General features: G+C 35.8%; 1 protein-coding gene across 2 annotated transcripts; it reads right to left on the bottom strand.

Moving 5' to 3' along the window:
* Nucleotides 1-12,015: 12,015 nt before the first annotated feature.
* On the bottom strand, nt 12,016-70,015 carry ANKDD1B (Ankyrin repeat and death domain-containing protein 1B). Of its 2 annotated transcripts, XM_051217784.1 has the most exons (16): nt 69,825-70,015; nt 62,716-62,773; nt 54,869-55,074; nt 53,747-53,845; nt 44,910-45,014; nt 39,185-39,283; nt 34,642-34,743; nt 30,634-30,738; nt 27,416-27,514; nt 25,892-25,990; nt 23,775-23,873; nt 22,252-22,347; nt 20,396-20,494; nt 17,678-18,388; nt 15,440-15,575; nt 12,016-13,460 (listed from the first exon to the last, which is right to left on the bottom strand). In XM_051217784.1, the coding sequence occupies exons 1-16, from the start codon at nt 69,846-69,848 to the stop codon at nt 13,264-13,266; spliced, it is 2,334 nt and encodes a 777-aa protein (XP_051064207.1). In that variant the 5' UTR covers nt 69,849-70,015; the 3' UTR covers nt 12,016-13,263. The 2 variants fall into 2 exon arrangements, with proteins under 2 accessions (XP_051064207.1, XP_051064208.1); XM_051217785.1 differs by lacking the exons at nt 15,440-15,575; nt 20,396-20,494; nt 22,252-22,347; ... (9 more) ...; nt 62,716-62,773; nt 69,825-70,015 and having other exon boundaries at nt 17,678-19,005.
* Between the last annotated feature and the right edge of the window lie 2,074 nt (nt 70,016-72,089).

Below are 72,089 nucleotides of genomic sequence, written 5' to 3'. Positions count from 1 at the left end.
TGCAACATAGAGAACACCAATCCAATCACACTTGATGGCGAAACTCTGGAAGGTGTGAAATCTTCCACGTATCCTGTCAGTATCATCGATGAACGTGAATGATCTGATACAGACGTCAAGGTAAGGATTGACAAGCCAAGGACAGCATTTCTACAGTTAAGGAAAATATAGAACTGAAAACAACTATCTGTCAACCAATACCAAAGTCACAATCCTGAATACGAACGTCAAGACAGTTCCACTGTATGGAACTGAAACTTCGAGAACTACTACTACAATCATCATCAAAATGGTACAAATATTTGTGAAAAACTGTCTACACAAGATACTCAATGTCCGTTGGTCGGATACCATCAGCAACAACATACAGTGGGAGAGAATAAACCAAATTCCAACTGAATAGGAAACTAGGAAAAAACGTTAGAAGTGGATAGGGTATACATGACGGAAATGATCAAACTGCATTACGTGACAAACACTAACTTTGAATACTGATGGCAAACAGAAAGAAGGAAAATCAGAGTATACCCTACGTTGAGAATTGGAAGCAGACATGAAAAGGATGAATAGCAATTGGAAAGAATTGCTTAGGACAGAGTTCAGTAGAGTGCTGGTGTTAGGCCTATACTCCTCCATGAAGTATAAAAGGCATAAGTTTAATTGTACAATGTATCACATCTTAATATTCAATCGAAATGTACGTCCATACAGTTAATGAGTACTAAATAGGATGGAACACTTGTCTTCGACGTCAATGTTAATCATTATCCAACTTTGTTTAAGCAAACAATATTTGTTACTATTCAGTGATCAGTGATGATGTTGGAACTCAATCACACTCTACTAGTAGCATTTTAAACAAGTAATATCAGTCCCCTTGGAACTACATATTCACTAGACAGACTAAATATTATTCAGATGCCTTGAATTATCAATCAAAGAATATGGTTATACTAAAGTTTCAATAAATGTTCCAATACTAGAATAGAGGCAATGAAATTATTGATAACATCTGGTTCATAGCTATTATTACTGAATTCTTTGGATCAACTGGCTAGTTTCAAGAGGGAATCTTTGAAACCATGACTAGTGGAGAAAGGTACCCACCAAAGACAATGAAAGATGACCACACAGTGTTGTGGATTAGCTGAACTTATATCTATGCATCATTAAGTGTCAGTTCAATGGTGTAAACAGAGAGAGAGGGAGAGAGCACTTGCGTACTAGACTTAATATCCTTACTTCAATTCCCAGTTGTTACAGAGTCATGGATATACATTACTGAAGAGTCTTATCCTAGAATGAAACAGCTGTTCACAATTTCCATGTTTTCTATGATTGTCTCACTTAAATGACTTCATGATTATTATTATTATTATTATTATTATTATTATTATTATTATTATTATTATTACAGATCTAGTTTATCATTTACAAGTGATCCCATTTAGTTACATTATAATCTCATCTTATGATTCAATCGTAGGTGTACAGGTGACCATGATGTCATTTTAATCATTAGAAAAGAAGAAAAAGAAGAAGAAAGAGACGAAGAAGAAGAAGAAGAAGAAGAAGAAGAAGAAAACGAACGAAAGAAGATCAAATTGAGAAAAAATGAATAATGTTTAAAATTCTATTCATCTATCATAATTTAATATGAAATTGTATCCAACTATAGGTTCTTATGAATTACATGACATGACATGACAACAACAATAATGATAGTAACTACGGTATTTTATTTAACTTTGTACGATAGTCATGTTATCTGTATAATTAGTTTCAAATGATAAGTGAATAATTTATTTAATGAATAAAAAAATCTTTTCACAAAGGGGGGGGGTCTTGTGGAAATTGTTATATAGATATATAATAAAACCCTTGCTGGCTAGGGTAATGCTAGGTTTGAAGCGGTTACGAGTTCACTTAATCTGTGAATGAGAACAAACACTCGGTGACCGAAGACCAATAAGCTAGCTATTCAATGTGTCCCAGCCCCGCTAACTGGAGGAAGAAGTCGATGCTTGAAATGGGGATATATATTCCGCAGAATCCAGAAGCACGAGCGATAACAACGGACACAAATCAAAACGTATATATACAGCACAAAACCGTCCTTGGGAAGAGTTACAAAATAGCATACTGAAAGACAAAACGGACCAATAGCATTTAAGATTCTCCCAAGTGGGAAATACGACATGAAGGTGACAAGAGCGCTTTTGGCGCGAATATCCTCTACTCTTACAGGCCATGTTTCACTGCCATAAAGTAAAATGGAACGAACTGCTGTGGAGTAAACACGTCTTTTGGTTGATAGACGGATATCTCGCCTACGCCATAAATGACGCGAGTTGGCAAAAGCTAGTCGAGCCTTTAGCATTCGTGCTGAGATTTCGTCACACACCAGACCACAAGGGCTGATGAGAATTCCAAGATAAGTGAAGCGATCGACACGCTCAACTACTTCACTCCCTATGATTAGTTCGGATGTCGTTGCAACCCAATCCCAAACGAACATTTTGCATTTTGAGGGAGAGAATGGCATGCCGAACATGCTTGAATTGTTGCTTAGAGTGGTCAGAAGACTCTGCATTTTGTTAGGGAATATTGTAGAATATCAAAATAGTAACTTAAAGGATTATAAAAAGCCTACGTCAGAATCATACACTCAAAAAGAATTAGTATTTAATCAAGTACTTGCCATGATAATATTGCCCACATTTTATCGCATCATTCCCTTTCAATTCATGATACTATTTACTTCTATGTACCTACATATGTTTGCTACTTTATTGCTCAGTCAACTCTAATTTTAGTTACCATATTGATATCTGAAAACTTCATTGTATCGATTCGTCATACTTTTTCTTTTCAATCTTCACTATGACAATACACATTTGCATTTAATTGATTTCGTCGAAACAAGCATGTATCTCCTCTAAGGAACCATTATTCTTTCTTCTCAGTGACATTAATTATAACAAGTTCATTAACCTTATTAGTTATGTAAAACACACATATATAGATACATTACTATTACAATTTAGACCAATTTCAATAGTTTAATCAAGTGATTTTAGAAAATTTGATGGATTCGAAGATAATTCTTACTACAGATTATCTTCTAAGCAAAGATGAATAGTGGTTAGTATTGGAAACTAAGATGCATATTTCGTCCTAATTGGGACTGGTCAACTAAGATGTACTTACATCTGAGTTGATGCTCACTTTGAGACTCGAACCCAGCGCCGTTCTCTTCAAACGCCATCATATTATCCACTTAGCCAATGAGTCCTGATAATCGCTTACTTATGCAATGGAGTGAAGTTTAAATTCACTTGGTATTGTTTACGTAAATCTTTCCATTGATGTTTAGGACTGCAATTGATCAATCTCTTCTAATCAATAAATTCTGATCAACTATCCAAGTCAATAACAAACGTAGTTATATATAACCTACTGATTCACTTCATGAGGTAGATATTCCAAAACTCTTTTGATAATCAACATGGAAAGTCGAACAGTTATTAGCCAACCGAATTGGTTAATCTTCTCGCTATCTACTAATTAGAATGAACTTGAAAGTTATGAATGTAAATCATTAATTTTTACATTGCTGATTAACCGTTAAAGACTGGAAAGTACTGTATTATAGCTGCTTCATCTTACAATATAACATCTTAGTCTCAAGATCTTGACTTCATTCCTCATTAAGAATACAAATACATTTAGTTATGGATATCCCATACAAGAATGAAGCAATTATAAAGTGTTTCTAGAATCCTAATGATGATCTAAGTATAAACCGTTCAAAATCAATCAATCAATCAATCAACTGAAAGATCAAGTTACTCAATAACTTACTTCCACAATCCTCCGCTTGATAACCATGAATGAAAACCATAATAAATATAATGAAGATTCTTGATATTCTCATGTTATTCAATGAAATCGAAGAGAATTATAAACAGTAGATGATGAAAAAGAAAGAACGATTCAATGTATCAATAAGACTAATTATTTATGTTTGATCATTTTATAACCGTAATTCATAAATGGTATGAATTTCATTGTCTTGATACAATTGTCCAATCAAATGTAAGAATTAACAAGGTCGTTCAGCTGATATACGATTGGTTATTTATGAAGAGTGGTTTTGTTGTTACTCTGGTTATGATTATTCATTTGTGAACTGCTCAATTAAGAAGCTTCCATTATCTTTTTGGATGTATTTCAATGAGAATTAAGTTAATGGAACTATTTCATAACTAATTAACTGGTTGTTGATTACTGTTTATTGGTATGTGTGACTTTTGTTGGTAATTGAAACAGAATCATGTGAATTCATTAGTGTTATAATTTGTTGTTTAAATGCTTATTGTTTTTTTTTTTGGCTCTTTTTTAATGCCACCTTTTAATATTTGGTCATTGTTGATTGTTATGTCGGAAACGCTTATCAATTATACTTGGAACGAGGGACTTCTGCAATTTCAACGACGCGAAAAGTAAGAACACAGAGATTGGTATATGTGATGATGTAGTGTCGGTTATTATGCCAAGCCCATATACCTTATTCTAGCTTTGGGACATCCCTTCTACTTGAGCCATACTTTGACCTTGTTATTTATTCGCTTATCAATCTAGACTGTTTTTATATGAGCGTATATATGTGTGCCCTTCTTATCTCATTAATCACATGTCTGTAGATTAATTTTGTCTGACTATAAATATTGAGTAACGCTTGACTAAAATGGAGTTGGCTTCCCGGCCATCTTCCCTGTGTCTCATTTTGCTTTGCTCTGTTTCATTCGCTTCATATACAAAATATATGTATTCACAAATCAATTGTCGTTATTCAACTTATTTAATTCCGTTATTGACTAACGCGATTTAGGTCGACGATGATATACGAGAATAAGCGATAACAAACATCCATACGATCTAAATAGGAGTCAGATCCACGGGCCACTAAGATGGTGAGCTCTTCAACGAACATCGTCTGATCAGAATGACGGCAAATAAAAGGGACCCACAAAAATGGTCAGCCCTTCAACGAATATCGTCGATCTAAATGAGGGCAAAATCAAAATACGGGCCTCCACAATGATTTATTAATCCCCCCAAAAAAACGTCGACAACGACGGCGGCGACTCTAGTCGAAAATACACTCATTTATATATTGATTGTACATCCATTTTGATTAATAATTAGGATGAAATCACAGACTGAGCATAGTTCATGTCAATGGAATACAAGAATATCTGGCATATTATACAGAATAAAATATCATACTGGAAAAAGTAAACCGAATACTACATTGAGTAATCATTACATTGAATCAAAATGGAAGTAATGTTGAGCTAAATTCATAATGAGTAAATCAAATCGAAAATTGACTTCTCTTTCTATCATATCAATTAGGTTTCATGACTTCTCATTAACTTTTAACAAACACTGATATGTATTAAATTGTGATATTCGGAGATGAATCAATCGATATTGATGATCGAAGAAATTGGTATAACAATAACTGTGTAAGAATAGGTTTTAGGTAATTTGAAGATGGAATTCAACAACATAGAAGGAATAGAAGGAGGAGGAGGATAAGTCGGAAATTAAATGAAGTCCAGAAACAAATAAGATGAGTTATGTGATAATTATAAAAGTTGTAAATGGTGGAGAAGATTTGTAGCTAAGGTGGATGATTTTGATGGAGTTTTGTACTGTGAACTGGATGGTTTGGCCGTGCAGCTTTCATCGTTCTTCTGAACGACATCATCAGCATAAACTTGATATAAAAAGTGAAGTTTCCAGATTTATCAATATGCGTTTCACAGCTTGTTCTGTACCAATCAACATCGAGGTGTACAGGACAAGATGTGAACCACATATGGAGAAATTTAAACATTTCACTTCTACCTGAAGTTTGTACTGATAATATCGTTCAGAAGAACGATGAAATCTCCACAACCAAATCATCCACTTCATCCACCTGAGCTACAAATCTTCTCCACAAGTAGATCTAATACAGAATCACTTTGATACATCGGAATGTTTTGTTTCACTTTTACTATTTGAACTTATGTTCATTTAGCAGTTATTCATCACAATTAAATCATATACGTAGTTACAAAATAAAACTACGCCTGGAGTTCCTCCGGGGGCTACTGCCGGTCCCAAGCCCGGATAAAGGAGGAGGGTTGAGCACGAGGGTTAGCGTCCCCATCCCTTAGAAAACTAACTCGCTAAAAAACGCTAACCAGAAAATTAAGTTACAAAATAGTAAGCAAATAGTATAAATGAATAGGAAGTAAACAAGTGTATTAATTGTAGTGATGAGATCTAGTCAATAAGTCAAAATAGGAAGTTATGTGAAACATAAATAAATAAATACTCATATTAGTTGCCAGGTGATAAATCAGTAATTAAAATACTGACTTGTATGACCTTGTTGCTGTGTTAAATTAATGACACATCAACTAGTATTAGAAGCCTTACATGAACTCTGAATTCTTCTGGTTTCTTAATATAGTAGCTTCTTAATCAGAACCTGATGTTGAGTTCAGAAAACAATATCAGATTCTATGGTATGAATTGTATATTTCAGATATTATACATAGTTTATATGTAAGTTGATCGGACTGCTTCAAACCATAACATATTTTAAAAACAATATCAGTTATTCAGGATCAAGTCAAAAGTGATGAGATCGAACCCAATTATGAAACAATTTTATTTACTATATGACGACTATAAGCTAGATGTATCAAGTTAGAGATGTGTATTGTCTTTTTCTACCTCGTTTCCAGTTTAAGTTGGAAAACAATTATTCATTCGTTGGATAAGTTCCCTGGTAGGATATACAATATAGCTATCTCTACAGAAGCAGTTGAATTTCCCTTGCTAATCTATTATGCAGGATAGTACAAACCACATCCTCTTCAAATGGTAGTTTTAAGAAAAGAGGATTTCATACGAATGATTAATATCTCCAACTTATTTCTCTTCACATAGATGTACTTCTCCGATAGCTGTTCTCCATTAGTATGTTATGTACAAACTCCAACTCCTTCACTATGGTTTTATCTGAGCAGATTGTATTTGTTCTATTTGTGAGTAATTGAACCAGATTTCTCCTGTAGCTGATGATTGTTAAATTACAGAAGTTTGTATGTTGGCAAGCAAAGGAGTTCTTTTTTATACATGATTATGTTTAACGAGATGTCATTCTATCAACCTAATAAGAGGTCAAGGGAATTTAGTTCATCGTCACACCCGCCGTCACTAGTGAAATTGAAACATTTCTTATCTATAAACAATCGGAAGAATTCTATGTACGTAATCAATCTGTTTAACAAAGTACGTAACGATATACATTTTACTATGAAACATGAAGTCGATGAGAAACTTACGTTCATTAATATCTGTCTACATGAAAGTGTATACCCGTTGAAATTCATCGAAATGTATGCCAAATCCAGCTTACTTGTTAAATACGATGCGGTGGAAAAGAAAATTTGTATTTTATATCTGCACTTCAAAGGAGATGGAATCGCTGGAATAAATAACCACATGATTAATGTAGCGATATAGGCTGGTTATTCAGCAGCAAGTCTGATGACACTATCGGAAAAAAACTGCTCACTAAAAAATCGATAGGTCCTCTATTCTCAGTAACTTCAACTGAATTTACTAGCACACACATTGAAAGAATAGAAAGAGTACATATTCACATTTCCGAGTACGTTCCGAAGAATTTGGGACTGTGATTCTCAACGGCTCTGAATAGTGTAATAGCTCAGTATTTAACTAATATCAGGTATACCATTGACATTTCCTATTCCTTCAAAATTTTTAGCAAACTAAACTAAATAGAGCGTCTCTTCGGTTTGCATATGCGGTAGCAATAAAAAACTCAAACTTGATTTATGTGTCAAGAAAGAAACACTAATCGACTTAACACAACTTTGCTGAATTCATGGCTCTAATGTCACCTAGGATTATCATTTTTTTTGTTCTTACCAGTATTATAACTATTATAAAGTTTTAAATTAAGTTCGTGAAATGATTGAAGCTAGACCACCATGTAAAACCTGGAAGTACTGCACGACCGTTTCGTCCTATTGTGAGACTCCTCAACTGTGCGCATACACGATCCTGCTCGCGAGATTCCAACCCAGAACTTTCAGTTTCGCGTGCGAACACAACCTAATGGACCACTGAGCCAGCCAGTATCCAATGGTGTTAATGTCTAACCTCCATTAATCCACCAAGATGCGCGACCATCTTCCATAGTACTGAGGTAGATATCTGTATCTAACCGACACGGATTAGCCCTACTGGTGACCACTTCTCAGTAGAATTCGCAGAATTCCCTCACGAAGCTAGTCCCTAGTGAGCATATGGTACTTATCAGTATGAGGTTGTGGAGATTTTTAGGTTTTTGATTAAGATTGAGGTTAGGCGTTCGCCTGCGAGACCGAAGGTCCTGAGTTTTCAATAATGGTCTAACATTAATCGGTTCGTGATCTTAATCCATTGCTAGCCATCATCTATCTCTGCTTACAATGCTTGTCACTTAAGAAAAATTTGGAAACAACCCGAACCGAGTGCACATAGGCTAATAAGAGGCGTTTTTTAGCGAGTTAGTTTTCTAAGGGATGGAGACGCTAACCCTCGTGCTCAACCCTCCTCCTTTATCCGGGCTTGGGACCGGCAGTAGCCCCCGGAGGAACTCCAGGCGTAGTTTTATTTTGTAACTACGTATATGATTTAATTGTGATGAATAACTGCTAAATGAACATAAGTTCAAATAGTAAAAGTGAAACAAAACATTCCGATGTATCAAAGTGATTCTGTATTAGATCTGCTTGTGGAGAAGATTTGTAGCTCAGGTGGATGAAGTGGATGATTTGGTTGTGGAGATTTCATCGTTCTTCTGAACGATATTATCAGTACAAACTTCAGGTAGAAGTGAAATGTTTAAATTTCTCCATATGTGGTTCACATCTTGTCCTGTACACCTCGATGTTGATTCGTTCTTGTTAAGATTAATCCTGTCATTGTTTACTTTTTCGTTTTGGTTGTATCTCCCATTGGTTTGATTTCTGTTTCTATGATTGTGCCAGCCTCACCCATTATCAGAAACAAAGTTAAGTACAGAAATTAACAAAAGGATGACCTTACTATACATAAAAGACATATCAGTAACTACAAGGAGACTGCAGAAACCCTTCAGAATTGGTGTTGCACACAAACCAACAAAATCCTTACAATCAATCCTATGCAAACCAAGGGATGAAACGACAAAAGAAGATAAACCAAATATCATCTACGAAATAAATTGTGCCAACTACGAAGAAAACTACATCGAACAAACCGGACGATTTCTTCATCTTCGTCTGCATGGACATCAATTAACAGTCAAACGCCATGACATGTCCTCACTTATATCAATGCACGTAGACAATTGTGAACACACATTCGACTGGGAAAGTGTGGGGATTTTGAACAGAGGCAATTCCAAAAACACCAGAGAATTTTTAGAAGCTTGGCACTAAGGTCAGTCAGCAATAAACAAGCACATTGAAATCGATCCAATTTATCTACCAATCAGGAAAATTATACACAAACATAGGAACAGAAAACAAACCAATGGGAGATACAACCAAAATGAAGAACTAAATAATGACAAGTTTAAGGCCAATAAGAAACAATCAACATCGAGGTGTACAGGACAAGCTGTGAACCACATGTGGAGAAATTCGAAAATTTCACTTCTACGTGACGTTTGTACTGATGATGTTGTTCAGAAGAACGATGAAATCTCCATAAGCAAACCATTCAGTTCACAGAACAAAACTCCATTAAAATATCTTAGTGCATATGGAAAATGTTATGTTTGTAATCTGGAAGAATATTGTTTAAAATTGTTTACTCATATACTACACAAACTACACGCTAGTAGTTTAATTTATAATGCAACAATTTGGATAACTCTCCCGGTGTCCCACATTGTTCGAGCATTCCATGTACCTAAATAAATGGTCGCTCTGGTTATCAGAAAGCGAATCGGCCTCGTGACTTCCGAACGAACTCGAATTTCATCATGAGACGTCATAACTCTTCTAAATGAAGACCTTCTAACTCCCAGGACAGAGTTTAAATGTTTTGAATTATTTTTTCGGATTATCATTCTTTTAACGAGTTAGTTTTCTATGGGATGGGGTCGCTGACCTCATGCCCAACCCTCCTCTTTTATCCGGGTTTAGGACCGGCAGTATCCCTAAAGGGGTTCCAGGCAGAGTTTTTAATTTATAATAGTTTAGGTCATTTCATTGTTGATTGTTTGATTGAAATTTGATCAGTCTTGACTGACATATATGTATCACATATAGATCGCTACAGCCATCATGATGCAATCTTTTACAGAATCGTCAGACAGATATACCTAAACTCAGTTTTGATATTCACACTATGAGTTGAATCTAGTACATTTTGCTTTCATCTCTATAGGGTCTTATATGACTAAAACCTTAGTCATTTGAATTTTTCATTGAATTGAATTAAATTATACATTGACAAAAGGATCTATTCAATATCATATGAGGTTGGTATGTCGTAGTCAAAGCTTATCAACAAACTTCTGGACAAAATATTAAACTCTGATTAATCGGTGATATACAGATTTTATCTACTTTATTGGGTAGTTCAAGTGAACTGAAAGTGATTCATCGAAATATTAGTCATGGTAAGTAGCACTTAAAAAGTAAGATACATTTTTTCGTTTGACTCAAACACTTGTATGATCTCAAACGTCACCATTGTTCTATCTTAGTATCCTAGTGATCTTCTGTGTAATTGAGATATTGACACTAACTGATCAATAAAAATAGTCATTCAAACTACAAACTTCATTCTTTGATGCTGTCGACCGGTGTGCAGTGTGCCCATTTGTCTAACTAATGTGACATAATAATTCAATTATCCAGTTATGTAGATTCTTTCATTGTTTAAAACCAAAGTTCAAATAAACACATAAACTTATTATGTAAAGAAGCAATTAGTTTAGACTACAAATGGTGCTCAGTGACAGAATGTCATTCCATAATTATGTAATCATGTGTAGTGGTTATACTTGGTGTGAATTTAATCTTTTGTATACAGAATGGTACCATTAATTAATAATGAATAACCTTGACCTGATACATTGAGATCCTTATCTTTCATGATATTGACCAGGTTATCTAATCATTTTTGTTTACCAGTTTGTGTGTGAATTATCTAAGTATGTTAGACTTTCAAAATAAAGAAAAAAAACATTTGCTAGAATGAACAAAAGTAACATAGCAACAATTTTCAAATGAAATAGACTTGTTTCTTCGCGAGGCAATGTTTTTCTCTCTCTCTGAATAAATTGAAGCCAAACCACCATGGAAAATCTGGAAGCACTAGACGGCCGTTTCATCCTAGTATGGGACTTCTCAATAGTAAGCATCCACATTCCAGACTCACGAGATTCAAACCCAGGATCGATAAGTCTCGCGCGCAAACGCTTAACATCTAAATCACTGAGCCGACATCTAACGGTGTTAATATCTAACTTCAACTAATCCACGAAATTGAACGACAGATTTACTATTGTCTTCAGTGAGTTACTATCTAAACAGATTCGGCTGAACTCCATTGGTTACTCCTTCTCACTAGAACTCCAGGAAGTACCTCTTGGAGCCGGTCACTAGTAAGCATGCGTTGATCAAAAAGATAAGCGTTCGCACGCGAGAATGATAAGTCCTGGGTTCGAATCTGGCAAGGTGGGATCGTGGATGCTCACTGCCACTGAGGAGTCCCACAATAGGACGGAACGTCCGTTCAGTGATGCCAGGTTTTCTATGGTGGTCTAGCTTCAATTGACTGATCATCTCAACTATTAAAATTACTATAATATCCACAAACATCCCTTCTGATATAACGAAACGTAAATAGTTAGCAACCAATTTTTCTCTACATTTTTTTCTCTCATCAAATTTATTGTTTACAATTTAGAATTTTCCCTTTTTTCCATTCTGTACAAAAAATAAATAAAGGAATGTGAAAAAGAACGTACGAAGGGGGGTGGTATTGAAAATAGATAAGTATAAATCAAACACAAAGGAAAATGCTCGACAAGGAAGGAAAAATTAGCAACGAGAAGCGTCAGAGGTGAACTCACTGAGTATCTGTGACTGAATATGTGTTTATATGTTTGTAAGATATAGGATAATTAGTAAAAATAATAATAATAATATTGATCAATATTTCAATGTTCTTTTTAATATGAATATTACTCCACCTGACCCCCTATACCAATTTTGACAGAACAATATGAGTATAGGGGTGTACAAAAGAGTAATTGCGTAATTGACAGAAATCAACATGAAAAAGAAAAGAATAAAACGAAAACCTAAATTGAAGTATTTTTTCATTCTCTCTCGCATATACAACAAATCTTTTGGTTGGATACCATCAGTAACAGTCTCTTGTGGGAGAGAACAAAATCCAGCTTCCGGATAAAAAGAAATTAAGGAAAGATGTTGGATGTGAATAGGACATACATTATGGAAATCATCAAACTATACCACGAAGCAAATGCTCACTTGGAATCTTGAAGAGAAACGAGAAAGAGGAAAGTTGAAAATTACACTACGTTGAGAATTGTAAGTAAACATCAGAATGATGAATAGAAAGGATTGCCCAGTACAGAGTTAGATGGAGAATAATGATGTACGGCCTATGCTCCTTCATGAGAGGTAACAGGCGCAAGTAAGTAAGTAAGTAAATAAAATACACATGAACTACAAATGAACAGTTTTTAAAATCATTGTAAATAGAGAACACCTAATCTTATTATAAATAATAGAGTTAGATAATGTGATGGGGAGATGATTACCCTGGGGCATTTATCCAAACCATTATATTTAAGATGAATGAATATTTCTCATGATGTGCGTGTGTGTGTGTGTGTGTGTTTAGCAACTCTGATTACATAATAAAGAAGGATGTTTTCCTCTATGTGTGAGTGTGTGTCTGGATACTCTGATTACATAATAAAGAAGGATATACAGAGAAGGTTACAAATAGCATAATTGAGAAGTGTAATCCAAAAAAAAAATAAAGACAACAAAATGAAATTTTACACATGATGTACATGTATGTCTCTGTGTGTGTTTGGGTGGGTGGGTGATTGGTTGGTTAGGTGCTAGTGTATCCGTATTTATATATTTCTTAATATAGTTTACATTTATGCTTATTATTCAGTTTATTTAATGTTTTAATACGTCGACGTAATTGTTCCACAATTCGTTTACGTCCAATTGTAGTTAAGGCTAAATATAATTCATTCAATGGTGATTGATTATCACTAATACCATGTAACCATATATTCAATAATCGATATGTATGTTCTTTATAAGAATTTTTACCTAAATAAAAGTTAAAAAAAGGTACAATTAATTTTAATTAGATAATGATAAAAGTTATGAATTATTCCAAGATGTGACTATAATTTATGGACGACCGTTAAGTGACACTAGACTGACCTTCAGAGTGTTCACCTAGTAACTAGAACCAAATGAAGACTATAAACCAGTGTGTAAGGAATTACAATTCTCATTTACAATTGATAGTTAAGGTTACGAATTAAATTTAAGATTTTCATCATGAATTGACATCAGCTATAATGCCAAAACTCTATTTAGCCAAATGGATGGGGGGAATTTCACTCCAAAATCCAAGACCTTTTATCTTATACCGTGATTGGTTCATTCATGAATTATAGTCTCACCACAATCCAATATTGGGATTTCATGATAATACACATCCCCGGCTATATCCTTCGTTAGAGATCGAACTCATGACTTTTAGGCTTTATGACAAATGTCCCATTTCAAAAGTGTTGAGTTATAATTCAGTGATTTGTTATTTCCTAAACATAATTGATTGCAATTGGTGAGATTTTTGTTTTTCTTTTTATGCCTGACATGAAATTGATCACCACCCAGTGATCAATCAATTGTGATTACATCTCAATCCTACAGGAGGTTAGTCGCGGCTCGGATAGCTCAGTGGTAACGTCTTTGACTGTGAAGCTGGGTGACACGGGATCGAGTCCGCCAGGGAGCACCAGTTCCCTCAAGATTACAGGTACAACTTGGTGACGAGTGCCAAGTAGCACGAAATCCGAGTCCAGGGTTTCCTGTCAACTACCTCTAACCACCATCTAATCTCAATATATAGTGCACGCAGTGTCGAGTCACCTAGACTGTTGACCACATTGCAACATGATCGATAGCATTCGATCTGAACTAAGAAGGACTTGACACACATGACATTGATCACCACTCAGTGATCAACCAATTGTGATTAAAATCTACTTATCATGGATTCTCATTAGAACTCCTGAAATTAATCCCAGAAATTATTTACTTGTAAGCACATGATTATTATGTTGTTATGACGTAATTCTAGAAGCCAGTAGTTTTGAGCATTTCTCGGTTCATTTATAGAATGATTATTTGAACCTTTGAGTATAATTTTCATCAGAGATTTCACTTTAAATATTTGAGGTTATCTACACATACTTTCTGATGTATAAGTGAATCTTCGATTGAGGCAGTTGGAACATGACTTATGTCTGCCAATCCACTCCACATCTCGAGACGCTATGTTTATTAATGTCGGACTAGATTGAGAGAGAATTGTGAGCCGTGAAACTATCTCATAACATCAGTTTACAAATCCATTGACTGTCAAATTAAGTTGTGTTGGTAGGTACAAACTATCTGGTTGGGATCAACATGATGATCTTAATCAATGAATAAAGATACAGAATATGATATACAACTAACCGCACTCGAATATATAAAACTCTACAGTCACAAACCAGAAGACAGAAGAAGCAGAGGAAGTGATTATTTAGTAAGAATTAAAAATGTACAGAAAAACATGGGTATTTATAGTTATTAGTATTGGCTATAATCTCATTATAATTCATCCAATCCACAAGGAGGCAAGTTATGTCATCGTCCAATCGTAGAATGTCATCTTGATATTCTAGATGGTTCTATTAGGTTCTGATTAGATAGAATCTGTTCATCACCTTTAGAGTCGCTAGAGGCTTTATCCCTCTTTTTCGAAGCCGACCCAACAGTGTCATCACTCAGAATTGATTTCACAGTGAAGTACACACGATTTCATTATCTCTATGGTTCATCGTTTCAACCACCATTGATTGTATAAGTAGTGTTAATCATTAATCCGAAAAAACTGACAATCTATAATTCTACTGGGCAGCTTATGTTCCTACGTGAGGGGTAACAGGCGCAAGTAAGTAAGTAAGTAATTCCTTATGATTATACATAAACTATCCCGTATCTAAAATATTACGGTGAACTGAACTTACCAATATCTTGATATTCAATGGCAGTTATATCATCTAATGTGAATCCCCAAAATTTTGCTAAATTTTTCCAATCCGATGATTTGGCATATCGATGTGAATATTCATAGAATAGAACATTCATATCATCAGCATAATTCTAAAAAAATGAAATTTAATATCATGATGTAAGTTACTTATATCCACATAGGTAGTATATAATGGTATCAGAAGGGGTTTGTGGAGATTTTAGAAATTTCCACAGATTAAAATCATGAGTCAGTTGAAACTAGACCACCATGGAAAACCTGGGAACACTGGACGGCCGCTCCGCCCTAGTACGGGACTCCTCAGCAGTGCGCGTCCACGAACCCGCGGGGTCCGAACCCGGGACCTTCTGGCTTCGCGCGCGGGCACTTAACCATTAGACCACTGAGCCGGCCGGCATCCAACGGTGTTAATGATAGTCAAGAAGAAAATGTATTTCAGTAGAAGATCGAGAAGGAAAAAATGAGAACGGAAAGTAATTGGTATGAAATTGCATGAACAGTGAAATCTGAGACGATGGAATGATATTTGCAAAATAAACAGTCAAGTTTGAGACAACTGATTGACGTTTTGCAAATGAGGTATTGACTGTATGGTTCTTAGATCTTAGTGAGATATTCTGTAATTTGGCGTTCAAATACATTCGATTGTACCTCCACATGTGTTCTTGTTCACTACACTATCGATAAATTGCTGAGTTTTTGTTTGAAATAACTGCTGATATCTCTGGGGTGCTTGATCGTTTGATTCTAATTTTAATCGCTTCATAGTACTTCGTTACAAGAGATCTTCTCTACACTTGAACTCCAAACGAAATATAAAAGCTTTTACAATTGACTGATCACTGGGTGTTGATCAATGTCATGTATATCAATTCCTTCCTAGGTGCTGATCGAATTCTGTCGATCAGGTTTCGATGTAGCCACTAATCTAAATGACGATACACCCCATGCAATACGCTGAAATATAAAGTGGTAATCGTAGGCAGTCGCTAGGATACTTTTAAATAGGGTTTCATGCCACTTGATATTCATCAATAAGGTATGCTTCCTCAGTCTGTAGGCAGTTGATACTGCCTGAGTGATTCAAACTCGTTTCACTCTATATTTCACAGCTTCTCTGTGAGACTAAGATATTTGCATCAACTGATCAATACTACGTTTATATAGCCCTGAATGTTTCAGTCTCATTATACTAGCAAGTATCAACTAATATGAAACCAAAGCTAAACAGGTTTTCCTATCGAATAACATCGATCAATTAACACCATCATTATTATCCTAATACCTTGATTGTTCTTCATATACACGTTTATACTAAGTGTTTCTATGATCAATATTTTCAACTCCAATATAAGTGTATAATTCAAATTAATCGCTTAAGATATAAAACCGGTCCATTAATTTTTCTATGCTTAAAACAAACATCACTCTCTTTGATTGAGTTTTGTTCTCTAAGCTGAATGGTTTGGTCATGGAGATTTCATCATTCTTATGAACAATATCATCAGTATAAACTTCGAAATTTCTCCACATGTGGTTCACAGCTTGTCCTGTAGATCTTGATGTAATCGGTGCCTCCTTGTACCAATATGTATGTGTTAAAACAAAATGTTAAAATGATATGCCCCCAAATGCCCTGGCACGGCCGAGAGTGGGGAGAGTCCGCTCTCCCTCTCGAAATGCTCTCACATGGCCACGAGTTTATAGCCTCTGCCAGGGAAGTCCTACTCGCTGCCTTCTCGCACCACGGGTGTTGTTTACAAAAATGAGAGGACGAAAAGCGAATGTCCGGCGCTTTAACCGGGTTCCAAACCAATGGTGAACATGGGCTCCAGTATCCTGAAGGAGAAAATGGCGTATGAACCAATAGTTGGCCACCGGCTTCCATGGGACTGCATCTCCTTACGATGCTCCACTGCCTTGTGGACCAGACCTTCAGATCGAAGGCTCCGGGTGTGACCCCCTAAGAACACCAACTGCTTCGGTTTGGGCATCCGGGCAGTATCACAGCCCTCACACTTATCGAATGAGATTTGTGTAGCGTATATGTATTTGGTGCCTCCTTGTACTAATATCTATGTGTTAAAATAAAATGTTAAAATGATGTTGATTGATTCTTGTTAACCTAGACCATCTTAAACATCACTCTCATTAATCTATCTTCTTTCAACAGAAATATTAGAAAGAAAGTAAGAAAAAAGGAATCACTCACTTGACATGGTGCTCTAAATGTAAATGGATGTGTTAAATTCAAACCATATCCATTCAATAAACGCATATTCTTACTGGATTGTGCTAACAGTGTATCCGTAATACGAAATATTGTCTCACCATTTGGTAAATAAATCTCATCACCTTGAACTTGACATGATAAATTATTAAGACTTCCATGTTTTCGATGGTGATAATCATCGTCATCCACATCATCTACATCATGATCATAATGTTCTTGATTAAAATTTGGTTCGGTTAAATCACGACTCAAACTAATTTGTGATAGACTAAATGAATTATTCAATAGATCATGATTAGATTGATATTGTCTTGGATCTGATCTATTCCATGCACGACTTGCTTCATAACCTAATGATAATTCACTACCTGATTCAGAACTTGCTGTGGTCGTTGAACGATGATCTACTATTAATTGTATTTCATTAATTTGTTTATTGTTCTCTTCTAATTGTAATTGTTTAAATGGATCAATAAATTCTATCATCATCACATCATTAGGATCATTATCATTTGGAATGATTGAATTCTCATCAATATCAGTAGTAGTAGGATGATGATGATGGTAATCGTGATGTTGTCCAACGTATGTCCGACTACTTTCTGAATCTTCAGTACTATCATTATTCTTATTGTTACTATGGTTACCAGTATTATCATTGAATAAGTGTTTTCGATCATTCGATAATATCTATTAATGTGTGAATAGAAAGAATTGAAAAAAAAGATAGTTTATTCTTATGAAATGTGAAAGAATAGATAGATGGATATATGTGTGAATAGATAGAGATTGTTGAATTTCATTGTGTACATCGTGAACTGATGTTGATTAGTGTTATAACTTGTGACCGCCGATTAGAGAGCAGTGAATTATCGATTGGACCAAGGACGCATAAAACACGTGCGAGCACTCCCGAGTCCTTATCGGTCCTGCTTCTTGCCTAGCTCAGCCAGTTAAGTCCAGAACACCAATCTCAGCTTCTGCAATATGAATCTTCTTTTTCAAACAGACTGAGTTTGTATACACCAGCCAAACAGACAACATCGTACCAATAAAATAAGAAACAACATTTGTACAAGAATTAGCCAGATGTGGCTGTGAATGAGGGAGGTACTAATTGATAGACAGGGAATAATTCAAGAATGGTAAGTCGTATAATTATAGTTCATAGGTCAAAATAAAGCTTACAATAAGAGGAATATGAATATGAATAGTTTAGTTACCTAATAATTATACAACAGAAATATACGTTTAGTATTGGTCCATCAACAGATCCCAAAAGTTACCTTTCATTATGTTTATCGGGACATAACAACGAGTAAAACCCAATAATCACACTGGACAAACCTTTCATCTTGATATGGTATTCCATAGCAGTGTCAATCCGCTAACTAATCAGTGTTAGAACTTTAGACACTGAAGTTCTGAGATGAGCGCTTGACATTTAGACCAATAAGTTGTCGTGCAATAGATTAGATTTCAAAGTTTTAGTAATTTGTAATTTGATACAATCATCTTTTAGTCTCATTGGTTGGTTACTGGATCACACTCAAAAGAGTTAAACTTCATTGACCATGGATTCTTACTAGAACTACAGGGATTATTTCTTGAAATTATTCAAGGAATTGCTTTATATTATAAAGGATGAGATATAAACCACTGAAAGGCTTACTTTTTTAAGGGGGGCTAAAACGTTTAGATAAATGAGTATATAGTAGTTGCCTGATCGATTTGGCTCAAATAAACTAAGCTTCTTCATTTTATTGGTCAAGCTTCTGAAATATAGAAATCAAGACTGATATGCCAGCATATCTAGATAATGAGTCTTAAATCAGATGAGACGTGTATCCCAGATCCTATTGCCAACAAAAATTCAACTTTCAGTATAGGGTTGTGAAGATTATTATATTTATGATTGAGATCATGAACCGGTTGATATTACTACTACTTTTGAAAACCTGGAAGCACTGGACGGCCGTTTCATCCTATTCCAGGACTTCAATTAGTCCATAATATCACGTGATCATATAACTTAGATCAATTCGTGATTTCAGAAATTAATTAGTTCACATCCTGAATAAGCTTGATTTACAGTAAAGCTGGTGGTTTTGAACTCATCAAATAATTAATGGCATTGTACTGAAATACCCACTAATTACATTGAGAAAAGCGGTGGTCCTTCCAAAAAAAGGGATCAAACAGATTTTCTCCAAGTACTTACAGCTGACTGATCACTAGGTAGTGAGCAATTTCAAGTATGTCAGGTCCTTCTTAGTGCAGATCGAATACTATCGACCAAGTTGTAGTGTGGCCACCAATCTAGGTGACTCGACATGCATTCACTATGTTGAGATAAGTTGGTGGTTGAAGTTAGTCAACAGGAAACTCTGGAACTAGGTGTCGTACTACACGACACTCGTCAACACTGTATATTTGTAATCTTGAGGAAACTGATGTTTCCTGACAGATTCGATCCCGTGTCATCCAGCTTCACAATCAGAGACATTAACACTAAACTATCCGGATCGCACTTGACTTCTTGTAGGACTAAGATGTATTTACAATTGATTGATCACTGAGTGTTGATCAATATCATATATATCAGATCCTTCTTAGTACAGATCAAATCTTATCTATCATGTTTACTTTAAGTTTTATGATCAATCAGCTAACTTATTCAATTCATTGATTACTTACTTCTTGTGTGTTCTTTTGTTTTTTGTCTAATATTCTTGTGGTTACATATTTGGTTTGTTGTGTTTGTAAAATTTCATCAATCAATTTTTGAGCATTCACCTAATTGATTATGATACGAGAAAAAAGTGGGAAAAGAAAGAAATATGAATTAAGTAAGAAAATCAACTAATAACTAGCTGAATAGATATTTATTTTAAATGGAACTATCGTATGGAGAGGCCTATGCTCCTTCATGAGGAGCTTCATGAGGAGCAACAGGCGTAAGTAAGTAAGTAAGTAAGTAAGTAAGTAAGTAAGTAATCGTATTTATATAGTACAGAGGGAATATGATTGGGAATGAAATCCAGAATGTACTTTACGTCCTACATGAGGCTTGTCAGCTGGATGTATTTGTATTCCAGAGTTGAAAGTCAATCTAAGATTGGAATTTTTTTAGAATTGACTTATATTATAATGGTGAGATATGTTTATGGAAAACTCCACCTGGGGTCCCTCCGGGGGCTACTGCCGGTCCCAAGCCCGGATAAATGAGGAGGGTTGGGTATGAGGTTAGAGACCCCATGCCGTAGAAAACTAACTCGCTAAAAAAACGCTAACCAGAAAATATTCAAACCATTTAAACTCTGTCCTGGGATCAGAGGTCGTCATTTAGAACAATTATGACGTTTCATGATCAAATTCGAGTTCTTTCGGAAGTCATGAGGCCGATGACCTTTCTGACAACCAGGGCAACCATTTATTCAGGTACATGAAATATTTGTGGAAATCAATGAATTTTACAGTTTACATCCTGAAATGACCTTAGTCAGATAATTAGTGAAACTCTGGATGGAAATGAACAGAAATTTTGTTCTAGTATGAGACTCCATAAATGCGTACACCCATTAACTTATTGTGGGAGTAAACCTTGAGCATTTAGGTCATACGGCCGGAGTTTAATCTAAATATTCTGTCCAAGGGTGGAAAAAACTTTTCAGTGCTTTATGGTCTTCAACTTTTTTTCCATTTAACGTCAGTTCATGATGTAAACTGTGATTTTTGAATAAACGGAAAACATTCATTGAATTATGTAAATATCAAGAATGTGTTGTTCAGTGAAGAGATTTGCCATTGACACCAGTTTCGAACTGTGTTACACAGCGTCGACAAATTCTCATTATGATAATCGTGATGACTCTAACCAAATAGTCTACCTACTCAATTCAGATTAACAGACCATGATTTCATCGAGTGACACCACATGTTAGGTTAACAGCCCATTATCTTTCCCCCAGGCAGTCTTCACACGAAGCAATACCGCACATAGAGGTAAGGGATGGTTAGACATCTATAATATATGTTCCAAACACCTCGTTTGATGAAGATTCATTGCACGCTAAGGGTTTTTCAATTCATATATAAGAACTCGACTTACGCCAATTTTAGTGTTGTTGAAATCAACAAACTACTCTAATCATCCATCCATTTCAGTTTACCTGAATCTCATTCAGTTATAGGATATAGATAAACAATAAAATATACTCGACATGTTCAGCAAAGATGGATAGTGACTAGCAGTGGAATCCAGGACGTGCGTTTCATCCTATTTGGGACTCGTCAGCTGGATATACCTGCATCCATCTTTGCTTAAAATAAAACGTACTGACCAATTGCGTGTCATTGTTTCCATTTTACCGTATTCAACATCCTTATGACTTCAGAAATATTACGCAACAGCTCAACTACTTACCTTAGTTAAAATGAAATAAAAAATAAGAAATAACGTTACAATATATCACCGATTGAACTATAAACAGAATTACGTAACTAAGAGAACTTTCCAACACTCTTTGCCTCTCTCTCACTCTCTCTCTTACCGGATAAGTTTTATTCCATCGATCAGCACGTATTATCATATCAACTAATGCAGTGTAATTTGATTTGGCAGCAATCATCAAAGGAGTTTGATTATCCTAGAAACAAAAATATACGTTGATTGTTAATTAAGAAGTTGGGATCTAGAGGCGGATAAACCAAGGCATATTTTTAATCGATAAAATTATATACTGTCGGCCTGTTTTATGATTTGAGGAAAGTACCCAATTACGTCACAAGGCAAGCCCTCATCACTTGGAATCCTCAAGGTCATAGGAAAAGACGAAGACCAAAGAACAAATTCCGCCGAGAAATGGAAACAGAAAGGAGGAGAATGAACAAGAATTGAATAGAACTAGAAAAGAAGGCCTATGACAGTGGTTTGGAGGCCTATGGTCCATTGGGAGTAACAGGCGTAAGTAAGTAAGTCTGCTTTATATTGGCTCATGTAGATTATTGTGATCAATAATTCAAGACGTTAGATGGTTCAGGAGCATTAGCAATTCCCATCATTTATTGTGTCAAATTCATTGCAATGTATCGACAACTTAAATCGAAGCATTTATGTGATTGGGACTTTGATATGGTGGAGACTTACTTTGGGAAGAATTGACTAACTGATAGAGGGTTGATAACGACTGCTGATATTCAGCGAAGACATCACTCATTGATTAGTAAAGTACCAATAAGTACAGGTCTTATTATTCAAAGTAAATTTCCTCGGTTTCTCTGTCAGTAATGTTATCATCTCCCATCAAATCTGCTTATATAAGAAGTGAACTTCCATATGAGCGAGACGTTTACAGCTAATGTCATTGAATAATAACCAGTAGTGTTTTTTTTCCTACCAACAGTACTGATCGGGTTGTGGGATGGGCGCTTGACTATATTGGTAGATGATTAGTTCAAATAACTCAGTCTAACAAGATGTTAGTTGTTATGAAAATAACTTGGTTATAACATCTGTACTACTGTTTGAAATATCACGGATAAGTATCCTAAGGTTTATAATCGAATCTGGCTGAGATAATCTCAGTCAGTAGTTTCTTATCACTTGCTTCTCACAGTACACTACAACCTTAAGTCTACTGCCCAACGTGTCTACAATTTGAGTATAAATATCATTATTAGAAAAGTATTGAGCTATTCCGTTGTTAATATTCAGCACTGAATTTCGATCAGTATTATTTGCGACATTTTGCGTATTGCCGAGACAGAGATTTTTCCCAAGTTTTTTTACAGAAAAGACGAACTTTGTCCAGCAATGGATTTCAAAATGCGCGTTTCATCCTATTTAGGAATCGTTAGATGGGTGTCCAGGAATCCCAGCGTTGATGTTCCCATTAAGACTCAAACACAGTGTCTTTCTGTTCAAACGGTAATCTGAAAGGTATCGGTGTTTAAGTTTCAACATGAACATCACTCTTGGATGCAAGTACACCCATCTGATCAGTCTTGAATAGGACGAAGAGGACATCTGTAAAAATCAAGATATAAATTGAAAAACAAAACTACAGTTGCTTACTTTATCCTTCAGATCTAATGGAGCACCACAAAACAATAAAGCTTCAACTGCTTCAAGTCTATTTTGTGAAACTGCAAGATGTAATGGAGTTTGTTTATCCTACAAAAAATCAAAGAATAATAGACACATATAATTTTATGACAATGATCCGCCAACTATTGCGCTCACCAGACACAAGAAAACTATGCCTGATTTAGTTAACATCTCTGTTACTTGGTGTAACATATTGAGATTGAATGTATGAGTTCAATCGTGACTAGTTTAGCCATATAGGTGAAAAATATCCTATTAGCTGGCTGATTTTCTGCTACATGGAAACTGGCTGGTTGGTTGACAGGAGAAGTGAGAACGACTGCTTCTGACGTCCGATACATATGAATTGAACAACAACACGAGTAAGGACAATCGAACGTAACTGATGCAGACTTACAGAGCATCTCACTAAAATCCGAGAACCATATAGTAAATCGTTAATTTGCAAGTTATTAACCCATCATCCCAAACTTGACCGTTCCTATCGCAAACATCAATCGATTGTCTCAGATTTCATTGTTCACGCGTTTTTATACCAATTGCATTCCGTTCCCGTTCTTTCATCATCGAACTTCTACTGAAATGTACTCTATGCCTGACGACCGTTATATACTACTTATATGGAAATAAGTAACCCACACCACAGATATACTGTTCTCATACAGTTTACAGTTCATTTGATAAGTGAATGTTGTATATTAGATCTTAATTTTCATGGAAGATTTCAATTCAAGAGTTAAAAATGCCAGTGTAGCCCAGTTTGACATATCAGATTAGAATAACAAATATAGTGAAAACTGGAGCTTGAAATAAGATCTTCAATGAAACCTACACAAATATTTATCAATCATGTACCATATTATCGTGAAAACAGTTGAAAGTGCTGAATAGAACATTAAAAACGTTGTGAATAACCCTAATCGAACATCTAAACTTGAAAGTTGGGAAATAGTTAGCGGTGACTAAATGAAAATTTGATATCGTTGACTGTTGGGATAAGACAGGTACACAACTGTAGGCTACTGTCTGATTCAGTCAGTCAGTCAGCTACAACGTAAGACCTGGCACATATGTGAATCAATCCAAGTTGCCATACCTCATAAGCACAACATGATTACGGTGCGTGTAATTAAATGGGTAGAGATGTTCAATAATAAGTCTGTTTCTTGCTTTTAAATCCCATAAGATCATATATCGCTTACAGAACCGACTTAATACATCAAATCCAGTCTATCAATGGATAAAGTGTAACTCTTTTTTACACTTATGTGTACATCTTAACCAGCCTAAAATTATAATGGAAGAATTGTTGAATGATTAATATTAATTGACACGTTAACAGGATAAATGTTCCGATATGACTGTTCAGACTACTTAGCGACATAACTACACAATCTGAAGTAGAAAAACTTCTATCAACAAACTAGAATGTTATATTATGTGGTTGAAGGCAATCAGTAAGGAACTCTGATCAAGGTTTCATTCTAGTTGATACTCATCAGTAAGGGATAACTAACAATCTTAATAGAACTAATTTGCTATTTAGGATACATGAGGTTTAGAATGTTGGTACTTAATCTAAATATTTCTCATCGAAATAATTAACTATTTTACCCGAACTATATAACTTATCAACCACTGGAGATAGTTAGCAACGGCAATTGCAAGCATACAAAATAAACAGCCTGTAACTAACCAGTTAATTTTTAACTGTTTGAAATCATGAGTCAATTGAAGCTAGACCACCATGGAAAACCTGGAAGTACTGGACGGCCGTTCCTTCCTAGTACGGGACTCCTCAGCAGCGTGCATCCATGATCCGAACCCAGGATCTATCAGTCTCGCGCCGGGCGCTTAACCAACTACAACACTGAGCTGGCCGGCATCTAAAGGTGTTAATGTCTAACTTCAATCAATCCACGAAGTTGCGCCACCGCATACCATTGTCTTCAGTGAGCTGATATCTCACAACAGACCTGGTTGAACTCCACTGGTAACGGCTTCTCACTAGAACTCCAGGAGTGTCTCTTGAAGTCAGTCACTAGTGAGCAGATGAGAAAAGTAATGCACCCAAAGAAACTTACCTCTTTGACAACGCAAAGATCAAATTTTCTTGAGAATAAAAAATAGATAGTATCTGAAAGATTAGATAATGCTGCAACATGTAAGGCTGTATCACCAACCTAAAAAAGAGAACATATTGAGCAATGGTATCACTAATAATATATTGTATAGATATATCATAATACTTTAATGAATTATTTCTACGTACTGTTTAGGTCACTGTAACAACTAACATACACTTTTGAGATTTTAAGTAGTTGGGAGTAGTCGATAGGAAAACCTGTTTAATACTCTTTAGGAGGACGTACTTATAATGATGAAGGAACTGACATCCCCCTTGTGGGATTCGAACCTGTGTAACCCAACAGCACAGTTTTAGACATTACTGATCTTCGAATTTGCTGATAGTTATCTTCAACCAACGCGATGTTAATTTGTTTGAACTAGTGGTCGCGTTGCAGTATAATCTCAGTACTAAGGATTAAATAAATTAGGCATAAGTTACCAATCAATGTACTACTGTGAAGTTCTAGAAGAGAAGATAATAACGTCCCGGCATTTTCGGTTCGTGATTAGATGTTCTTTCAGTCAATATGTCAGAACCTAATAATTACGTATCTTGTAAAAACTAACAGCATTCAACTAAGCGTTCATCAAACAGCTCCCTATATCATTAATACTGTCTAATAAATACGTATTAGTTCTCCAACTGTTCATTAAAACGTAATTGCATACTTAAAGGAATTATCATTCCACATGAGAATCAAACCAGCATTACTCAGTATTACATTAAGAAACATTACTACTATTCAACCCAGTCTCTAACGTCTTTGATATATCTATCAATCAATTATTGTACAAAATACTCTACACTATATCGATTCACTTAGACAACTAATGGTCATCCATAAATTGCAACTTGATCAATAAGATTTGATCAGCACTAAATAAATAATAGACAAAACAACATTGTATTCACTTGGTGTTGTTTACTTGTATCTTCCCATTGGCGTTTGAAGCGAACGGTACTGAGTTCAAGTCCAACTCAGAGATGCAGGTACATCCAGCTGACAAGTCTCAAACGGGATGAAACACGCTTCAAACTGAATTTCACTGTTAGCCAATATCCATCTTTGCATATAATACTTGTGAATTAAGGCAATATCGAGGCAATCCACACATTAAGGACATATGCCAATAAGGGACTGATCAACTGCAGTCCTAAATACAATGGGAAGATACAAGTAAACAATACCAAGTGAATTTAAACTTCACCTCACTGCACAAACAGACGGTTATCAGGACTCTGTAGCCAAGTGGATAATGTGATGGCGTTTGAAGCGAACGGTGCTGGGTTCGAGTAACAGAGTGGACACCCACTCATAGATGCAGGTACATCCAGCTGATGAGTCCCAAATAGGACGAAACGCACGCCCTGGATTCCAGTGCTACCCACTATCCGTCTTTCCTTAAAAACAACATTGATTACGATCAACTAACTGATCAATGTATACATATATGTTATGTGTACATTATTGGCTTACTTTGCTTGTTTTCTCACGACTTGCTTTATTTTCAATAAGCAAATCAATACACTTGTGAAATCCTCTCCGAGAACATTCGATCAAAGGACAATCACGAGTCTAAAAGTTGAAAAAAAGTTTGGTTTTAAAAGGACCTAGGAAGTATAAAAGAAATTAACATAAATGTACTTCAGATTTGTTTGAATCTTTTACCATAATGTTGGTTATTGCCTATATTTGACTCGACACTAGATACGGCTTTACATGAGAAACATATACATAAATATCGAGATCATGAGTTAATTGAAGCTGGATCACCATGGAAAGCTTTGAAGCACTGGAAGCAGTGACCAATGGAGTTCAATCGGGTCTATTGTGAGATAGTAACTTACTAATGACAATGGTGGATGCGTCGCTTAATTTCGTGAAGTTAGACATTAACACTGTTGAATACCGGCTTAGTAGTCTAGATGTAAAGCGTTCGCGCGCGAGACTGATAGGTCCTGGGTTCGAATGTCGTGAGTCGGGATCGTGGATACGCACTGCCACTGAGAAGTCCCACAATGGGACGAAACGACCACCCAGTGTCTTCAAGTTTTCAATGATAGTCTAGCTTCAGTTGACTCATGATCTCATCTATTGAAATTACTATATTATCCATAAAAACCCCTTCTGATATAAATATCGGACAACTGATCAAGAACTAAATACCGTCTAGAACTAGAATATATACTATGATAAATATAAATGGTTTAAACAAATACATATTACACTATTGATATATTGAACGGCATTCCTACAGGTAAAGAAGATATAGAACTCAAAACAACTATCTGCTAACCAACATCAAAGTCATGGTTTTCAATACAAACATCAAAACAGTTCTACTGTACGGAGCTGAAACTTGAACAACTACCACCACAACCATCATCAATAAAGTACAAGTATTTATAAACAGTTGTCTAAGGAGGATACTCAATATCCGTCACTCGGAGATGGATAAGACGTACATTTTGGAAACAATCAAACTGCATCACGAGGTAAGCGCTAACTTGGAATCCTGAAGGGATTGGATAGAGAGTGCTATTGGGCTGCCTATGCTCCTTCACGAGGAGTGACAGGTGTAATTGAGTAAGGCCAGATAGCCATACAGTATAAAACAATTATCTTCAATAACAATTGATCATGTTAATAGTAAACTGGTTAAATTGATCATACTCAGAGATCATCAAACGACTGAAGCAGTATTTATCAGGTTAGTTATAAGATAGGGGTCTATGTTCAAAACGGAAAATGATGGAGCGTTTATCTTGTGTTAAACGATAAAAGACCCAATAAATCAATATCCATCTCAACTACGAAATGATTGAACTCGATCAGTGTCTATATCTCATCTTTCTTATATTCCTGTCAGTTTACCTTAGCTATTATTTTTATTAATTTTTTTGTGTTTTGTAGATGGTATGCATGTTGGATTAACATCGTTTGGAGGTATCATTCAAAATGAGGGAACACTTGATAGCTACTAATTGGAACTGATGTGTGGGTGAGAATGATAATGATTGGTTGTTTGCTTAGTCAAACATGTAGATAGTCTGATAGATGTCAGATGAGTTATATATTCCCCTATCCTTGTTATTATCACTCACTCACTTATCATTGACTGTTCATTATTGTTGGGTTTTTGATGTGGAAATATATTTACGTTGTGGTCAGGCTAATCATGTGTTCTTGATCATCTGAGTCGTGTTGAAGTCCTGTAGAATAATAGACACTGGGAGGGAATCTAATGTAGATATTCGTCTACGGTAAATTAACGTCCCATACGTGTAAACGTGGTAAACCAACCGTTATAACAGGAACTGAGTAAATATATAAAACAAACTGACATTTTCATCAGCTATTTTCACTTTTATTTACAGAATGGATTAAGTTGAATTATTAGAGTAAGTTGGAAGAAAGACCAAAACATGACATAAATCCATGAAGTCACTGACAAGTGGACTGATCCATGTTGGTAGGTGTAGATTACTTGGTTGGTATCCGCGAGACGATTGCAACCGATGGTTAGAGACCCTGAATGACATGGCTCAAAATCGTTTGCAATGTCGCAGGTGCATTCACTCTTTGTGTTCTCCCAAATTCTAACCTTCTGAATTCTTCATGTCCCTTATTTTTTCTCTTTCCAAATTAATTTCACTGGATTATACTTCTTGAATAACATCTTCAAACCCTAATGTTTCCGATTACTGCTTATACTCTTACTACCTCTACTACTATGAGGTTTGAGTTGATAATTGTATCTGTGTGGAAATGTAGTAATAACAACTCGAACTAATGTACGTACGTACGAAATTTTACGTTGTTGCTGATTAACTGAGTTACAATAGTTTACTAGAAATTCAAGGTAGGCCCCTAAGTACGTGATTATATTTTGGTTTTAACAAGTGGTACTATTAAAAATGTCATGGCATTTTTTAAAACAAAAGCTTTCTACTCTTAAATCACAGTAATCTCCACTAAAACCTCTCAACGAAAATGATTCTTAATATGTTTGATGAGATTGTGGTGCAAACTTAACTGACTGTACACACAAATGAATATTATCATCTGTAACTGACGAAGGAGGAAAGAAATTACGCAGCTAAAGTAGGAGACAGTAAACGTCAGTTTTCAGTTTATCAGACTCATCACATTATGTACCTCTAGGACATATATAGGAGATAGGCTACTCCCAGAGTTCTCATACAGAAGCTGTTGGTTTTACTACATGGACACTCCCCGAACCTACGAGCTAGAATTTTAATCCACAAGGTAATGTAGTAACGTCGGTAGAGAGCGTTCCATGACAACCAGTGACTAAAATAAGTTTACATGCAGTTTGTTACCCAAGGATACTGGAGCCTATTTACACCATTCATTTGGAAGTAGAATTTTACAGATCCCCTAGATGGACCCTCCTAATCTGTCAATCCATTTTAGTCTCTGGACATTTGCTTTTAATCTTTTCATTTTCATGAAATGGCCCATCCAGTAAGTGGGACTCTGCTTAAATTACAAACGGCCTTATAATGGGACTTCGAGAGGTGGAGATTTGTCTTAACCTCATCAGTACCAGGGTATTTGGTGATATCATAACAATAGAGGCACCAAGTAGAAACTATTGCTTAATTATTGTCTATTTTCAAAAAAAAAACAAGTTTTTATGAAATTTAGCAGGAAACTTAAAATAATCCAACCTCTGTTTCAATGTCCGCATTGGCACCAGTTTCTAGAAGTAGTCGAACACAATGTTGTTGATTGTTTTCACAGGCCAAATGTAATGGACTACATCCTGAGTTATCCTAAAATGAAATTAATGAAAGACAGTACGTATATGTATATATTATGCCAGGCAAGTATGGTTTTACATAAATGACGAATTAACAACATTCAAATACTGTTAGTTAGTCTTCAGGAAATCTTTCTTGATCTGGGTTTCTTGTTGACTGAACATTATCAATATGGTGTGCCTGTAGTCCTGAGAGCACTGATGCTCCCTATGAGATTCGAACGCATATTAATCAGTTTCACAGTCTAAGGCATTAAAACTGACCTGATTACTTCTAAACACCTACATGAGATCGATTCACTTAAACCAGCTATCACATTGTCATGTAATTGATAAAATTCATTCAGTATTAAGGACTAGACAAAAGTAACATTATCAGAAGGCGTTTTGTGGAGATTTTAGAAATTTCACTGGTTGAAATCATGAGTCAATTGAAGCTAGACCACCATGGAAAACCTGGAAGCACTGGACGGCCGTTTCGTACTAGTATGGGACTCTTCAGCAGTGCGCATCCACAACCTCGCCCCCCGCGAGATTCGAGCATAGGACCTACTGGTTGTAAGTCAGTTTAGTTATCAATCAACTGTGAATTGTCTAACTGAAATAATCATCATTTATCAATATCAAGTGCTATAGCTGAGTGAATGTAGAAGTGTAACTCTTGGGGTTACTTTATGAATTATTATTACTGACACTTCTATTGTATAATTAGTAGATAACTGTCATTTTATTTCCATACTCTCTTTATCGTAAGCTTTTGGGGAACATATTAGCTATCATTATTCGTTTTATTATTCCACTCTCTGTCAGTTACAGCATAATTGTATACAAAGTATGATTTTGTATTTGGTATGACTCAGTCCGAGAAACCATGTATATAAGCTAATGAGTATTTGAAATAGAAGCTGGGTTGTTAAAATGTAATAATTGAAGCTAGGCTTCTATCTTTTCTTGTTCATAATCGAATCAGGGAATCAATGGATTAATGGGAGAGAAGCGTACGTTAATCTCAGAAATAAGTTGATCTTATCAGTCGGAATGTATCATCAATGAAGGTTAAAGGCTCTCCCGGTGTCCCACATTGTACGAACATTCCATGTACCTAAATAAATGGTTGCTCTGGTTGTCAGAAGGGGCATCGGCCTCGTAACTTCCTAAGGAACTGGGCTTTCATCACGAGGTGTCATAACTCTTCTAAATGAAGACCTGACTCCAGGGACAGAGTTTAAGTGGTTTGAATAATTTTTTCTGGTTAGCGTTTTTTAGAGAGTTAGTTTTCTACGGGATGGGGTCGCTGACCCTATGCACGACCCTCCTCCTTTATCCGGGCTTGGGACCGGCATTAGCCCCCGGAGGAACTCAAGGCGGAGTTAATGAAGGTTAAAGACTTTGGGTTAATTAGAAGAGAATTTATTGCAACTGGAACATTTTTGTCACCACTGTTATAATCTGCTCCTGTTTTACAGCGCGAAAACATCAATGCAAAAGTGTTTGAAAGGGATGAACGTATCCAATTCAGTCAGTGGTCTTAAGTGCTGTTAAAGGTATGAGGGAGGTTATCATTTCTCAGTTGCCCACACCGTGTAAGAGTCCTTCTGGAGGTACCTGAAAAAGAAATTGGATTACAGGTGGTCTTAGTGATCTGAAAGCGGGACAGCAGTGCCCAAGGGACAACTGCTTGAGGTCGGTCACACATGATCTTTTTATGAGTAATTTTCGTGTTAGCTCCACACTTGTTGAGACCTTATCACTGGAGACGGATATCCGTGAGATAAGGTAAGGTGTGCATTTTTAAGTTCGACCTTTTCTAACCCCACCCCTCCTTGTGGGAAGGCAGCATCGCTGTTATTATGCTGGTTGTCTGAAAGAAACACCTGACTGCCGTTACACCTCTGTACAGTCAGCAGTACGACTTCGCCTTCGGACCTTGGGTTTGTTGCTTTTATTCTTACCGTTCTTCAACCGACCTGTCTGGCATGGTAGGACTTTGAGGAACGATCGTTCTAGCCAGTATAGCTCAGTTGCTTCATCACGATATGCCATCCCGACCACCATGTCAAGATAGCAACAACGGTCGGGACGTATCCAATTACTTTTCAACACTATCCCCTCAGTACTATCTATCCACACTTCCAACGTCCTTACCAAACAGATATTATATTAATATACAACAGAAATTATCAAAATAAACTAGGTAATAATACACTGAAATAGTCCACAACTGAATTTGTTAAGACTCAGTCGGATTTTAAAGTGAATAATTATCATTTAGTAACTTGATCAATCCTTCTTATCAGTTCAGGGATGATGGAAAAATAGATATTGAAGCTGATGACATTTTGAGGAAGGACAATTCGAATTAGGCGAAGTCAGGTTTAAATTTGAAGATTTACAGACAGAAGTTTGGATGCTTTAATCATTTCGACATCGAATTTCTACAACAAGATTGATTTGTCAAATAAAACAGTCTTATAACCACATTTTAGAATACAGTTAGATTGTTTAGACGGAATAGATGAAATTTAGTTAGTAGTGGAATCGAGTAAGAGCGTTTCGTCCTATTTAGAACTCATTAGCTAGGTAAAACTGCCGAAGAGACGGCTTTTCGTTTCACTCTGGAATTTGAAATCACTACCTTTCGCTTCAAAAACCCAGCGTATCACTCACTTATCTACTAATTTCAGTCAGCCACTTACGTGGGCAAAGGAAATGAATTCTAATTGAATTTGTAGTGTTCTAGGTTTATCCCATTGTCGATATTTTGACTAAGTTGTGATCATTTTTATTTAACATCTGGGCATTCTTTATAGGTTACCTTATTATAGCCATTATGTCACAGGTTTGTACGGAACAGACCCACTAAGTGGATAACTTTTTGAGGGTTTGAATAGAAAGGATTCGGATCCAGGGGAGAAATGAGAGTTATTTTCTATATAGAATTATACTACTGACAAATATTTACAGTAATAAGTAAAGCAAGACATTGAATAGTAACGTTTGAATCGAGGATGTGCATTTCGTTTTATTTTAGACTTGGTGGTTGAAATGACCTGCATCTAAGCATTAATGTTCATCATATTAACATCTGAATACTGTATCTCTTAAATCAAACATCATATTATCCACTTTGCTACTGAGTTCATATAACACTAATGTGGTCAGCTAACATTTGGTCATATATAAGAACTTATATTATTTGCTTGTTAATATTCAAAATTGTTGTTATTCTATTTTTACTGGAACATATGCACCCTGAGAAGATTACTATTACAATATAGTCACTAGTATAGTTGAATAGATATCATATTCTCTGTGTTTAAATTTCAAGCGACTGCAAGTAATCAGGTCAGCGTTAACGTCTCAAACCATAAAACTGAGTAATACAGGATATAATCCAATATGGTGCATCGATTAGCACGAGATTTTAGTCACGTCTAACTGATGACTACCAACCAGTATAAACCCGAAAGTCAAGTAGGTTTTGGTTTCAACTCTCTTTAGCCTTTAAGTTCTGAAATACAACCAAAATTTGTTAGGTAATAGATGTACTACATCGTTCTTAATTCTTAATATGATGTCGATCCATTAGGTTATTGATTTCTAATCTGAGTGATGATGATGATGATAGGTGTTGACACTATCTGTGTTGGTGCCTGAGCAATGCTGAGGATCAATTTTGGGAGATATTAGATGATATATATTAACACCATTCACATATACCATAGTTCCATTTATATTCTTGATTCTTTTAAATGTTGAACTTCTCATTATCTTAGATCGACAAGTAATCATGCTAGATTTAATGTTACCTACATTAGAGAATTCATCTTTCTTTTTGGTTAGTTGTTAACTACTATACAGGAAACAATCAAATGTAATGTTGATTAGTTTTAACTATTAATGATCAATTACTTACTAGTTCGTCAATTTTTGTTTTAAGTAGTTCCACCGACAATAAGTAGTATAATGCATCGATATGACCATTTTTTGAGACAAAGTGTAATGCATTTCGACCATACTGAAAAACAAGAACCAATATAAGATATATATATATATATATATATATATATATATATATATATATATAGACTAGTTACATTTGTACTTCAGTTTTACCATGGAATGCTTGAGGAAATGATCAAATTTCATAGTTTAAATCATGAATTGATCTTAATTAGAAATTCAGGAAGTACTGAGTGATAACCTACCACAGATTGAGTACATCACGTTAAGGTGACTAGGGGAATGACAAAACTTGAGACTATTAAGAGACCATCCAGCGGTTTACCAGTATAACGTCAATCTATTCATGTTATTGCACAACCATCTTTGTGAGCCTTTTATAAGCATCTGACTCATATTCAATATATATGAGCTCCATATGTCAATGCGTCCCATTAGAACTATGGGAATCGTTTTATTAGGCTAGTCATGAGTAACAGAATGATTATTATTGATGTGTAAGTTGAAAGTTGAAACCCGCACTTAGAAATCAGAAAATCCTGGGTTCAATCCATGGGGGCATCGTAGATACATACAACTTGTAGATCACATACTGGGACGAAACAGACATTCAAAGATTCTGGTTTACAATACTTATTAATTGGTGACGTAAACCAGACATTTGCTCAACTTCATTAGGTCAAATGTTTTGTTTCTGTTATTCAGACATGTTCGTTTCTTGACTTTGAACCATTTATAATCCAACTGATGAGGTGTTTTGAAATGATGATGAGGTAAACTTTATTATGGAAATCTTTTTCACTCGTTTGTTCATAAAAAAACATATTCGTAAATTGGAATCGACTGAGTAATTCACACCTAGGAATGCGGTTATTTTATCTAGACTAATTCTAGTCAGAAGCCATAAGCGGTAGAATTAAGCTGTGTTGGGTTTGAGGCAGTTATCTATAGACGACAGATGGATAGGTTCACACAATATCATGAATGGATTGAAGTTAGACATGTAAATCAATGGATGATGGCTAAGTATCTCGAAATTAAACCCCTCTCGAAAAGACATGAGGGTCCCGCATACAAGTCCTGGTGGCTTGGTCGTGCATGTGCACTACTGAGAAATCCAACATTAGAAACAAAATCAGCTGTCCAGTGCTCCTCAGTTTCCAATAATTATCTAACTTAGATCGCTTAGGGATATCAATGACATTCAGTAATCTCTACATACATTAGTATTGATGTCGGGAAGATTTTAGTCAAATCTAAATGAGGATACAGACAATAGTTAAAATGATTTAAGGATAATAATGATTATTTTCATCAAATGTATTCTGTCTTTATTCTTCCCTCGTTCAACTTATTTCTATGTATTGCTTTATATTACTAAGTAATATACTACTAAATAATATTCAGTAAGCAGTTTCATTTCTAATATTTTCTGAATGTGCGGTTTAATGAATATGGATTGCATTTACATTGAATAGGAACATTCATAATATCAATCACATTCAATAATCTAAACAACCACATACTGACAATTATCAAATGCTCGCTGGTAATTAGTTTCTAGAGGAAACTTCCAGAGCCCTAGTAACATGATTAGTGTAGTTCAATCGTGTCGAGTGAAGCAGTTACACACTGAAGATAATAGAAGAGGGTCGCGCAATGTCGAGGATTGATCGTGGTTAGACATTAATATAATTGGATGTCTGCTCATTGATCTGGAGATTAAGCGTTCGCTCATGAGGTCAAAGGTTCTGGGTTCGATCCCCAGTGACGAGTTCTTGGATGCACACTAGTGAGCAGTTCCATACTAGGACAAAAAGGCCATCTAGTGCTTCCAGGTTTCCAGCGGTGGTTTAACTTAAATCGGTTAATAATGTCAATGAAGTAGTTATATTCACTTTATTCACTGTTGTAATTACATTCTCTAAACCCATGTAACAGTTATTTCCAGTTTTTGAGTATTCGTTGAACATTCCTTTACCATGCTTTTGTGTTCTTAATCTCCATTCGATTGTTGATAGTCACTACTGAATTCAGACACAATTATCGATTGCCATTTACCATATTGTATGTTGTAACTACCTTTTATGTTGGCATTAAAGGAAGTATTTGCCTTTCCAGACATGCCGACCTGTTCATCCTCATAGGTGTCACACGGGTAACGGCTTGTAACTAATTGTTATATTGATATATCTCGCGAGGCGGGGTCGTGGATTCACACTGCCAATGAGGAGTCCCACAATAGGACGAAACGATCGTCCATTACTTCCAAGTTTTCCATGGTGGTCTAGCTTCAATTGGCTCATGATCTTAACAATTGCAATTCCTATAATATCCACACGGAAAAATCCATTCTGATACTAAAATAATATTGTTTCATATGCTTGTATGGATTCTTAATCAGTTATGCCAACTATCTTGATAATCAACCTTATTATATACCAAAACGTCAATTATAGATTTTAAGTTCATCATTAAATGATAAATGGATAGTACATTGTTCAACTTTAAAACAATTAACCATTGTAGAGATGCTAAATTATCAGTAGTATAGTAATATCGATATCAATAGTATAATATAACTATAAATAATTATAGAAACTAAGAAAATGCAATATGAAGAAGATGATATCTATGGTAATAAATAATGTTCCAATTACTTTACATACTATAATGAAATAAGAATGATCTAACTTGTATATGTATATTCAATGTTACAATTATAGTCTTAGGTATGCTTGTAATTTATAGCATGTAAAATCTATACATATGGTTCTATCTATTGAAGGATCCAATCAAACGGCGGAGATACGTGTGAAATCATGGTTCAAAATAACGATATATCTAAACGACTCGTTAACTTTCAATGGTTGAAATCATGAGTCAATTGAAGCCAGACCATCATTGAAAACCTGAAAGCAACTGGACGGTCATTTTGTCCTACTGTGACACTCCTCAACATTGTGCATCCACGATCCCGACTCACGAGATTCAAATCCAGGATCTATCGGTATCGCGCGCGAACGCTTAATCTTTTGACCATTCAGCCGGCATCCAATGGTGTTCATGTCTAACTTCAACTAATCCACGCGACCCATCCGTCATTGTCATCAATGAGTTACTATCTCACAACAGATCCGGTTGAACTCCACTGGTCATTACTTCTCACTAGAACTCCAGGAAATACCTCTTGAAGCCAGTCACTAGTGAGCATATGCTGATTATTATCAGTATCAATATATTCCATATTATCTATTCTTGATATGATGGAAAGAAAAGTCAATTTTCGATTGAATTACTCATTATGAGTTTCATTCAATATTATATCCTTTCCGATTCAATGTGATGACCATTCAGTGAAGTATTTGTTTACTTTTCTCGTATGATATTTTATTCTGTATAATATACGACATCTTTGTATTCCATTGATTAGAACTATGCTCAGTAAATGATATGTCATAACTAAGTATTTTTCATATTTGATTTCATCCTAATTATTAATCAAAGTGTGTGTACAATCAATATATAAATGAGCGTATTTTCGACTAGGGTCGCCGTCGTCGTGTTTTGGGGGTTAATAAATTATCACTTACATCACTCTTTGTATTCTTACTTTACGCGTCATGGGAATTGCAGAGGTCCCTCGTTCCGAGTATAAGTGATAAGCGTTTCTGACACAACAATCAGCGACGACCAGATATTAAAAGGTGGCATTAAAAGAGCTAATACAATCAGCATTCAATTCACAAGTTATAACACTTCTAATTGGTGTTATATACTACTTATGTCGACAGACATAAGTAGTATGCACCACAATAGGACTAAGACGAGATATTCTGTTGATATTCCCAACATTTCGAACCCCCTTCTGTGATGGGGAGACGACATCATTACAGACACTGGTTTCTGACAGGAATTCTCACAATCAAAAGTACAACATTGTCACAGGATTATTACTCTGTTACTTTGGTCTTACAGCTATCTACTATGGTAGAACCAGAAGCAGTAAATGCTCCAGCCAATATAGCCTTATTGAATCATCATGACATGTAAGCCTAACTACTACATCTATTTAGCTCTATTCGACGTATTATCATAGACGGTAAATGTGTTTGTACCAGGTTAAATTCATTAATATAACTATTATATTGTGCCTTCATAGAATAATTGGTGAGACTATAATTTATGGACGACCGTTGAGCGACACCAGAATGAACTTGAGAGTGTTCACCTAATAACTAGGATCAAATGAGGGTTATGAACCTGTGTGTGAGCAATTAGAAGGTTAAGAATTAGATTTCGGGTTTTCATCACGAATCGATATGAGTTATAATGCCAAGACTCTATTTATCCAAATGGATGAGTGAACTTCGCGCCAAAATCCCAGATCTGTTATCTTATACGCCTGATTGGTTTCGTTCATAAATTCTAGTCTCACCAAATAATTCAAGCATAACATTTGATTTAAACTGTATACAAATTTCATTCGAACTTACCAGATCTGTTGCATTCACATTACAGTTTCGTTTAACCAAAATCTCCATTAATAATTCATTTCCTTTGGAAGCAGCTATTAAAAATGGAGTCATTCCATTCTAATAAAATGAATTTATTAAAAGAGTGTTGTCATGAACAAGTTCAAGTGCAAAGTAACAAACTTAATAAAGATGAATGGTGACTAGCAATGAAATTCAAGACGCGTGTTTCGTCCCATCCGAGACTCGTCAACTGAATGTATCTACATCTCAGATTTGATGATTGTGACTTAAAGTAATATCGAAGCAATACATACAGGATGTATCTATGTCAATAAGAGACTGGTCAGTTACAGTCTTAAACATCAATTGGAATATTCAAACAAACAATAGAAAATAAATTATTGTGCGCATTCCCGTCATCATCTGAAGCTTTCATCGGATCTGTAGAATTTTGTCATTTAATCGTGAGTTTAGTTTGGTGATTTTAATGATGAATGTTCTAGTCTTTCGTGAATCGTCCTTTTACAGTCTATGTATTCATTCATTTACCGATAGGGAAAATAATCTTTATACAAGGTTAACAGTAAAGACAGGCATATTTTCAAGAACCTACTTCTTCGGTGACTTGATATTCTCTCTTTAATTTCATAGCAAGCCAACTATTAAACACTAGGAGCGAACTAGATGCTTAGAATGTATTCAAAGGAATCAACAACATAATTCAACGGTACGTTTTTAAAAGTTGCGGAAGCTATGGCTAACGGTCAGCGGTTAACCGTGGTCTACCGTTGTGACTGAGACCAGTTAAATAGTTGGAGCCTTTTTCTCATCCATATTCTTACATTGGTTGTAATCATTGTCTAGTGAGTATGAAAAACATATCCATCGCTGTCTTTATAAATTTCCTAGAGTTTTTGTTACATTAGATAATTAAAACTGGATAATAAATATTCTGGAACTATCACAAACGTTCGACCACCAAACCATTTAGCTGGCACTTGATAGTATGTAAGTCTAACTTGAACCAATCCATGATATTACGCAGTAGACAAATGACACAGTTGCTGAGGAGTCCCGTACTAGGACGAAACTGCCGTACAGTCCTTTCAGGTTTTTCGTGGAGTTCTAGCTTCACTTGACTCATGAATTCAACTATTAAAAATAAATTTCATTGTAGATTTCATTTCAAGCTCTAATTTTCTCACAATTTACTTACTTCATCCGGCAAGTTGAAATGCACTACAATATCTTGTCCAAAGAAGACATATTACACCTTTACTTAAGATTGAAAAAAGGACAGGGCGAGACTATAATTTATGGAAGACCTTCGAGTGTATCTTAAGTGACCCTGGGAAACTTCAGCCAGTCGGTTTAGAGTAGGAATATATTATATAAAACCAAAAAAATTAGAATGGATATACTTCTTTAACACGGTTTAAAAACTTTTCAAGGCTAGAAAGACACTCTGCAGTTCTGTAATCGTAATGCATACGATTCTCTCGAATCCTTCAAACGACGGATTCAGTCCTGTCATTTTCATTCACATATATTTCGGCAGTACTCATACCACTGAACTGTCAATTGCAAAGGTTGCAAACAGTATTACTGGCACTTTTATTATCCAGTTTGCAACAGTTATCATAACCTATCTTAGTGTCAATTGGGATCAAGTGAAAAAAAATCCTCGTTCTAGCAGACGTTTTCCTCCAACATTTATTACATCGAAATACAATGTCATCACAATAGACTCCACAATGTCCAGTAGTCATTTGAACACCACAATCACAAACAAAGGAACTTCTCAGCAATTTCATCTACTCTATCCGCTTAACTATAACATCCTCCTTGAAATCCATTGTAAGCCGATCGTACGTGAGCAATGGTTACTAAAACTGGTGCCATGACCTTCAACTCGCCCGTTCGCTCCTGATTAGTTCGTCCATAGTTTATAGTCTTGCGTTTAATGATAAATGTATATTATATTCTCCAAGTTGTAAGCTTTCATTCAATTCATAAACTGTTGCTATATGTCATTGTATTATAGATTTATTACTAATGATAAAAGTATATTATACTGATGACCTTGGATTAATCAATCAGAATGATGATAACACAAAACTTAAAGTACAGTAACAGATATGTATGTATGATCTTAGTAACGAGATGGAAATGAGCAACAACTGTTGATTAAAATGTTTGGGATCAATAAAAAGAAAATCTATTATGTAACCAAAACAAAAGTGAATTTAAGATGGTGCTTTAAGTAGTTTGTATGTTAAAGTACAATGATATGATTCAATGAGTGGTTAAATTACTCCATCAAGCTGATGTTGTTATGGAGGCGAGAGTGATAGCAAACAGTTACAAAATGAATATGAATGACAGCTAATCACAATGTGGAGGTTTTCAAAAAGAAACACAAGACTTCTCAGTATAGGGTTGTGGAAATTGTTGAATTTTAATTGAGATCATCAATTGATCAATGTTAGACCACCACTGAAAACTTGGAAGCACTAGGCGGTGCACTGCTAAAGCATCTCATGCTAGGACAAAAAAAGCTATCCAGTGCTTCCAAGTGTTCAATGGTAATCTAATATTAATCAATTCATGATCTCAGTCAAGACAAGACTTCAATTGGAATTCTGTACATTTTGTGTTGAGACGTTTTAAAAATAATAAGAGTAATGATTATTTACTTATCTATGTATAAATGTATGAATGTACACATTAAGGTATTAGTTACTACAATTCATCTTGTACATTATCCACTTATGATGATGGATTTTAATATTTCAATTTTATTTCTAACAATTGACTGATGCATAGTTAAGTGGTAGAAGAAGTTGAAATAAATACAAAACTATGAATTCATCACTACTAATAACAACGGTAACATAGACCTATTCAAAGGTAATTTTGTTCAAGTATCATTATCTGTTTTAAGTACTTTTTTCGCATTCTCGAATTGAATCAAGTGAAGTAAATACAAATAAGGCCCTCAGATATCCTGGTACGACTGAGGGTGAAGAGAGTCACCTCTCTCTGTCGAAATACCCTCACATGGTCACGCGTATATAGCCGCTGTCAGAGAAGACCTACTCACTGTCTTCTCAAGGCGGAGCTGTTGTCTACGAAATTGAGAGGACGAAAAGTGAATGTTCGGTGGTTTAATGGGGTTGGTGGATATGGAGGATCCACTCAATGGAGTTGGAAAACCCTGATTCCAAACTAATGCTACACATTGGCTACAGGATCTTGAGGGAATAAATAGCGTATGAACCTATTGTTGGTCACCAGTTACAATGGGACTACATCGCTTAACCTTGTTCTACTGCCTCAGACCTATAGGTTAAATGCTCGGCGATTGGCCCTCTAAGAAAAAAACCTGTTTCGAATTGAGAACCCAGGTAGTATTCTAGCTCTCACACATGTATTTGGTGCTTCCTTGTAGTAATGTTTATGTGTTTAAATAAAGAAATAAAATCCAAATACGATAAGTGTTATATTGTGCAATCGTCCGAGTACTGATATTGATTTCTAGGCTTCCTACACGCAAATCCAAACCAGTGACCAAAGTGAGATGGTAAAAAGTGAGCTAGAAGGATTGATAACATATGTACACTCATTCATAGAGTCGCATTTTCAACCAATGATATGTACTGCTTTCCTTTGGAAAGTGAAGGTAAGTAATGACCAATAACATATGCTTATTTCTTGGTTGATGTGTAACTGGCCCAATATGTTAGTATATTACTTTACTTCACAGTTTACCAGGATGAAACTGTGTCAAATTTAAGTTGTCAAGGTTCTTACAAACGTAGAGTAAACGATAAAGAGAGAACATAGTTTATCTAATCTCTTGGATGAATCCTCAATGGAAACTGATTAAATTATATTTAAATGAATGATATCTAAATGGTCACTGATTTAAACTGAAGCACATAGTCAATCTAAATAGGGACTAAGTAATAGCCATTCATAAACATACTCACATTTACCCAAATGTGTTAATAATTGAGACTATTTATACATAAATAACCTCTCCTCATACAGTTTGATTAACTATAGAACTGTCAGTATTGAGTTGTGGAAATTATTGAATTTCATTGAAATGACTAACCGATTTACGTAAGATAATCATTGGACAGCTATTTCACCCTTGTATTGGATTGCTTAGCAGTACGAATCCACAACCCACAATCAGGAGTTGAACCAATGATCTTCAGTCATACATGCAAATGCCTAACATCTCGATAAAATTTAACAGTCTCCACAACGCTATATCGAGAAATAGAGTTGTTAAGGCAAGACATTAAGGTAGTATGAGAATGGAAAGGTGTAACTGGGAGTATTGTTGTTGTTGTAATGACAGAGTTATGTCAATAATAGTAGTCATGAAATCTAAGTGGAAACATCAACTCTGATAACAAACATAATAAATTGTATGTAGTACGATAGTGCGAATTTATCCATTCATCTCACAACCTTCAATAAGTCTTCAGTATGGTAGTATTATCGAGTGTTCTCGCGATCATTTAATGAATGAGTCGTGTATGTTGGAGTATGATTTTAACTTGAAAATTTAATCCCAAACACTTGCAGGTTTCCACAGATCAATCTACCATGAACGATCAACGAAACGAATCTCAATACACCAAATAAAAGGCACCAATCCATAGAAAGTCCCTGCATAGAATGAAGTCTCTAGTGAAAATTATGCTCTTACATTCTGCATACACCAACTAAATAAACAAAGACCTGTTGGAAAAGGCTTGATATTTCACACGTATTAAACATTGGAAAACAGATAATGCAAACTCTTCTGTAAATCACGGCCCTCATTTACAAATGTAAGAGAGAGGAATTTGACAAATCCTTTTTGTATGCTCAATGAAAGTCTGAAATTACAGTTGACCAAAGCTTATTTGATGTAAACTAGGTTGGTATTGTAGGGTCAGTGAAATGTTATTGAGCCTTAGCCAAATGATGCGGCAGTTGGGTCACTGAATATTGAACAGATCATTGATTTGTGTGAAGGTCAAGGACAACCAACGCGCATCAATTAATTACACACCATGGACTGGCCCATGAGGTGGTGGTTGCAACTGCTTCCTTGTATCTACCTTTACTAATACATTGCTGTAATGACGTCTTTCGTGTTATACGGTCTTCAAAGCAGCCATCCTACCTTGATAAGACGAAGAGGTAATCCATGTTAGGTGATGATCACGAGGTGTTGCTTTGAAGTTGGCTTTTAGTCACACTATTTCCGTCTAATTTGAGCAGGCCCCCAATCATTCGACATGGATCATCTAAGTTAGTGATCTAAAGTATATTTGATTGTATTCTGTAAATGATGTCAAAGGATGAGGTGGACGTTGAATGTTCTATGTCTATTACATGTTGAAGAGTCGACTATATAATTGACATTTGTTAAACCATGCTGTTAGATACTACCGAATGTGTTGTGACAGTAGCCTTGACGATTGACCTACCTATTTAGCTCTACACGAGTAAGTAAATTAATCTTTGTACAGTCTTCAGCATAAATTCATCTTTTAGGATTCTTTCAAGATGATTAAATCACTATACTCACCTATATAATTTATTCATTTAATAATGAAAATTGTTTTTTCTACTTTAGCACACCCACACACAAAAATTTTTGTTTAACAAGAAAATAAAAAAAGAGAAAAAAGAAGCAAAAAAAGAAAGAAAAACAACAACAATCCACACAACTTACATTATCTGCAACATCATATTCTAATGTTAATGATTTACGATGTAAATATTTTAATATTGAAATAGCATTCGATTCAGAAATGAAATGCAAAATTGTAAAACCTTGCTAAAGAAGAAAAAAAGAAAAGAAAGAAAAAGAAAAGAAAAGAGAAGAAATGAAAATAATCAATTCAACGAAGAGGGCAATCATCATTACATTACCATCATCATCATCATCATCATCATCATCATCATCATCATCAAATTGCAAATATACATCACATGTTACTTGTTTTGAGTGATCCGTTTAATTCTTTTCTTTTTTCTCTATTCATCTCACATGATTAATCAACATTTTGAAACAAACAATTAACAATTGTGGTTTGTGAAGATTTATGATTAAGTTTAGAAAATGTTTTTGTATCTATTTGAGATCATGAACTGATTGATGTTAGAGCACTATTGAAAATTTGGAAGTACTTGGTGGACGTTTTGTCCTATTGTGGGACTTCTCAACAGTGAGCATCTACGATTCCGCCTCGCGAAATTCGAATCCAGGGACTTCGGCTTTATGCGCGAACGCTTAACCTCTAGACTACTGAGTCGGCGTCCAATGGCACTAATGTCTAACATCAACCAATCTGCCCTCAATCGTACTGAGGTAGATACCTGTCTCTACCTGACACGGATTAGCTCTACTGGTCATGGCTTCTCACTAGAACTCTGAGAATTTCGTCACAAAGCTAGTCACTAATAGAGCACATGGTAATTATCAGTATGGCGTTGTGGTGATTATTATTAAAAATAAAGGTAAGTGATGCAAATCTCCGTTTGATGTATATCAATATTGAGATGATCGATATAGATCCAACTGATGAGTTATCATTAGGACGAAATAAACATCTTGAATTTCAATGTCGGACACTTGTACTTTTTATATCAGTTCATCGATATGAATGATTGCATTAATTGACAAATTTTGTAAAAGAAATTTTCAATAACATTTCTGTAATTTCCGCAAATCCACTTGTATTAATAATAATTATGTGCTCACTAGTGACTAGCTTTAAGATGGAACCTTGGGAATCCTATCGAGAAGTCATGATCGGTAAAAGTCAATGATTGTCGAGTGTGAAACAGTTATTCACCACAACTAATGAAAGAGGATTGGACAGTATTGTAGATTTTTTGAAGTTTACCATGTGCATCATTGGATGTCGGCTCAGTGGTTTAGGAGTTAAGTATTTGTACGTCAAAAGTCATTAGTTTTATTCCAGGTGCGCATTGTTAAGGGGCTCCATTCTAGGAGAAAACAACTGTCGATTACTTCCCGTCTTTCAATGATAGTCTAGAGGTAATTAGTTCAGTAGGCGACTAATACATATTAAAGAATGTTGGAGTTATTTACACTGGACATGTTCATAGTAAACAACAATGGATAATTTCAGTCACTTAAAATGCAAAAAGAAATGAAAATTGCTGTCATATGTAGCATTCGCTCACTATATAAACTAGTAACCGATGAAAAGTTCAGTGTACGACACACTTAATGAATATTGAAAACGTTGAGAATAACCTCATAAGAAATGATCTGGATACAAGTAAGCCGCTTCAGTCGATGAGGACACAAACAGTCAGAATTAAGAATTCATACATTCAGAAATAATGATAATGAAATATGTGTAAATTGATTCTAAATAGTTTATAGGATCTGAAACGTTTATAATCGATTCTTATTGTCGTCAAGTACACCATGTTTTGCTAAGACACTTTAAAGATCAGTTTATAACTAGATCTTTCAGTGAGTCATAAATCCTTTTATGATGACATCCGTTTCATGTTATCGGTTCGGCGATATAAATTCACTAAATCACAAATCTGAGTAAATAAACAATATCACCACCTACTTCGAATGTATGGATCCCTTAGAGATTGGGTCAATAGAGCTTTGAGATAAATAGATTGTTGCTAGTAATGGGACCCAAGATGCATCATTCATCGTGGTAGTTACTTGGTTTTAATCTCACTCCGATCATCAGCATTAATTAAGTTCAGTCTAGCTGAAGAATGACGAATATAATGAAACGCATACCCTAGACTACATTTCTGTCTATAATCCAACCATATCATTATGTTTTCTGTCACAGACTGACACCAGCCAAAATAAATGTAAATGGTAGAAGATGTGAACAACTGTTTCAAATCTCACGGAGCAGGTACGTAATCCTGAAGTTCGCTATTTCTTAGACCCAACTTTAATTGATTCACGGTATACTAAAACATCATTCAATTCTATTTAGCAAAAAAATTGACTCATTTTTAGCATTGTTGAACTTCTCACCTTAACAATAACAACATTCTACCGGAATTTCGCGGTAAGCTTAATTAATTAGAATGCCTAATAAACTTTATCTGAAACATTTCTAGGGTTACTGGTGGCTTCCAGCCAGAGTAAAAGATGGGAGTTCGACATAGGGTTGACAAACTCTGACCCGTAAAAACACTATTCTGAAATGCCCCAAGCCTGATTTATCAACTTAATATTCATCGATTCTAGAATAATTAGTTATCAGAAAATAGAACAGAACATACAAAATGACGTGGTAATGAAGGGATAAGGATTATAGTACAGTTAAGTTAAAATTACAACCAAGATAAAGTTTTTTCGTTTAAGGATGAAGTGCAACGTGTAGAGAGACTGAGTTGTTTCATCTTTAAGTACCCAATCAAGAAGTCGTGACGAACAGATGACAGTACTATACAGACATCTACCATACTATAGTGACAAATATTTGTGATAATAGTGAGATTCGAAGAACAGAAACTGAAAAATCTCGATTTCAAAACAATGGTGCACACAGACATCAGGATTCTGAGGAAACGAATACCGTATGAGCCTATTTTGGTCACTGACTACCATGGGACGGGAACTCTTAGCATTTCTCCTCCCTTTCTTATAGATTTGATACTTAGATTAATATCTCGGAGAGTGGTCTCCAAAGAAAACCACCTACTATGGTTTTTGTAACCGGGCAATAACCCAGACCACGCTTGAATAATTATGCAGGCCTTCTATGTCCTTGATAAACATACGTTTGATGTTTGTGTAGCAATAGAGAAGGAATGCAACCTACCAAAATAGGCTAGAATAAACAGATGAAAACAACGATAACTTTTTGGAAAATTAACTATAACCATTCACATACTGATTCCCTGATAAATCTAAATATTAAGTATCAAAATTTTTCGAAAATTGTGATATTTTTACAGTTAAAACACTAACATTGTTCAATGCCGGCTCAATGATCTAGAGGTTAATCGTTTACGCACAAGACCGAAGGTCCTCGATTCGATTCCAGGTGACAGGGTCGCGGATGCTTAATATTAAAGAGTCCCATATAGAACGGAAAAGCTGTTCAGTACTACCAGATTTGCTGTGCTGATCTAGCTAAGATCAATTCACGATTTCAACAATGAAAATTTAAACAAAGTGAGGACAACAAGAATAACGTGAATCTATTATATTTTAAGGCTTCTTATCGGTTGTAAACGAATTAAATTTATATCAGCAACGTTTTATTTACCGTAATCAAATCAAATTTAACAGGGTTAGAGAATTATGTTCAACCCATAAAATAATGGAAGAAATACTATACATTAAGGGATACTTTATAAAAAATGGGTATCCAACGTACTGTATCATGAAGAACGAAAAAATGTTCACGGAAAGCTCCAAGCAAACAATTGTTAACCAAAAATCCATCTTCATCTATCTTGCCCTTAAATGCCCTGGCAAGACCGAAGGTGAAGAGAGTCACCTCTTTCTGTCGAAATACTCTCACATGGTCACGCGTATACAGTCGCTGTCAGAGAAGACCTACTCACTGTCTTCTCAAGTCAGAGAGGACGAAAAGCGAATGTCCAGCGCTTTAAACGGATTGATGGATATGGGGGACCCTCTTAGTGGAGTTGGAAAACCCTGATTCCTAACTAGTGCTGCATATGGGCTCCAGGATCCTGAAGGAGCAAATAGTGTATGAGCCAATCGTTGGTCCCTGGCTACTATGTGATTGTATCTCCTGACGTTGTTCCACTGCCTTGTGGATCATACCCTTACGTGGAAGACTCCGGTTGGGTCTCAGTAAGAAAACCAACTTTTTCGGTTTGGGCACCGGGGCAGTGTCATAGCCCACACACAAATCAAGTGACTTGTGTGACGCGTATTTATCCGTTGCCACTTTGTGCCAATATTTATGTGTTCACATAAATAATAAATGTATTCAAATGGAGATGAAATTTCAAATAGAATCACTTAAAGGAATGAAGCAGAGCTTCAAAGAAGCAAGTAAATAGGAAGGACTGAAAGAAGGGCATCTACAAGATTTTTCGAACATATTCCTAAAACTCTTCGTTTGAAATGAAGTGAAGTATTCCCACGTACAGTCATTAGACAGTTAACGAAAAGTGAACACGACCTCGATATCACAAAACTGTCTAAAATAATCAATAAACAGTAAACGCCACTTATACTCTGCTTTGGAGAGGCGCTTTTGACCTAACGTTTGTATATAGAATAAAAATGTGGTAAAAATCTTGTCACCATGGTGAAATGGTTATATTATTTTAATGTTTTTCGATTATATCATCTCTTTATTGCATTCTATAATTCAGTTCTAATTAATTATACCATTTGTGTAATAACTATTTTACTTATTTTCAGAAGGGGCTTTTGTGGATATTATGGTAATTTCAGTAGTTGAGATCATGAGTCATTTGGAGTTAGATTACCACGGAAAACCTGGAAGCACTGGATGACTGTTTCGTCCTATTGTAGGACTCCTAAGCAGTGCGCACCCACGACCTCGCCTTGCGAGATTCAAACCCAGGACCTATCAGTCTCACACGCGAGCGCCTGACTACTAGACCACTGAACTGGCCGGCATCCAACGGTGTTTATGTCTCAATCTAACCATTCCACGAAATTAAGCAGCACATTCATCATTGTCTTCAGTGAGTTACTATCTCACAATAGACCTGATTGAACTCCACTGGTCACTACTTTTCACTTTTCATTTGATTTCATTGATAGAACAATACTACTGACACATTCTGTTCATCTATTACTCACTCTCTTTCTGTCACCTTCACACACACACACATACAATAAAAGTACAAAAGGAGACAGTTTTATCATTAAAAAGAAAGATTACAAACAGATAATGATCGATAAGTTTTGCACAATACAACATAAGAAATGATGATCAACTTTGACATTGTGCATATATGAACTTTATTATTAAAAATAAAATTAAAAAAACTGTGATTCATTTTAGAAACAGTGAAGAGTATCACGAAAAGAATTTAATTTTACTGACACAAGAAATCGTTATCGACCATATAAAGAACCTGAAATCTTTGGATAGCCGTTCCTTTTTAGTATGAGACCAGTGGAGTTCAACTGTGCCAGATGTGAGGCAGTTACCTGCCGAAGACAATTGAATATAGTTGTAGAATATTGTGAATTGATTGAAGTTAAACATAAACACTGTTCGACGCTAGATCAGTGATTTAAAGGTTGAGAATTCACTTGCGAGACTAAAAGTCATGGGTTCGTTTCACAGATGAGAGATCATGAATGGGTACTAATGATTAGTTTCATAGTAAAGTGAGACACCTGTCCAGTACTTTTTGGTTTTTACTACTGGTCTAGCTATGATCAATTCGTGATTTAAACTATGAAAATTATATAGTCTCGTCAAATCCACTGGGAGAAGAATGTCACGTTCTACACAGATATACTTTTAAATTAATTGGCCAAAATATGGTCAAATTTAAGGCAAATACGTCGTTTAAAACCATAGAATATAGGCATTCGGGATTGTTTGTTAACATTGAAATTACTATTATTCAATGGTAATCATTTGAATAATTTTGTACGTTACTTAATTAATTAATTACTTACGCCTGTTACTCCTAATGGAGCATAGGCCACAGACCAGCATTCTCCAAATCACTCTTTCCTAAGCCTTCCTTTCTAGTTCCATCCAATTCTTGTTCATTTTTCTCATGTCTATTTCCATTCCCCGGCGTGATGTGTACTTTGTTCTTCCTCTTTTCCTTTGGCCATGAGGATTCCATGTGAGGGCTTGTCTTTTGACACTGTTCGGTGCTTTCCTCAATCTATGTCCTATCCACTTCCACCGCTTCTTCCTAATTTCTTCCTCCACTTGGGATCTGGTTTGTTCTTTCCCACAGAAGGTTGTTGCTGATGGTGTCCGGCCAACGGATTCGAAGTATTTTGCGTAGACAACTGTTGTTGAACACTTTTATCTACTGGATAATGGCTTTCGTAGTTCTCCAGGTTTCTGCCCCATACAGTAGAACTGTCTTGACATTTGTATTGAAACTCCTGAACTTGGTGTTGGTTGACAGATGGTTGTTTTGATTTCCAGATATTCTTCAGTAGTAGATATGCTGCTGTTGTTTTGCCAATCCGCGCCTTCACATCTGCATCAGTTCCACCGTGTTCATCAATGGTGCTGCCCAGATATGTAAAGGTTTTTACATCTTCCAAATCTTCTCCGTCAATTGTGATTGGATTGGTGCATACTGTGTTGTATCGGAGAATCTTACTTTTCCCTTTGTGTATATTGAGACCTATTGCTGCTGAGGCTCCTGCCACACTAGTCGTCTTCTCCTGCATTTGTTGTTGCGTTTGGGATAGAAGGGCCAGATCATCTGCGAAGTCTAATTTTGTACGTGAAACGATAATAATGAACTGAATAGTCAGAATAGATGATATCAGCATAAGTTTATTGTCGACAGTAATTCATCACGTTAGTAATTTTCGCCAAAAATCAATCAAACTCAAAGTCAGTATAGGGTTGCGGAGTTTATTAAGTTTTTTTGATTGAGATCATCAGCCGATTGATGTTAGACCACCACTGAAAACCTGAAAGCACTGGATGGCCGTTTCGTTCTATTGTGAGACTCCTCAGCAGTGCGCATCCACGACTCCGTTCGCGGGACTCAAACCCAGGATCTTCAGTCTCGATCGTGAACGTTTAACCTCTAGACTAGTGATCTGGCATCAAACGGTGTTAATGTCTAACCTTAACCAATCCACGAAATTCCGTGACCATCTTCCATTGTACTGAGTTAGATACCTGTTTCTACCCAACACGGTTTAGCTCAAAGTCCTTTAAACACTAGGAGTAATAACCATCCAAACTCTAGAAAAAATACCGGAGTTATGTATGTGAAAAGGAACAATATAACTTTGACCAACCTCAAGGTCAATATATCAATAGTAATCTTAATTATAGAATGATTTGATTAGAATAATGTGTATTTGAACTTATTCCTTTCCATTTTTATAGCTTAAAATGAATCTTATCCAAATATAACAGTCATTGTTTTGATATCTTAATAAGCAAAACACATGAGAAATTTAGTTGCTATGCCATCAATTTTATTATATCTTAATGGAATTGTATCACTTTATACACAGAATAGTCTTTCATTAAAACATTTGATCTGATCTGTACTTACATTGTCTGATCTTTTCACCCTCATCTTTGTTCTGAATATTAACTGGACAATTTCATTTGATGTATAAACTATTTTTAAGTTATTGACGTTGCATAATAGTTATTGCAACATTAAGAATTTTCATAGTCTTCGAATCATAAATGGATATCAGGTAAATCACCATTTAGAACCTGGAAACACTAAACGGTCGTTTTGTCCTGGTTTAGGAACACTCAGAAATGAGCATCTAGAATTGTGCATCCGGAAATCGAACCCAACAGTATTGCGTACGAGAACGAAACACCCGTCAAGTGCTTCTAGGTTTTTAATGGTGATCTAACTTAGATCATTTCGTGATGTAAGATCTATGAAAAATCCATGATCTCCGAAAAACCCTCGTACTGATATTAACACTATATGTTGTAGTTGTAAACGTTGTATTTGCCTTAAACATGGCCAATTTTGAAGTATATCTGTGTAGAATATGAAAAAGAATATTCTTCATTGATATATTTGTATTTTTCAGTATGATAAGGAATTTTAAGCCGAGACACATTGTTTTGTTAGGTGGTGACCAGAAAAAAAAAATCCAAAACTACTGTTTCGTCTCACCTGGGACTCGTCATTTAAATGTATCTGGATCTCAGTGTTAATGTTTACTACACTGAAATTCTAATTTAATGCCCTCCGACCCTAATGACAATATGTTATCTACTAGGCTGGTTAGTTGGGATAGCACTAACTTGTCTAACGGATCTGAAAGTATTTGGATGAGTTTATATTTTCCAGCTATTGATATTAATACATGTAACTAATGTGTGGTTGAAGGTGAACAAGTTCAAGACAGGAAGAAATGTATGTCTTGAACTCCAACCCAAGTCAGAGACTACTTGAAAATATTGCCAAAAGAGACCGATCAATTGCAGTTTTCAGCGCCAACAATGAAAAAGACTCTTAAAAGACTTATGAAGTTTGAAGTAGTTAGCATGAAATCATGTTTAATGTAGATCTCCTGTTGATAAACACTAATCAACAAAGCAAACCGGCGATGATGAGGTGAAGTCTCGGACTATGAGATTGAGGTTCTAATCTCAGATCTTTCAAGATGGCAGGTACGCCTTTCTGTTGAGTACCAACCAAGACGAATACCTAAATCTTTAGTTTTTTTTGCCGAATGCCTTCAACCTTACTGAAAGATCTCAATAAACATTAAATTATAAATAAACATAAGTCAGTAACTCAGTGAATAATCAATTAATAACACTCTCTGGTGGTTTATCCCCCTTAGAATATCATGACAAACAAAAAAATAATGCAAATTCTACTCACCTTAGTAACTCGATTATGTTTAGCCCCCATATTGAGTAGATAATGAGCTACATTTTTATAATTGTTATAAACAGCCCAAAATAATGGTGTAATACCAAACTGAAAAATTAAAAAAAAAAAACAAAAAAAAAACAATAATAGTAACTATTGGGTAACTATATTCAATAAAGTTGATTTAACTGTTTAGTGCATAGTATCCATTATGAAGTAAATATCTTCACGTCATTGGACTTAACACATGATGAAAATCAAATGAGAAAGTAAAAGAAAATACTAGTCTGCTGTTTGGTTCCAGTTGTAAAATGTTAATCCAATAAACACAAGCATTTTTAAATAGTTTTAACATTGACTAGTAGTTAAATCTAGGATGTATGTTTGGTTTTATTGAAGACTAGTCAGCTTGGTATATCTGTATCCTGATATTGATCTTTATTTTAGGATTCATTTGAAACGGCCAATGTGTTACCTACTGAGCTACTGATTTCAAACAGTCAGTCATTTGTGTAACGAATATGAATTTTAATTGATTTGTAAGACGTGTTTGAATCTTTCCATTATTGATGTTAAGGACTATGATTGATCAGATGGTTTCGGTTTGAGCACCCGGGTAGTATTCCGTCAGTCAGTCAGTCAGTCAGTTACAACGTAGGATCAGGCACATATGTGCATCGGTCCAAGTTGAAATACCTCATTAGTACAAGATGAACACCAAATTCATAGAAATAGTTAATTCAGTGATGGTAATATATAAAAGAAAGATTGCATATAAGGATATAGTATAGGAAGAAAGAATTAGTTCATAGAAAGAAAGATATGAGGCAATTTTGATCTCACAGTTTAAGGGAAGACAGAGAGTGTATACACCGACGCCATTGTGATCGGTTCTGAGCCATGTCACACACAGTCTCCAACCATTGGTTACGATAGTCACGTGGACTCCAACCAAGTAGTCTTCATCTACCAACATGGCTCAGACTAGAAGTTAGTGACTTCAAGCACTGATGCCACGTTTTGGTTTGACCACCCCTAACTTTCTTCCAACCATCTCCAACACCGGTTCTTATCATCAGATAGCATAGTAAATACAACAATAACAATAAAAAGAAATGAATAATGACTTACTTTATCCACTGGATCAACTAATGCTCTACCTTCTATTAATAATTTCACCATTGGTAAATTTCCAGATGATGCAGCCAAATGTAATGGTGTTCGATCAAAACTATCTCTTACATTAATATCACATTTATGACCGTCTATTATTCGACTAACTAAATCAAAACGATTTTGTTTTACTGAAGCGAATAAAATTTGCTCAATTTTTCTTACTAAATATTGGTTTTTTTTTAAAAAAAAGAAAGTAAAACGATAGTGTTATAAGGGATTTCGAACTTTCAGAACTGTTCTGCCTAAAGTTATTGTTTATAATTAGTAGCATGATTGTGGTATATGCTACTTATGTCTGTCGAGATAAGTAGTATATAACCCATGGAATGCCTAGCAGAGGAAGGTTGAGAAGATCGAACCGATGAGAATGGGAACAGAGAGTAGTTGTTATGGCAATGAAGGAATGGTGAATGGCAGGTTTGCAAATGAAGTATTGGATGTATGGTTCTCACATTTTACCAGAGGATTCTGTATTCTTGTATTAAAATACATTCATTGTCCCCACATGCGCTCTCGTTCATTACATAATGAGTAATTACTGATCATTATCGTGTTTACTGTTTTTGTTTTGTAGGCACATAGCACTGAATGATATTCAATCATTCATTACATGTACTTATACTAATTGTTGGATTGGTTGTAGTAAGGGGAACTGGCCTCGTGAGGTTTTATAACACTTCAATTCCCAGGGAGGAGTTTAGATGGTTTGAATGATTTTTCTAGTTGCCAATTTTCGGCAACTTTCTTTTCTACTAGACAAGTTAATTATTCGCGTGTCCAACCCTCCTCTTTTATCCGGATTTAGGTTCCAGGTTGTTGGATAAATTGTTAACCTATATGACCGCAAAAGTAATGGACTGAACTGAGTGATGAAAGTTTATTCAACTATTATGTTATTGCTCTATCCTGATTGTAAGGCGGCTGTATTGTAGAAGCAATCTAAGCTAATTATTCAATAACTAAACTAGATCAATACAACTGATCAGTTGAACACATGGGCTTCGACAAACTCGAACTTATGCGTTTTTTCCATTATATTAGATAAATTGTTTCTTGATTAGTTTTCTCATTAAAAGTTTTGACTATGATAACAACGTGTATAGATATAGGTTGCCTTCGTATGTTATCTTGTAAAAGGCAACCGACATGGAGCATTTGTTGATCAAAGAGGTTTAGGGCTAGTTAGTATGTGTTAACCAAGTGTATCCACAATCTTGAGAAAAGTGATGCTCATTAATCAATTTAAACTCACTTTACTAAACTCAACAATTACAGATGTTATATTATATGGCTGAGATATAAACATTGATTGATCATTATGTAATAATCAACTTCGATTTCGTTGTTGCTCACTGCTAAGGAGTCTCATTTTCGGACGAAACGGTCGTCTAGTGATTACAGGTTTTTAATGATGGTCTAACTGAGATTGGTTCACAATCTTAATGAGATTAAATGAACTTTTTACTTCTATACTGATGATTATTATGTGCCACTAGTGATTAGCTTCGTGAGGGAATTCTTTAAGTTCTAGTAAGAAGCTGTGATCAGTGGAGTTCAACTACGTCAGATGAGAGGCGGTTACTTAGCGAGGACAATAGTGGATTGATTCAAGCTAGGAACTGACATCGTTGGACGCCGACTCAGTGGTCTAGATGTTAAGTGTTCGCGAGCAAGACAAAGTCCTCGTTTCAAACACTGATTTCAAAGTCGTGGATATGCACTGCTGATGAGTCCCATACTAAGATGAAACGACCACGAGTTGGTCTTAGTTAGACCACCATTCAAGACACTGGAGCACTAGACGGTTGTTTTACCATAGTACTAGACTTTTCAGGAGTGAGCACCCACAATCCCGCCATCGGTAATAGAAACCAAAACCTTCGACTTCGGGCAAAAATGCGTGACTTCCACACCACCTAACGGGAATCTAACGGTATTAATGTCTAAATTTCATCAAAAAATAAATTCATAAATAAATGAGCTTCAAAGTATTCTTCTTGCTCGTTTCAAGTTGATAAAGGGAACAAAATGTATAAAGTATTTTAGTTATAATGTTTCATGAAGCCTAGTTGTACGTCATCTTTCCCATAGGCATACATGCTTTGTTAACGTCGTGGTTAGCACTAATAAGAAGTAGCATACAAGGGGAGAATATGTACTTAGTGTTTATTGATTTCCCATGGTCTTCTTACCAAAGTTAGTCTATAATGTAAAACTTCAAATTCAACAATCTCTTTGAGATACCCCCATAATCACGAAAATATTCTAGCTATATACCTATAAATATGCATAAATTATATTTTATTAATAAAACAAAAGCACAACCATGGTAATCATCTGACCGAATTTCAAGTTCTCTAATTCAAATGTGTTTATGTAGCGAACGCCATTTATGTATCCATTCAGAGTACTGGAGTTGGCAAGAGACTTTATTAATAGCTTGGATGAACTTATCTTTACTATTCTAACTACTTACCAATTACGTCAATCTCTACACATTACTATTGATTGTATGTAATTAGTTATACTTAAAATCTATAATTGTAAACTACATCACATGATTAAAAGATTATTACAATGAATGACATGTTGGCTCAAAGCCATAATAAACCATACAAATGAATGTTTAGAATGCAGGGTTTGCTGAGATTGTTGAATTATGTAATGTATATTATGAAATGATGTATTAGTTAGAAAACTATTAGATACCAGAAAGCTTTGAATAAATGTTTCGTCCCAGTATAGAACCCTTCATCAGTACACATTGCCAGGGATCGGACCTAGGATCTTCAGGTAGTGTGAGAAGCGCTTAGGTTTTAGACCATTTAACTGCTATCCAGTATTTTACATTTTGAATCATAAATTTTGTTATAGTAGGATATTCTGATCACTAAGTTCTGGATATATTATGACAAGTTTGTCTTACATAAACACTCAAGATCATAGTTGTTCAAAGATAATATTTCACAGATGCTTTTCAATAGTCAGTATTTGTGATTCACTGTTTACCGATAGAGTTTTCTAAATCAGATCAGATGTTGCAGCTATTTTTCTTTCACCCATGCGTGAATCGCCATGTGGTACTTACTTGATGCCGAAAACGGTTGTGTTTTCGTCCGAGCTTTTCAGTATCCAGTGTCATAATAGATTGTCAACTAACTAGAAGGCTATCTAAAACGCAAATAACATAAATATTTGATCCAGACGCCAACGTGGAATCAAGTGAAATTCAGAAAGAAAACTAGCAGGATGATCTTTATCATTTATTGCTTGTTACTCACCTACTTAAAAAGACCTTCATTATAGACAAGCAAACCTGTAGAACATTCGTTTTCCCCTGTGAGAAATGTCACCATCCGGTTTTATTCCACAAAGTTTGACCACATTACTCATATCGATTTACGACAAAGGTAACCCTAATGAACAAGATGTGACTTTATTGAATAACTTGAACAGTATACTTTGTTCTCAGTAAAAATTCCAGGATATGTTAGGCATGTGAATTCAAACTTAGATTATGTGAAATATGCTTTTAGTCACCAATAAATAGTATCCAAATAACAACTGATGTAAACATGGTAAGTTGTTGCTTTGAGATATTCAGGACTGAAATTGTGTGCTTTTTGGTTTCTATACATCCTGAATTATGGCTATCTGAACTCCATAGCTCAGTGAACAACGCATTGGTACTTCAAGTGAAAAGTACTAGCTTCTAGTTTTGACGCAACACATCATCGATGAGATCCAGGTACATCCGACTGATTAGTTCCAAGTAAGATGAAGCACGTGTGGTTGATTACACAGTTTCCTATTATCGACCTGTTCTAAATTTTTACATTAATAAAGAATAATTCATAGCTCGAATTAGTAAACGTTTTGTTATAATGATGGTATTTAATCACGTATGTCTGGGAAATATTGCTCGCATCAGCTGGAATCACCGGGTAAGTAACAATGAGGTTAGATGCATGGTATTGACGAATAATGATGGTAAATCACTCTATGAGGTTGTAAATCCTCATCGACCAAGATAGTCGGGCCACATGTTACATATACCTGAAAACCGATTACCACAACGTGCAATGCTGACTAGTGTTGGGGATGATTGGAAGAAAGTTGGGTGCGGCCGAACCAAAACGTGGCATCAGTCCGTAAAGTCACCAACTTCTAGTCTGAGCGATAAACTGAAAAACCTTTAAAAACGACAGTTCAAGTCGATAGATAGATATTCAACATGAATAACATCCATTAACAAATTAGCAACGATTCACCTATGTGGTGAGAAGATATTAACTCTCTATTAATACTAATTATGTGATTGAAATGTTTACAATGGACGCCTATAATCAATTCAAATCAAATGATTGTAATCCAGTCGTCAGTAACAAAAATGTTTAGCCTTTAACTATAACAATGATAATTAGCCATTGGCAATAAAATGAATAGAAAACAATTAGTCATTCAATCTTCTTTATTTTAATGTAAATTCCAATGTATGTAAAAAGTGAAATGTTCAAGTATACAGTAGGTAGTATACAGTAAGTAGATGAACACGGTGGAACTGATGCAGATGTGAAGGCGCGAATCGGCAAAACAAGAGCAGCATATCTACTACTGAAGAACATCTGGAACTAAAAACAACCATCTGTCAACCAACACCAAGTTCAGGAGTTTCAATACAAATGTCAAGACAGTTCTGTTGAATGGGACGGAAACTTGGAGAACTACGAAAGCCATCATCCAGAAGATACAAGTGTTTATTAACAGTTGTCTGCGCAAAATACTTCGTATCCGTTGGTCAGACACTATTAGTAACAACCTACTGTGGGAGACAACAAACCAGATTCCACCAGAGGAAGAAATCAGGAAGAAGCGGTGGAAGTGGATAGGACACACATTGAGGGAAGCACCCAACTGCGTCAAAAGGCAAGCCCTCATCACTTGAAACTCTCAAGGTCAAAGGAGAAGAGGGAGACCAAAGAACACATTGCGTCGAGAAATGGAGGCAGACGTGAGGAAAGTGTACAATAATTGGATAGAACTAGAAAGGAAGGTGCAGGACAGAGTGGTTTGGAGAATGCTAGTCGGCGGCCTATGCTCCATTTGGAGTATCAGGCCTAAGCATGTAAACTTAAGTAGATGTGCAAACGAAGTAAACCACTATAATGTTGCTAAGAAAACTCAGATTGCGTGAATAGTTTGTTGTGGGACTAATGTGACTAGATCGTAATGACAAAATAGCAGTTGTATAATGTCTTTTTCTTTCGTCTAACTGTTCACTAGTTCGCCTATATTGTTAACAGGATCGATGATCTATTTACACATCAACCGACGAACAACAGCCGAACCCTTAAATCATATTCGTCTTTAAGCACCTTGTAACTTAGTGGGCGATCAGAAGACGAAGATAGAAGGCAGATCAGTCCTCTATTGTAATCAATTCAATCATGATAAAAATTCATGCAGTGATATCCCTGAATTTGTAAGTATAAAGTTGTGATGATTATTGAGTTTCATTGAAATCGTGAACCGATCAATTTTAAGACACTGTTGAAAACCAAGAACCACTAAATGAGCGTTTCGTTCCAGTTTGGGATTTGTCAGTAGTGGGCATCCACGAAACCACATGTGAGAATATGACCAAGAATAGCAATTTTTTCTGTGAACACTTAACCTATAGAACACTGATTTGGCGTCCAACGGCGTCACTGTCTAACTTCAATAGATTCCTAACAGTGCACAGCCATCTTCCATTATCTTCGGTAGGTATCGACACGGTTCAGTTACACGAATTACGGCTTCTCATTAGAACTTCAGAAATTTCCTCCGGAAGCTATTCACTAGGTCAAAAAATATGGCCACCTTTCTATGGATACTTCTAGTGTTGTGCAATAGTTACAAGCTTCCTTCTATTTAAATTTGTGCACTAGAATGACTTCATGTAGGTAAACAGTCATGATTATTCTGGAACCATAAATTTTGCAAATAACATTCACGTTTTGTCAAGATCTTGTTGAAATTATTTCTTCGGAACTGAATGGTTGGATCACTTTTTTAAATGTTCCGGTATAAGTATCCCCTTTATCTTATTGTTGCCCGTTCACAACATTCTGGTTTGTAAATGTTTTGGACTAGATTTATAAACCAATCGGTAATCATCTTTTAACTGGTTGATCTCGTCACAACTTTAAGAATACAACAGGACACTTACTCAATTTCTTTTGTGCTATTAGATATTAGGGTGAGACTAGAATTTATGAACCAAACCAATCAGGCGTATAAGATAACAGATCTCGGATTTTGGCGCGAAATTCACTCATCCATTTAGTTAAATAGAGTTTTGGCATTATAACTGATATCAGTTCGTGATGAAAACTCCGAAATCTAATTCTTTACCTTAACCATCAACTATAAATCATGATTCTAAATGCTCACACACAGGTTCATAACCCTCATTTGATCCTAGTTATTAGGTGGGTATTCTCAAGGTCACTCAAAGGTCGCCCATAAATTATAATTTATCATTGATATTAGTGTAATATAAAGAATTAACTTCGAATAATGACAATATAAGTAACTGAGAATAGTATTATATTTGTAGAGTTCTCAACGACTGAACTTTAAGTAGATCTAACATTTCACTCAACCAACTGATTTAATTGATTTCAATGGTACAAGAATAATCCAAATAGGATAAAAAGGGAATACAATTAGCTATAGCAACTAATAACTATAATAAGTAAACCTGAATTCTTTATAACATTTTACTTCATTTAATCTATCGCTTATGATGTAGACAACAATGTTTCATTAGTTTGTTTATTTAAATATACGATTAACAATCAGTTTCTCACTCGAACACGAAGTTAATCACTAATGGGCATATGATACTATTAATTAACTATATTACATGGATATTCATGTTCCTTTCATTATATGCTTTTATTTGATTTATTGACTGTTTTTTTAATAGTTGAATTCATGAGTCGATTGAAGCCAGACAACCATAGAAAACATGGAAGCACTGGACGACTGTTTCCCTCTATTGTGGGACACCTCAGCAATTTACATCCATGATCTCGCCTCACGAGATCCGAACCCAGGACCTATCAGTCTCGCGCGCGAGCGCTTAAACCACTAGACCGCCATTGTCATCACCACAACAGACCTATTTGAACTCCATTGGTCACGGCAGGATCGTGGACGTGTATTACTGAGTCACACAATCGGACGAGACAGCTTTCTAATGGTTCCAGGTTTTCCATGGTGTTCTAGCTTCAATTGACTCATAAATTCAACTAATAAAAATTACTATAATATCCATAAAATCCCTCTTTGATCATTAACCATTAACATATGATTTACCATTCCAATTTATTTGAAACAGTCTCTCCCAATCACAGCCACCTTTTGGTTGATCTTGTACAATTGTTGGTTTCTATATTATGCTATGTTGTGGTTTGATTTGTTTGTATATAAACCCAGTATGTCTGAAATGTATGATTCGTATCACATAGGCTGATATTGGCGTTCTGGACTGAACCGGCGGCTGGGTTAGGAGAGAAGCTATTATCTTGTTGAATCAATAACTATTCTAGGATGGTCGTATAGGTTTATGTGTCATCAGCCTGATCGTATAAATCGGTGTCTTATTGGCGACCTTATAACGTGATATAGTTAATCGGGCATACGGACATAATAAATTTGCTTACAAGATGAGCATTAAAGTTAACAAGACTAATTACTTGAAATAATTATAGCAAGACAATACATTGAGGGTCTATGATATTTAAAATACTCACATTCAGGAGGTACATTGATAGTCACCATGCTGCAATCAGTATTTTGTACTTTGATCACCTGAAATAGAAAACGCTAAATTTCATTAAAATCTAATTGGTAACATATTGTTTCATGTAATTAGATGGAATATACTATAGACCATATTTGCTTGTTATCTCCATGATCAAACAAGTACCAATCGTATTTTAAGACTTCCAAATGCCCTGGTATGGCCGAGAGTGGGGTGGGTTCGCCCTCCCTCTCGAAATGCTCTCACACAGCCACGCGTATACAGCCTCTACCAGAGGAGTCCTACTCACTGCCTTCTCGTGGAGGGCGTGCTGTTTACGAAAATGAGAGGACGAAAAGCGAATGTCCGGCGCTTTAACCGGATCGCAAACCAATGGTGAACATGGGCTCCACTATCCTGAGGGAACAAATGGCGTATGAACCAGTCGTTGGTCACCGGCTACCATGGGAATGCATCGCCTCACGATGCTCCACTGCCTTGTGGATCAGACCTTTAGGTCAAAGGCTCGGGGTGTGGCCCCCTAAGATAACCACCTGCTTCGGTTTGGGCACCCGGGCAGTATCACAGCCCACACACACAAATATGGTGTGGCGCATATATATTTGGTGTCCTCTTGTATCAATATTTATGTGTTGAAATAAATAAAATAAAATCGTGTTTTAATCCAAATGCCTATTACTTCATACTCAATATGTAGTTGATATGACTCGTTTCCATTGGACAACTAAGAATCGATGATTAATGTGTAATCGCTTAATACTCGCTCATTAATCAGTTCATAAGATTTCCTACAACTTTATTTATTTATTTGAACACATGAATATTGGTACAAGAGAGCGCCAATATATATGCGCCACACAAAACAATGAGAATTCGAAGAGAAATAGAAAAAAAACTAAGGAGCGCAGAAAGAAAAAGAGAACAATAACGAAGAGATTGGTGTAAGGTAGTGTGGTAGTAACGAGGGAACGGAAAGGTACAATCAGAAGAAATCTTTCAGGTAAGGGAGACACAACCACTTTTTATGAAGAAAGTAAAAGAAGGTTACAGCAGGATCGCCACTGGCTTCTATTCTGAGCCATATTTGATAACGTCTCTAGCCACTGTCCAAGCCACCGAAGTCGGTGTTTCAAGATGGTGACACCAATTGAATTATCATCTCTGTGCCCGAACACACGATGCCGAACCTCTGCATTACTGACATGGTGTTGCCACTGAATGTCAGCAATCCTTCGGAGACAGCGATGATCGAACACAGAGAGTCGTCTAACGTCCTCAACTCGGAGAGACCAGATTTCACAAGCATAGAGCAAAACTGCTCTCACCGACGCGTTGTAGATCCGACCTTTTACAGCCAGACTAACATCACGAAGGCGCCAAAGATGGCCCAGATTGGAATAAGCCTCTCTGGCTTTCACTATTCGTGTATTGATCTCATCACTCACACACCCACCAGCACTTATGCAGCTACCCAGATACACGAACTTCTCGACTACGTCTATCTGCTCACCATCCAGGGTGAGTACAGGATTGGAATCCTGCCAGTCTTGTAGAAGTACTTTGCACTTCGAAGGTGTTTCCTACAACTATGTTATAGTCATACCTGTAATAACCAAAGTGTACTTAAAGTTTTTTCCAGAATCTGGCCCGAGAATGTCATAGGAAATGGTTGACTGGGACATCTGTATGTAACCAAATACATTTTGTACAACATTTTAGAAGAAAACTATTCCTGTACTATACTCCAGAGTACTGAGAACTACTTAGATAGTTGTAGAATGACTACAATTTACCATTTAATGGCAGATTAACCATTCACAGAATTAAGGAACACTTTTGCCCCTGCATATAATCTGTTTAATTTTTATTTTCCTAAGCTGAATATCAAGAAAGTTTTTATATAAAAAACATAAGTATGATAAAATAGTTTCTCATTAAATACTGTTTCTAAGGATATTGATTCCTAATACATTTACTGAAGTTACATAACATTTACATTTCATCCATTGGGGTTTGATAACTGAGTTAACAAGATTTGGGTATCCACTATTAAAATAAACATAATTTGACAGTAATTCATTGATTGATATCGTGCACCGATGGATGTTAGACCACTATTGGAAACCTGGAAGTAGTGGACGGCCGTTTCGTCCCATTGTGGGACTTCTCAGTGGTAGTGCGCATCCACGATCCCGCTAGCAGGATTTGGACTCACGGCCTTCAGTTTCGCGCGCGAACGCTTACCTTCTAGACCACTGAGACGGCATCCACTGAACATTCATTGAACAAGTGTAGATATGTATGTAAATCGTTTCGGTGTAACGGTTAGTGATTTAGCCTAGTTCCTTACATTAAATGACGTGAAATTGATTGTGAATGCACAATCGACTATTTGATAGTCAAGTGATTCAACCATTAAACTCCCCTCACTTACATATAAGCTGGATATATTTTTATCAAAGTAAGTGAAACGAACTCCGCTTGTAGCTCTTCTAGACTTATTGCCGGTCCCAAGCCCGAGTAAAGGAGGAGGATTGGGCATGGGATTAGCAACCTCATCTCGTAGAAATAAATTTTACTAAAAAAACGCCTACCAGGATTGAAACGCCTAAAACATGAAGAAATGTTCTGGATTGCTTAATAAACTCATTTGATTAGTGTGGATCAACTCCAACGAAGTAATGACCTCTGAATAGTATATTTCATTGAGAGGAAACTAGATTAGATGACAGGAGTTGTCTTGAAGAGATAACTAAACAAATGTCTCATGAATCAACTGATGGGCGTCAGAAAATGTGAAACAAAGGTCATATTGTAGGGTGAAGAATTTATTAAATAGACTAAAATTTGACTTTAAAAGTGAAACGAATGAAATTTCAAGATAAAATTCAGATTCGATCGTCACGTCTGTCTGATATGGACGAACTTATAAGTTGAAAATATTGGCGAAACAGCAATTGAGAAGTTTTAAATTGGCTGAGTAATCCGAAAAATAGTCATCATTTCTACATGCTGAATAAAAGGAAATTTCCGCTTCTTCAGTAATCATATACAGTAAGCATTATCTGAGGCCGATCGACTGAATATTAAACCAATATGTTTGGCTGTCTTGGAGATTCAAATGTGTGAGTGATTTATTTATTTAAACACATGAACGTTGGTATAAAGAGGGACAAAAGTTTATATGCGCCATACAGTAAATCATTAAATTTGTGCATGGGCCGGGATAGTGTCAAGGTTTCGAACTGAATCAAGTGGTTTTCTTAGAGAACTACTCTCCGAGTCTTTGACCTACAGGTCCAATCCAAAAAGTAGCAGAGCAGCGTTAAGAGATGCAACTCTATTGTAGCCGGTGACAAAGACAAAGTTCATACGCAAATTGTTCCTTCATGTTCCTGGAGCTCATGCATACCATCGTTTTGGAATAAGAGTTTTCCAACTCCACCAGGTGAATACTCCATACCCACCAAGCCAATATAAGCGCCGGCACTTGCTTTTAGTCCTGTGAATCTAGCAAACAAAATCCCCGCCGCCAGTAGGCAGTGAGCAGGACTTCCCTGTCAGTATCTGCATACGCGTGGCCATGTGAGAGCATTTTAAGACCGAGAGAGAATTCCCACCACTCTCGACCAAACCACGGCTTTTTTGACTGTTTATAATGCTTGATAGTAACTTATCAATCAAAATACAATTGTAATCCATAGATTGCAACGTTCATAGAGAGCCATGTTGAGATTTATCCGCAATGTATACTACTGATTACATCCGAAATCAAACTACATGTCCTTATATTTTGTGTCTATTAGAGGATAATAGAACTAGAAAGAGAAGTAATGTTACAAGAAAGAATGTGACTGAACGAAAATCAAAGACTGTAATATGATAGTCTGATGTTCACCTCAGCTTGAATACAAGGACCTAATGCTTATTCGACCAAATTAGGCAGATAAGAAATACAAAGATGTTTTTTGATAAAAGCCCCTTCAAATTAATTGCAACTATGTGGCCGGAATGACTAAGACAAGGGACTTACTGGATGACCATGGCTAAGTGAATAATCTTTTCATAAGAGTTCGCCTACATTTGTATTTGACCTGCCTTCTATCCTTGATAAATTCTGTTGTTTTTCTCGTTTTTTACATACATTGCTTAGTGATCGTACAAGGTATTTCATAGCACTTAAGCATTCATTTGCTTACATTAGTATTGATGTGGTTTCTGGGTTCAATCCATGTAAAAATCATCAACGTGTCGTAGAAAAGACTGTCAGAAATGAGGAAAATGTAACTGACGTACTAATGCTTTCTAGCCTACATAGACTCATCAAGAAATCATGCTATTAGAATAAGCTATTTGTGGAGATTATTCAATTTGTATACAGTTTACATCCTGAATTGATTTCAGATACCCAATCATTGTAAACCATTGAGTTTTTGGCATCAAGATTATTTCACTAAAGCACGTCAAATGTTTACTACTGTCTGTTGAGATTATGCTCAACACATAAATCGATCAGTGTTTATGTCAGTTAATGTTGGAAGATGTAAAAACCTTTACATATCTGGGCAGCATCATTGATGAACAGGGTGGATCTGATGCAGATGTGAAGGCGCGGATCAGAAAAGCAAGAGCAGCATATTTACAACTGAGGAACATCTGGAACTCAAAGCAACTGTCAACCAACACCAAGTTCAGGATTTTCAATACAAATGTCAAGACAGTTCTACTGTATGGGGCAGAAACCTGGAGAACTACAAAAGCCATCATCCAGAAAATACAGGTGTTTATTAACAATTGTCTACGCAAAATACTTCAGATCCATTGGCCGGACACTATTAGCAACAACCTACTGTGGGAGAGAACAAACCAGATCCCAGTGGAGGAAGAAATCAGGAAGAAGCGGTGGAAGTGGATAGGACACACATTGAGGAAAGCACCCAACTGTGTCACAAGACAAGCCCTCACATGGAATCCTGAAGGTCAAAGGAAAAGAGGAAGACCAAAGAACACATTACGCCGAGAAATGGAGATAGACATGAGAAAAATGAACAAGAATTGGATGGAACTAGAAAAGAAGGCCCAGGACAGAGTGGGTTGGAGAATGCTGGTCGGTGGCCTATGCTCCATTAGGAGTAACAGGCGTAAGTAAGTAAGTAATGTTGTTTATAGTAAACTCTTAAAGAAATCGTTTCATCAGTGGTTTGTTGATGAATAGGAGAGCTGATGAAGTAAGTATTCTACCGTTGATAACGTTTTCCAAATATCAAGTTATTACATCGTCATCTGAAAACTTTATTTCACCAACGTTTCAATGGATGTTATAGACAATGATACATATTCTAGAAAATTGTGAATGGGTGACAGAAGGACGCAAAATTAACTTTTTTTAAACAATTATCCTGTGTTTTCTGGTTTTAAGTAGTTGTCATATCAAAATCATTAAGTTCAGTCGTCAACGAACAAAAATTTTGGAATGGTAAATGGTTGTAAGTAGTCGACATTAGTTGGTATTAGTCAGAAAGTCACAACTATAATCGTAAAGAAACTGATCCTCTTTATGGGACTCAACCTTCAGTGAATAACATCTTAGCAAAGTTGTATTTACCAATTTACATGTTTGTGTGAACACATATACATAGGGAGGAGTAATTGAACAGTACAAACAAGGGTCATTGAACATGTGCCTAGATGGCTTCAAAACCAATTAGTGTCCAATGATCCGATCAATGTAGGAGATAGACGACCATGTTCATTGATAGTGAAACACATAATTGAAACGGGGGCACAAAATTAATACATTAGTACAGCTTTTAAAACGTTGGATAGAAATTGTCAAGGATGAATTTTCAAGTTTATTAAAGCTTTGGTTATTCGAAAATTCAAGCCCCCCCCCTCATGTACAAAAACAATTTGTTGTAATCTTGAGTTTACCCTAGGAATCCTTAAGTCATTCTATGGCCTAGGATAACGCGACAAATTCTATATTCACTTGGTATTGTTTTTTTAGTCTTCCCATTGTTATTTAGGACTGCAGTTGATCAGTCTCTTATTGGTATATGTGCATCCTGTGCGGATTGCCTCGATATAGCCTTAAGTCACAATCATTATATGCAAAGGTGGATAGTGGACAGCAAAGGAATCCAGTTTGAAGCGTGTTTCGTCTTATTCGGGACTTGTCATCTGGATGTACCTGCATCCCAGAGTTGATGTTCACTCTGGTGATCGAATTCAGTACTGTTCGCTTCAAACGCCATCGCGTTATGCACTTAGCTACGAAGTTCTGGTACTCAGTTACTTGTGCATTGGGGTAAAGTTTAAATTCATTTAATATTGTTTACTTGAATCTTCATTTCTTTTCTTTTATTCTTTCTATACGATGTAAAATTGTTTCTCTCCTCTTTGTTACCCCTTTTTACTTGAACTTTCATGCAATTGACTCTTATTGATTTTCATATAAAAATGCCCCAGCAAGTGTATATGTGTGACTAGATTTTCGAAATGTATGTAGCGCAAATACATGATCAATCTTCAGGTCAACTCCGTCTTCTCATTGTTCTATCAAAGCATGTGTAAAGTGGGTTCAAATATCACAGTGGTCTTCAGTTTTAAAGATTGATGTTAGACCACCATTGAAGACCTAGAAGGACGTTTCGTCCCTTTGTTGGACTCTTCAGCGGTGCGCATCCATGACCCCTCTCGAAGGGTTCGAACCCAAGACCTTCAGGCTCGAGCGCGAACGCTCAACCCAATAAACCAGTGAGCCGCCATCCAACGGTGTTAATGTCTAACTTTAACTAATCCACAAAACTGCGCAACCATCTTCCATTTTACTGAAGTAGATACCTGTCTCTACCCGAGATGGATTAGCTCCACTGATCACAACTTCACACTAGAACTACGAGAATTCCCTTACGGTCATTCAGTGCTTCTAGGTTTTCAATGGTGATCTTACATCAATCAGTTCTTGATCTCAAACAATAACATAATAATCTCCACAACCCTTTAACTGAGAAAGCAGATTCATGGTCATTAAAAGGTTTGAAAGAAACAAAAACTATATCACTCTAAACTTCTCAATCAATTATATTCAATACTTACCTGGTTCTTTTTATCTTTTTTCATAATTGACTAATTAAACAATTCAATAGATATAATTATATATGTATATATAATCCAATGAATAATACATGATTTCACATTCTAGTTTGTTATAATGAACGTCTTATGAATGATGTTGGAGATGAAAGCGAACACATTCACAACGAGATCTCTTCTTCACAATTCAAAAGATCTAATCAAGATCTGATTCAATAATAAATGATCACTATTGTATTGGATATTTCAATGAACAGACATATCATAGGTAGACAAAGGTATCTATCTACACATTGATTTAACTAATCATTTCATTTAGTTGAGTACACTTATGTAATCATTGAGTTGTGTATGTTGGTTCTCAAATTTGTTTGGTTATAATCACATGATTTGAAGTGAATTACAATTGAACTTAAATGAAAATAAAAGTATAGATGAAGTAGTACTTGATGACTACAGTGTTCTTCTTTCTTTCGTTTCTTTTTGTTGTTGTCGTTGTTCTTCTTCTTCTATTCAAACAAACTACAATGTAATTGGATAAAGATTTAAGTTGTGTACTTTAAATGATAATAACAGTTAATATTGGTGAATATTGATGATGGGGATAGTGATTAGTAGTGGAATCTAGTTTGAAGCGTGTTTCTTCCTATTTCGAACTCGTCAACTGGATATATCTAGTACTGTTCTCTTTAAACGCTATCATGTTATCTGGAGTGAATATCAACTCTAAGATGAAGGTACATCCAGCTGATGAGTCACAAATAGGATGAGACGCGCGTCAAACTGGATTCCTCTGCTAGCCATTATCCATCTTTGCCTAAAAAAGCTTGTGACTTATGCCTATATTGAGGCAATCCGCACAGGATGCACATATATACTTATAAGAGATTGATCAACTGTAATCCTAAATAACAATGGAAAGATACAAGTAAAGCAACACCAAGTGAATTTAATATTATTTGAAAAAATCTGATGGTGTTCACATTTTAACTTTCATTATCAAGAAGTAAGTATATTCCAAATCATAGAGTCCCATAGTAAGAGGAAACGGTAATCCAGTGCTTCTAGGCTTTTCATGGTAGTCTAATTTCAATTGACTGATGAATTCAACTATTCATTTACTATAATGTTCATAAAACTCCTCTCTGATTATAATCATAGATAGACAACTATTGAAAATAAAGATGTTCTAAACAGCTGGTATGTGACACATTAGCATTGAGCACCTGTGATCAAACTAAGAACTTTCAGGACATGAGGTGGACACTTAACCTTTACAGCATCTAGCAATTATACTGTTGTTGCTTTTTGATTTAGCTCAGTAGTGTTACTCAGTTCAGTTCGTTTTGGAAATCGTGAAAATCAACAACATTCAAAAACAACTCGAAGTTCATGATGTCTTTTCGGATTTTATGGACACCATAGTTCTATCATTTTAGCAAAAACATAATCTCAAGTATCTCATCACAAGTAAACTGTATCAATAAACCAACTAGATTTAAGATGATGCCTTATGGATTCTAGAGTGAAACGCAGTGATGAACAGAATGTGAAATATTAACAGACATGTGTGAACTAGATAAAACCTATCGTTGCTTAGTTACTAAGACTTAAGCTATTCTTAAAATAGTGACCTCCCACTCTGGTTTAAATCCTTATTACTAACCTTTTGTACTTTCTTTTACCAATAATAAATATTTCATCATTTACAGTTTTGTAGAGAATAACTGTTTCCAAAAAACTTTGAATCATTAGTGAATGATTCCATCCATTTCTCTTCAAATATTCTCAGTAATGATAAAGTAGTATCTCACTGGTTGAAATCATGAGTCAATTGGAGATAAACCACCATGAAGAACCTGAAAGCACTGAACGGCCGTTTCTTCCCAGTATAGGAACCCTCAGCAGTGCGCACCCCCGATCCTGCTTCTCAGGATTCGAACGCAGGACCTTCCAGTCTCGCGCCAGGCGCTTGATCAACTAGACCACTGAGCTGGACGGCGTCAAACGGTGTTAATGTCTAACTTCAACCAATCCACGAGACTGATAGGTCCTGGGTTCGAATTTCGCGAGGGGTGGGATCGTGGATGCGCACTGTTGATGAGTCCCATACTAGGACGAAACGGCCGTCCAGTGCTTCCAGGTTTTCCATGGTGGTCTAGCTTCAATTGACTCATCATTTCAACCAGTGAAATTTCTAAAATCTCCACAAAACCCCCTTCTGATATCTTCAAATTGGCTCATCAACTGACCATAAGTACACTCAAT

This window comes from Schistosoma haematobium, chromosome 7 (genome assembly GCF_000699445.3).
Source record: "Schistosoma haematobium chromosome 7, whole genome shotgun sequence".
Lineage (NCBI taxonomy): Eukaryota > Metazoa > Platyhelminthes > Trematoda > Strigeidida > Schistosomatidae > Schistosoma > Schistosoma haematobium.
The sequence above is the reverse complement of the archived record's forward strand: the minus strand, read 5'-3'. Positions and strand labels throughout refer to the sequence as shown.

What these genes read in the sequence shown, in the direction of transcription:
- ANKDD1B (XM_051217784.1), bottom strand. Translation starts at nt 69,848, where the DNA reads ATGAAAAAAGATAAAAAGAACCAG. An exon ending in ATCTTTGCGTTGTCAAAGAG is followed by an intron (nt 23,874 to 25,891) that starts GTAAGTTTCTTT and finishes GATTTTTTGTAG; the next exon opens with GATAAACAAACTCCATTACA. An exon ending in AACAAAAGAACACACAAGAA is followed by an intron (nt 18,389 to 20,395) that starts GTAAGTAATCAA and finishes ACACATTAATAG; the next exon opens with ATATTATCGAATGATCGAAA.